The sequence below is a fragment of the Spermophilus citellus genome (genome assembly GCF_964194105.1).
Source record: "Spermophilus citellus genome assembly, chromosome: 5".
In the NCBI taxonomy this organism is placed as follows: Eukaryota; Metazoa; Chordata; class Mammalia; order Rodentia; family Sciuridae; genus Spermophilus; species Spermophilus citellus.
Genome location: NC_138186.1, coordinates 84,903,085 through 84,975,173, shown reverse-complemented (window position 1 = coordinate 84,975,173; position 72,089 = coordinate 84,903,085).

Below are 72,089 nucleotides of genomic sequence, written 5' to 3'. Positions count from 1 at the left end.
GATGCAGATCTAGCTATCAAGAGGCTCTGGTTGACATGATGAATGTGCACACACTAAACAGATTTTCACTGTAGACTCAGCAGCCTCACTGTCACCCAAAGACTTTCATAGCTAGAGAAGAGAAGTCAATGCCTGGCTTAAAAGCTTCAAAGGACAGGCCAATACTCTTGTTAAGGTCTGATGCAACTGGTGACATTAAGTTGAAGACAACACTTGTTTACCATTCCAAAATTCCCAGGGCCCTTAAGAATTACACTTAGATCTATCTTGCATGTGCTCTACAAATGGAATAGCAAGGCCTGAATGATGGCACATCTGTTTACAACATGGTCTACTGAATATTTTAGGTTCTCTGTTGAAACATACAGCCCAAAATATTTCAAAATACTGTTGTTGAAAATATACCTGGTGGGCTGGGGTTGTGGCTCAGTGGTAGAGCAATTGCCTAGCATGTGTGAGGCATTGGGTTCGATTCTCAGCACCACATATAAACAAATAAATAAATAAAGGTCCATCAATAACTAATAAAAATATTTTTTAAAGAGAGAAAAGAAAGTAAACCTGGTCACCCACAAGTCTCATGGAGATGCACAATTGGTGAACATTGTTTTTGTGCCTGCTAACCTAACCTTCATTCTGTAGCCTATGCATCAAGGAGTAATTTTGACTCTTCTTTTTTTTTTTTTTTAAGAAATACATTTTATAAGGCTAAAGCTGACACAGATAGTTGTTTTTCTGATGGATCTGGACAAAGTAAGTTGAAAACCTTCTGGAAAAGACTCACTGTCCTGCATGCCATTAAGAACATTCATTATTCATGGGAGGAGGTCAAAATATCAACATTAACAGGAGTTTGGAAGAACTGGATTCCAACCTTTACAAATGACTTTTTTCAAGACTCCAGTGGAGAAAATAACTACAGATGTGGTGGAAATATCAAGAGAACTAGAATTAGAAGTGGAGTTTGAAGGGATTGTATTGCTGCAACCTCATGATAAAATCTTACTGGATAAGGAGTTGCTTCTTATGGATGAGCAAAGAAATTGGTTTCTTATAATAAAATCTACTTCTAGTGAACATGCTTGAACATTATTAAAATAATAACTAATTATTTATAATATTTCCTAAATTTAGTTAATGTAGTGATAAGGTTTGAAAGAACTTACTCAAATTTTGACAGATGTTCTACTTTGGGTAAGATACTGCCAAACAGCATCACATGCTACAGAAGAATCTTTCATTAGTCTAAGAGACAATCAATGCTTAAAAGTATCATTATCTAATTTTAAGAAATTTCCGGAGCCAGACTGGCTTTCAGCCACCACCATCATGATCAGTCCACAGCCATCAACATCAAGGCAATACCCAGCAACAAGGTTAGGACTCCCTGAAAACTCAGATAAACAGTGGTTTTAACAATAAAGTATTCTTACTCAAGGTAGACACATTATTTTCCAGATATAATATTATTGCATACTTAATAGATTTCATAATACTAGAAACATACCTTGTATATATACTGGGAAATCAAAAAAAATGTAACTTTATTTTTATCATCACTTTATTGAAGTCTGAAACAGAACCTTCAATATACCTGAAATATACCTATGTACAAACTTAGTGTTTGGCTAATATTTTTTACAGTTGCCAGATTTAGATAATCTGGAATCTTTTAATAATACAATAAATTGATTTTGTTATGATAGAAAAAAACAGATTGAAATAGTCTGGATTTTCAATTAATAAAAATTAAAATATCATAATAGTACTCTTCTACAATCATATTAAAAGTGTAAAAGATTGACATAAGGCTAAATCTAGTAGCAATCAAATTTGATTTGTAGGATTAGAAATAATCTTAGGAACTTTGCAATAACCTGCTCCTCCCCTTCCATGCACAGATCTGAAATGATCAAGCACTCTGAATATGTAATGTGTAACATCCAGCAGAAGAAATCTTCTCCTTGCTCCATCAGAAGCTCATTTCCTTGGAAAGAGCTGCCCGCAATGGTGAACAGAGCTGTAATTGCAGCTCAAATATTGTAATACACAATATATTTTCAGAATAATCACCAGATTTCAGCTTGGCTAATTGTTTGAGAGTATTTTCTGCTCTGGTCATCCCTTGACAAAAGGAACAAAGAGAGACTGGAAGCCCAACAGCTAGAACATTGAAGTGTGGAGTTCTGGATCTGCCTTCCACTTGTTGTGGGTTTCTAGATAATTTTTATACTTATTATATTTTATTTTATCATAAATATAATTAAGATTTGGCATACTTCCTTAAGATGTTTTCCAGAAAATATTGCAGACTAAATTATAAAGGTTAAATGGAGGAAGGTACTCTGTTTATTGAAGCATTCTTTTCTGAAATAGATTAGGTTTATTACTTAGTAATTTCTTTCTGGTTAATATGATGGTCATATAGTGGCATTTTCATAGGTATGAAAAATTTGGTGAGATAAAGAAACACTGATTATCACATCTCACATGCCAAGGCCCTGCTATGGCAAAGGGCAGCCTCGGATTAAATCCGTCCATTCCATGACTTATTTTTCTTCCTTGACCCAGAAGGAGATGAAATGAGAATCTTAGAGCAGAGATATATTCAGATTAGAAACCAGCATTGGTCTAAGTGTATGGAATTAGAATATTTAAAGATAACTAAAACAGGACAGAAAAAAGATAATATTTCATATTTTTAAGTATTTAGATTAAAGTGTGAAGGACTGAAGATCTAATTAACTAATGAGAGTCTGACATTCTTACCAGTCTATGCATTCCTCTAGGGTGAGTACTACTCTATTTGTTCCCTCAGGTTTCCTCTATTCTAGCGCATCACACTGGGCTTCAACTTCAGCTGGAGCAGAGATAAGAGATTTGAGGGCAAGAGGCCTGAATTGGGCCAGAGACAAACCAAGGTCATATGAGAGAACCATAAAAGAAAGATAATCAGAAACTGAGAGTACCTGAGGGGTACCAGAAAATATTCATTTTGATACCAAAACAGAGAAGACCAAGTGGCCAAAATAGAAAGAAGAAGCAGGGCTGGGGATGTGGCTCAAGCGGTAGCGCGCTCGCCTGGCATGCGTGCGACCCGGGTTCGATCCTCAGCACCACATACCAACAAAGATGTTGTGTCCGCCGAGAACTAAAAAATAAATATTGAAAATTCCCCCTCTCTCTCTCTCTCCTCTCTCACTCTCTCTTTAAAAAAAAAAAAAAAAAAAAAAGAAGAAGCATAGGTTAGAAAGCAGATGTATTGAAGAAAAGATTGGAGGCCACACACACACACACAGAGAGAGAGAGAGAGAGAGAGAGAGAGACAGACAGACAGACAGAGAGAGAGAGAAGAAAAAGAAAAAAAAATTCACATCTGAGCACTTTACCTAAGAAATCCAAGGAAAACTGCCTTGGTGTGGGAATCTAAAGAGGAGTTCTACAGAACAAACCTGGGTTGCCAGTCCAGTTTTTTCTGCTTTTTTAAATGGGTCAGGCTTGCTTTCACTGTATTACAACTTAAACAATTTCAGGTAAATTCTAACAATCTGAAAATGTAAAAAGAACAAAAGTGGCTGGCCAGGACAAAGCCAGATAGTAATTTGAAGAGAGGTAGCAACTCTGAGAGACTCTCTGATCAAAATAGAGCTGTTGTTGAAATATTTGACACCAGAATCTCACAGGCACTGACCTGTACTGAGCCTTTCCTAGTTGTGCCAGCAGAGGCAAATTACAGTTTTAGAAGCAGCAATAACTCTGCAGAAAATTATGAGCTCTTTTTATATATCAAAAAAATAATTTTTTTAAAAAAGTTGGTAAACGTACTTGGATTTCAAAATGGCTATGAAAATATATGTATATGTACATATATGCATATGCATAAATGCACATACATATGCATAAAGTTTTAGTTAAACTTTTATTCCCTACATTTTTGAAAGTTAACTAAACTCCTTTGATGGTTCTTTTAGCCCAAAAAAGTAAATCTACACATCCAGTACTATATTAGTAAAAAGGGAGTATGTTTGTAATGTTCCTGTTTAAATCTTTTGACCTTTTCCCTTCCAAATAAATTGGTACTATTAATAATTCAATCTTGAAATTCAGAGAAAAACATAAAATTAATCCCCTTTTCAGTGAGTTTAGATGATGTAACCAGGCCTTGCTTTTGGCTTGTGACTAGTTCCCTGACTGAAATCACTTCAGAAAGGCTTGTTTCTCAAGGACATTTGGTCTTAAGAGGGATGGTGGGTGTCTTCTACAGGAGACAGTAGGTCAATGGCCGAACGCCAATGGAGACAAACAGATGTTGTGGTTAACCAAGTTGGAGGAGGAATATGTGAATTTTATTCCAGAAGCCTCTTGCCAGAAGTGCTATGAAGAGAAAATCCATGCTTGATCCTCTACCTCCGTTTGGTGGAAAGTATTCAGATACATTTGTCTGAATTCTTCAAAGGCCCTTGGCTACTTGATCTTACAAAGAACATAGAACAAAAAAGGAACTTAAGTTTTAATCCCTTTTATAATCTACCAACTTCAGCATGCATGTTCTTAAAAAATGTGTGTGAAAGATTGAAGCAAATTCAACAAGTAAATAAAATTTTACCTTCCACTGAAATATGAGAGCATTAACAAGAAGGAAAAAGTATGTGCTGTTGCTAAGCGAGTTCATTTCACAAAATGTCAGACATGTGCTCTTCTTGGAAACCTCAAAGATCAAGGGACATATATTATTATTTATTACCAAAAAAAAAAAAACTGGGAAGGGACCAATTTAGTAAGTGTTTTAACCTGTGCCTGAGAATTCTAGAAGAGTATATTTCTGTAAAAGAATCTGAGCCAATAATCTCCTTATAAGTAAAAAATATGAACATTTTATTTTAAGTGCTGCAAAACTATTACCTGCATATCTGCCACAGACCTTGAAGTAGTCTTCACTGTGGGAATGCAAGAGATAAGATTAAGGCTGGAATATTGGCATCAAAAAGCCAAAGGTAAGCAAGAGGAAGTATTGTCTACTTTCCAAAAAGTATGTTAAATCCAGGTGTATGAATAAAATGAAGTATATGGGGGCTAAGGATATAGCTCAGCTGGTAGAATGCTTGCCTCACATGCACAAGGCCCTGGGTTCAATCCCCAGCACTGCCAAAAAACAAAAACAAAAAAACAAAACCTGAATAAAATGAAGTAGAAATGGAGTTAATTACCAAACAAGCCAGAGCTCCTGATCACTGTTCAGAAAGAAGATTTTCTTGATTCCTATCATCTTCGATATTCATAATACAGAATGCAAAGTTGCAGTCACTGGTGTATATATAGAGGTATGTAGCAGACAAAATTCCAAGATCACAGGCCCTCCGTGACCCACACTCCTATAAAATTTCCTGTCCTTGAGAGTAAGCAGAACCTATAAACATCTTGAGACATCACTGCCATGATTGTATTATGTTATATTATATTGCAAAACCATTATTCAAATAGGCCTGACCTAATCACAGGATCCCTAAAAAAGAAGACAGTACAACTGGTTGCAGAAGAGGAAGTCAGAGGTTTTACACCTAACAGATAATGAGGGGTTCCTCCTACACCCTCAAGGAGTTAATACTGCATACTGCCAATAAATTTGGAAGAGATTCTCAAACCTAAAAAAGAACTACAGCACTAGATGATACCTTGAATTTAGCTCAGTGAAACTCTAAGTGAAGAATCTAGTTACACTGTGCTGAGACTTCAGACCTACACAACTGTGAGAGGATAAACAGGAGTTGTTTTAAATTTATTGTGATTTGTCACACAGCATCAGAAAAATGAATACAAATTGATAACTCGATGTGCTGAATCACTTATGCCTAAAAGTCCTTACCACACTGACTTCAGATCTTCTAAGAGCATTCCAACTGATAATTTTGTCACGTGAATAACAAGGTTCCCTGGTAATGGTTCATGTTAGATCAGTCACAGAAGCTTGTTTAAAATTAACTTTGTAAATTGAACAGATGATATATTTCTTTGGTAACTATAAAATGTCTCTCCCTAGAAATTGTTTAAAATAAAACTCAAAAAAAAAAGAAATTTCAGAATATTTCAGTAAACAGTTTCTTTGTGTTACTATACTATAGGTAATTTGTGTTCAATTTTACCAAATTTACAGCCTTTTATGGGAAATATTTTTACTTTGGTCATCCAAAATTGTGTAAAAATTACAGGTTGTTCAAATCACATGCTCACTTCATGTCACCTCTGAGTGTTTTCCAACATAAAATTTGATCCAATGTTCATAATTTCAAAGCACATAAATCTGATAACCATAAAATGGGAAGCCAGCTGAGTCAAGTATAGAAACCACGTGCAAGGAATCAAGCATCTTTCCATTTGTTCTCTGAAACCCTAACCAATCTTGTTTCACTTATGCTTGTTTTAAATATCTAATACATACAGTAAACTAACACGTATGACAGTGAAGACCATATCATTCAGGAGCGCTTTTAACACTGATACAGTATTTTTCACTAAACATGTAAGGCAAATCCCAACTTAAACAACAGCTCCTTTGGGTGAAAAGTCTCTCAAGTATTTAAAAGGAGCTCTTTGTGTAAAATTGTACTAAGCAAGAAAAAATAAATGAATACTTAATCTTTTTCCCTGAGGGGTGAGACTAGATGTCACTTGTCTTTTAAACATGAATGGTAACAGTTAAGTCTGGCTTAAAAATACAGTTAAAAAAAGTACATATGACACTTCTAAAAGTAACATCATTCTTTAATGATAACTAAAGCAATCTAACTATGTTCCAATGTCTATGCACAGAATAAAATTTTAAATGTTTAAAAAAACTCAGATATGTTTAAAAGATTAAGGAAATCTTTGCCAATGCTATGGCAAGGCAAACATATCCAAAAAAATGAGTAACCTATATAAAATAGTTAGAGCAATGAGGAACAACTATTTTTTTTATTCTGGTTATTATTTTAACTATATTTTTCTCTCAGATGTCCTTTGACTTCAGTCCATTTATTATCTACAAAACTGGTTACATAAAAAATGAAGAAATTAAAAGATCTCAAATAATTTCTAAATGAATCAGAGAAGGCTACAGTGCAATTACTCTGATTACAGTCTAGAGAAACATCCACAGTATTGCTTACTCACTGGTCACCATCTGTTTTCATGTCTACTCAGATCTGCTCACTTCTTTTGACTGGTCAGTCGACCTTGTATACACTCCAGTGTGCATGTGGCTCCTTAGTAGCACTTACACTTGACACTAGCCCTCTTCCCTCTTGCTCAAGACCAGCATAATCCTCAGTGCCATTTGAATGAACCTCTCAAGTTCACCATTTCATTCCTTAACAGGATGAGCACTCAGGGAGAACAGAAACACACTGTTCCTCTTTATTACAAGTGATGAACAAGGCATTCAGCATGCCAGGATATCAATTTAAAGTCATTGTGCCCAATGAGCTCTTGTGTAACCAATTTATTGAATGGCTGTAGAGGATAAGTAGAAACATTTAAAAATTTTTTTTCATATCTGTCTTCAAAACTATTTAGTCATATTTTCCTTCCCTTGCCTCTTAGCCATATCTAAGACACATTCCTTAGCTTTATGATTATTTCAGGCATTAGAACAGTCTCTTTTCCATCTCCTTTTCAGTTTAACATAAGTCAAAAATATTCAGTTCCCACTCAATGTCAAGCTTCTCTTCTAACCTCGCTCAGACCTCAACACTATAGTCCTTGGAAGCAAGGGCACATCTTTAGATTTCACTCTACCTGCCTTTCCATCTTCATCCATGACTCACTGGGCTTCCATTTCTTTCCTCAAGTCTGATATTTGGGCAAAAGAATGGATGCTAAAAGGAAAAATGTAGGTTAAATTAATAGGCATCAACTATCTCTCTCTCTCTTGGTTGGTAAAAAAACAGTCATAGGAGATGTCTAAACATTGGCTCTCCCTTGCATCTGATTTTGGGGGGCTAACTGGAGCCTCCTCTCAGAAACTTCAACATTACACATTTACCAACTTGGACAAGATTTTTTTCTGGATGATTTCATATGGCATCCTTACTCCCCGTTTTTAATGGCCCTTTAAACCTCCATTTGCAGGGTGTCCTTGTCCTGTTAGACATGCCTTCTAAGGGTCTCTATTTTTCTTCCTTTCCGAGTGCCCTCTCTGGTTCAAGGAAATGGACATTTTCCCTTCCAGAAATGGAGTTAGTTGAAGCCTTCTCTCCTTATGTGGCCTTCAACATTGACCCTAGACAGCCTCTCACATTTTATAGTCTTCTAAGTAAAAGTGAAAAATATTGCTGGTAATTACTGAAGCCAAGATAAACAGATTAGGATCACCCAAGAATTTGCTAATCCACTTCACTCTGGTTGAATACAGAAGGGGCCTACTTATTTTCATAGTTTAGCCACCAAACAACAGGAACAATATGTCATTTTCCCCTCCTCATCAGTGATTCTCTGAAAGAGGGCATCTATTATGGTTTGGATATGGGATGGCCCTCAAAACCTCATGTGTTACAGGTTTGGTACCTAATGCAGTACTATCCAGAGGTGGGACTTTGGGGAAGTGATTGGATCATCAGGTGGTAGAAACTGTAGTCAGGTGGGGCAAGGATGGAGGAAATAGTTGAATATGGAAGGAAGTCTTGACCCTGACCCCTTTCCTTCTTTCCCTCTCCCTCTCCCTCTCCCTCTCCCTCTCCCTCTCCCTCTCTCTCTCCCTCTGCCTCCCCCTCCACTCCTTCTTTGTCGCCATGAGTTGAACAGTTGGCTTCTGCCCTGCCCTTCCACCATGATGTTCTGCCTCATCTGAGGCCCAAAGCAATGGAGCAGGCTGGCCATCCACTAAAACCTCTGAAACCAAGAGCCAAAATAAATCTTTCTTCCTTTAAGATATTCATGTCATGTCTTTTCGTCAGAATGACAAAGCATTGACTAATACAGCATCTTCTCCTCTGAGTTTTAGTTAGGAGAAAACAGCTTCCTTCTACATAGGTCAGCAATCTTTCTCAAAGGATCTTCCTCCTACTTCAGATCCCCCTTCTCCAAATGTTATCATCTCATGCAATATTGGCTAAGGTTCATGAGACATTCTTGTTTCCCCATCTTGGCAAGTCCTAGAGAAATATAAGAACTGGCCTTCAGGACAAGAGAGCACTTAAAATACATTTTTTCCAGCTTGAAGACTACTGACATTCTGGGACAACAAGAGAGTCATAATTAACAGATGATTAAAAAAATGAAAGGAGAACAAATATATAATTTCTGTATCACTTATCCAGCAATTTATTAGGCTTTATTAAGAATAATCCTTGCTTGCATAATTTTATCAAAATGGATTCTGTCATGTGTAACTAAGAAGTAATAAAAAAGAATAATCCTATAGCAATATATATATATATATATATATATATATATATATATATATATATATATGAGACAATAAATGGACATCTCATATAAACAACCATGTGAATAAAGCCAGGTGTGGCGACACATGTCTATGATCCCAGAGATTACTGAGAAGCTGAGGCAGGAGAATTGAAAGTCAATGCCACCCTCAGCTATTTGGCCAGACAATGTCTCAAAACATTGATGTAGCTCACTGTTAGAGCACCCTGGGTTCAGTCCCCAGTACTGCACAAAAGAGAACTATGTAAAGGAGGCATCTGGGCCCCAGTTAAGCCTTCAGATGAATGCACCCTGGTGAACAGCTGGCTGTAGGCTTAAGAGAAACCCCACACCAGAACTCTGTTATCACTCAAATTTGCATCAGAAACTAGTATTTAATAAGCTTTCATTGTTTTAAGTCACTAAGTTTGGGGGTGATTTTTTACATAGCAATAGAAAACGAATAGAATATTGTATATTTACATATTCTGGTAAATTTAAAATTCCAGGTCTTCTTTCCTGATTATATAGGCCATGTATACCCTAATGATGCCAATGATCAAAAGCATACTTTGGCTAGAAGACAGAATGTTGTGATAAATAGTCTAATCATTCATATGGAAGGATTACTGAGGCACCAATGGGTCAGCTGATATCCTCCCCTGTGTTTGAGGAAATTACTTGTTCTAACAGGAGTTATTTAGATGGACATACATGGATTAATATTATGTGAATCTGTTAATTACAGACTCAAACTGAGGTCCATGGTCATGTGCATTAGTAGGCAATGAAGAAAAGAACTCATTGTGCAAAGTTATTCCTCTGACATTTGTCTAAGATCAGCTCAGTGTTGAGATTCAAACAATTTATTTAGAGCTAGTCTTTCATGTTGTTTTGGGTAAATTATTCTTTTCAGATGAATGAAGGGTATGAAATCAGGGTGTTAGTTGCCAACAAGAAAAAAGTGAAATAAATTCAAAAGCTTAGAGTGCTAAAGGAAAGTCCCCTGGCCTTCTAGATATGTAGTGGGTGGCCCTATTCTCTCTCAAGTTCTATGAATTAGACAGTTTCAGCTCCCAAAACACAGAGATCAAGTCATGTGTTATGAATAGCACCTAACACAATCCAGTCAGTGGACTACTAAACCATAACAAAATCATCAGCCACCAGATAAAGTTAAATGTCCATCGTAACAAGCAGCTGCTAGGGTTGGAACTGTCAACAACATCACACTCAACTTTCTGGATATTTTCACTAGGGTCACCTAGGAGCCACATCAACAACAAATAACAGGACAAAATTTTTCCCAAGGAATAAAGCCAGATTCCTGGAGTGTGCCAGTCCTGAAATATGGCCTGTTAGCACTTGGTTGATCGGAGTTTTGTGTATGTGACAGAGAGCTGATCGCTGAATTCTGAAGCAGTTCAAATGAACAGTCAAAGGACTATGGTCAGAAAAAAAAAAAGACAGTCAGAAAAAAAAATAGGTCTACTTCAATGATCTGAAACAAAGGACATCCATTCTCTATTGGAAGCAAAAGGAAAAGCTAAAGACACACTATGCTGGGAATCAGAAATCAGAGATGTTACAGATTATAGCTTTTGCTGTAAGTACAGAAAAGAAGATGGACTTATGAATTAACTTCCTTCAAGGTTAGGGAACTCTAAACAAATAGATATAGATATAGATATAGATAGATATAGATACATCTTGTTTTATGTTTTCATAAGTTTTATAAGGCTACATCTGTACAGGCTGTAGCCAACTCCTATCAGCAACTCATCCAGGATTTACACACACCAGCTGACACTGCCTTTGAACCTGGTTTTGGAGTCAGTTTTCCATTTCCTATTGAGTTGGACCCCATGGAATAAAAAGGACACTTTTCTGCATATCTAAAACAAAAATGTTATATTCATTGATTACTAAAGTCCTCATGGCTTTGAGCTTTCGATATAAAGAACATTTGAGACCACACAAAAATAAAATGTCATCATAAACCAAATTAAAAAAAAAAACAGATCCAGTGAAAGCACATTCAATTTGAAAACTCAAAATGGTTAGAACATGAGTGAGACATATATTACTTTGACACTCCAGACTTACTTTTAAAACCACAGGTTGAAACTAGACATTATTTTAGATTGAGAAAAGCCATTAGGGTTGATTTTTTTTTGTCAACTTTATGCTCAGGCCACAGATGTGAGCATGACACTTAATACTTTTGGTTTATGGAGGAAATTAGAACAGAATGCTAACAATTCAACTGACATATAACCTGTCTAGAGCATTGCTTTATTTCACTTGAAAAAAATTTCAAATATGATTTTGGTAATTGAAAGTGTTCCACAATAGAGAATCTGTCTTAGCAGCTTGACAGGAGGTCAGATTTTATAAAAATTTTTAAAGATATTTATTTACTGCCTGCAAGCCTAAATTATACCCTTAACTTACCATTACTTTCCTATGCATATTCCATGTTTTATTAGAATTTAAGGTTGAAGGCAAGAGGGGCTGGGGATGTCGCTCAAGCGGTAGCGCACTCGCCTGGCAAAAAAAAATGCCAGTAAGTATGTGATGACTTGTTATAGCAGCAATAGGAACTAAGACAGACGTTTAAAACTGTGGGAGCTCTGAGGTTCTCACTTTCACTCTTTGAAACTAACCAAGTCCAGCCAGTAAAATATGTCTAATTACAAATAAAATGAATTTTATCTATTTTAAGAAAATATAACCAAGCTATGCCTGCTTGGTTAGATAAAACAAGGATTTGTTGAATGTTTAGATTGCAGTAGCCAAGTTTATGGAAACAAAATTGGTTAAGGAACCTTGTGATTATGCCAACTATGATATATGCCTTGTTAATTCAGTTTACTTCTATTAAACAGATAGTTATTGGGTGTGTGGCATCTGTACCACGATTTGGTGGTGTAAAGAGATAAACTCTGCAATGGTTCTCAGAGGAAAAAAAAATAGGAAGCAAAAGCTTCTATGAAAAAGTTGAACAATTCAACTAATTAGCTGAATTGGGTTCAGCTAAGCTGATATGGGGGGATAAAAGACAATTCCTTTTACCATGTCATTCCTAGATTCAATTTTATGAGCAAATGCACAAAGACAAAAAAAATTACAAAGTTTAGGGGAAGCATAGGAAGTTGTAGAGTCCATGTAACTAGGTTAAAAACAAAAAAATAAAAATAAAGTAAAATCAAGGAGACTGAAAAGATAGACATGATTGTAGATGTTCTGGCATGCTATGTAAGATTTTACTTTATCTTGTAGGTGATAGTTTTTGAATGGTTTAAGCATTAGATTGTCGGGATCCAAACTGAATTTTATGTAGATCATCCTGATGTCAGAGGAGAGACATAGCTATAAGAATGTGACTGGAATCAGAAAGACAGACTACTATAGTAGATGCCAAAATTATCTGAATCAAAGCTAGAGCAATGGTAAGTAGCTATGTGAAGAAAGCAGATTTTATCAATGATTGCAGAAGTAGATTTTCAGGATATGGAAAAGAACTGGATTAACTGATAGTTGAGAACAAAGAAGGGCCTAGAACTATTCTACTTTTTCTGGGTTGGGAATTTGAATAGTTGGTTGGGTCATAATTGAAACAGGAAATACAGGATCAGGAATGGTTCAGAGAATACATGAGTTTTATGTGAGACTTATCAAGTGTCAGGAAGAGTGCAGCTTTGTTATCTGAAGGGATAGATAGAAAGAAAAAGTCTTTAACTGAGCCATTGTGATGAAAGAGAACCCTCCCCAACCCAACAGGGTGGCCATGTTTTGTTTGTTTTTTGTTTTTGTCTGTTTGTTTGGTTGTTTTTTTAAGGATTTTTTTCATAAGGATTTTGTTTTTCTTTTATTGCCTGCAATTTTTGTTTATAATTTTGAAAGAGTTAATGAAATGTTTTAAACAGCTTGCCTATACAATTTTCTATTTCTAAGTGGAATATGTGTTTGCCAGCTTTTCATCATTATGACCAAAATACCTGAAAAAAACAATTAGAGGAAGAAAAGTTTATTTGGGGTTCATGGTTTCACAGGTTCAATTCATGGTCAGTTGACTCCATTGCTGTGGGTCTGAGGTAAGGCAGAACATCTTGGCAGAAGGGTATAGCAGAGAAACTGCTCAGCTCATGGTAACTAGGAAGTAGAGAGGACAAGAGAAAGTCAGAGACAAAATATAGTCCAAGGCCATTGCCCTACCTCCAAGTGATATACTTCTTTCAGTTATGCACCACCTGCCTACAGTTACTGCCAAGTAGTTAATTCAATTTATTGAACCATTAGATGAAGTAATCCACTGACGAGGTTACAGCCCCCATGAGTGTTTTTTATTTGCATTTCTCTAATTGCTAGTGATGATGAACATTTTTTCAGATATTTGTTGATTGATTGAATATCATCTTCTGAGAAGTGTCTGTTCAGGTCCTTGCCCATTTATTGATTGTGTTATTTGATTTTTTTTTTTTTTTTTGGTTTTTAGCTTTTTGAGTTCTTTATATACCCTAGAGATTAGTGCTCTATCTGATGTGTGAGGGGTAAAAATTTGCTCCCACGATGTAGGCTCTCTATTCACCTCACAGATTATTTCTTTTGCTGAGAAGAAACTTTGTAGTCTAAATCCATCCCATTTCTTAATTCTTGATTTTAATTCCTGTGCTATAGGAGTCTTACTAAGGAAGTTAGGGCCTAATCCCACATGATGGAGAGTAGGGCCTACTTTTTCTTCTATGAGACACAGGGTCTCTGGTTTTATTCCCAGGTCCTTGATCCATTTTGAGTTGAGATTTCTGCATGATGAGAAAGAAGGGTTTAATTTCATTTTGTTGCATATGGATTTCCAGTTTTCCCAGTACCATTTGTTGAAGAGGCTATCTTTTCTCCAAAGCATGTTTTTGGCACCTTTGTCTAATATAAGAAAATTATAATTTTGTGAGTTAGTCTGTGCCTCTATTCTGTACCATTAGTCTACCAGTCTGTTTTGGTGCCAATACCATGCTGTTTTTGCTACTATTGCTCTGTAGTATAGTTTAAAGTCTGGCATTGTGATGCCACCTGATCCACTCTTAATGCTAAGAATTGCTTTAGCTATTCTGGATCTCTTATTTTTCCAGATTAATTTCATGATTGCTTTTTCTATGTCTATGAGGAATGTCATTGGGATTTTGATCAGAATTGCATTAAATCTGTACAGTGCTTTTGTTAGTATGGTCATTTTGATAATATTAATTCTGCCTATCCAAGAGCAAGGTAGATCTTTCCATCTTCTAAGGTCTTTGATTTCTTTCCTTAGGATTCTTTAGTTTTCATTGTATAAATCTTTCACCTCTTTCATTAAATTGATTCCCAAGTATTTTATTTTATTTTTTTACAGAAATGCCTTTGAATAATGAGTGTTGATTTTATATCCTGCTACTTTGCTGAATTCATTTACTTGCTCTAGAAGTTTTCTGGTGGAGCTTTTTGGGTCTTATAGGTATAGAATCATATCATCAGCAAATATTGCCAATTAGAGTTCTTCCTTTCCCATGTGTATCCCTTTAATTTCTTTTGTCTAATTACTCTGGCCAGTGTTTCAAGAACTATGTTTAAATAAAAGTATTGAAAGAGGGCATCCCTGTCTTGTTCCAGTTTTCAGAGAGAATGCTTTTATTTTTTTTTTTTCCATTTTGAAAGATGTTAGTCTGGGGCTTAGCATAGACAGCCTTTATGATGTTGAGATATGTTCCTGTTATCGCTAATTTTTCTAGTGTTTGAACATGAAGGAGTGCAGTATTTTGTCAGATGCTTTTTCTGCATCTATATTCTATATATGTCAGTAAAGTATAAGTTATTCATTGTATTATTGAGTTCTATAGTTTCTTTGTTCAGCATATGTATGGAAGATCTATTCAGTGGTGAAAGAGGTATGTTAAAGTCACCGAAAATTATTGTGTTGTTGTCTATTTGACTCTTAAATTTGAGAAGAGCTTGTTTGATGAAGGTAGATGCTCCATTGGTAGAGGCATTTATAATTGTTAAGTCTTGTTGGTGTTTGGTTCCCTTGAGCAGTATGTAGTGTCCTTCTTTATCCTTTTTGATTGACTTTAGCTTGAAGTCTACTTTATTTGATACGAGGTTGGAAACCCCTGCTTGCTTCTGCATTCCTTGTGAGTAGTATGATTTTTCCCAACCCTTCAACTTCAGTCTGTGGATCTTTTTCTATGAGTCTCTTGGAGGCAACATATTGTTGGGATTTTTTTAAATCCTATTTGCTAGTCTATGTCTTTTGATTGGCCATTAACATTCAGGGTTATTATTGAGACAAAATTTGTATTCCCAGGCATTTTTTGTTTATTTTTGGCATTTAATGTGACTGTTTCTCCTCTGATTAGATTTTCCTTTAATGTAATCCCTCCCTTTCCTTATTTTCATCATTGTTTTTCATTTCCTCTTCATGGAATATTTTGCTGAGGTAGTTCTGTAGTGCAGGCTTTCTAGTTGTAAATTCTTTTAACTTTTGTTTATCATGGAAGGTTTTTATTTCATCGTCAAATCTAAAGCTTAGTTTTGCTGGATATAAGATTCTTGGTTGGCATCCATTTCCTTCAGAGCTTAGTATATGTTGTTCCACGATCTCCTGGGTTTGAGGATCTGGGTTGAAAAATCTGCTGAGATACGAATTGGTCTCCCCCTATATGTGATCTGATTCCTCTCTCTTGCGGCTTTTAAGATTCTATCCTTATTCTGTATGCTAGGCATTTTCATTGTAATGTGCCTTGGTGTAGATCTGTTGTAATTTTGTACATTTGGTGTCCCGTAAGCCTTTTGTATTTGGTTTCCAATAAGTTCTTCATGCTTGGGAAATTTTCTGAAATTATCTCATTGAAGAAATTGTGCATTCCTTTGGTTTGAAACTCCGTGCCTTCCTCTATCTCAATAACTCTTAGATTTGATCTTTTGATGCTGTCCCATAATTCTTGGATGTTCTTTTCATGGTTTCTTTCTATCTTCACTGTGTGGTCAACTTTATTTTCCAGATTGTATACTTTGTCTTCTTTATCTGACGTTCATTCTTCCAAGTGGTCTAGTCTGTTGGTTATACTTTCTATTGAGTTTTTATTTGGTTTATTGTATCCTTCATTTCAAGGATTTCTGACTTTTTTTCAGAATCCCTATCTCTCTCTTGACGTAATCTCTTCCTACCTGTATTTGCTTTTTTATCTCATTATTGGAGTGATCAATTTTTGCCTGTATTTGCTCATTTAGGTCATTTTTTAATTCATAGATCATTTTAATTATACACCTTCTGAACTCCTTCTCTGACATTTAATCAACTTTGCTGCCCATGGGTTCTGTTATTGTAGTATCCTGGTTTGTTTGGGGCACTTTTCTCCCTTGTTTTTTCATGTTATCTATGTGTCTTCCTTTCTCACAGTGTGGACCTGAGATATTACAGTTTCTATCCTATATTTTTGTAGTACCCATGCAGGTTGTTGTGCCTCACCTTGATGTTGGGCTTACAGACCCTGCTGGTGTCCCTCAATGTATGCTACTGCAACTAAAGGCAGCGATAGCCAAGGTAACTCAAGATAATAGTGGCGATGCCTCAAGATGAATGCAATGTCTTACAGAGATGGGGCTGAAAGGGTGGGCCTTACACTGTCTTTGGGATACCTGCTCTGAGATGCAGCTGCTTCTAGGTCCTGCCTGTTGTCAAAAAGGTAGGGGCTACTGCATGGGGAAGTCTATGGTGATGACTGCAGTGTCCCAAGATTAAAGTGGGTTAGGCTCAGGCTCCTAGGTGGGGGGAGAGGGGTGATGAACTTGGATCTACCTTGAACCTGGGTCCTGCACAAGTCAGTGAGAAGATCTGGTCCAGGCCTGACCTCCTGTGGTAGCCTGCTGGTCGGAAGGGGCAGTCTAGTGCAGGAGGGTGGACTCCAGCTGGTGTCTGCCAGTAGTGGGATGAACCCAGGCCTATTGTGATTTTTTTAAGTAATTTAATAGCAAAAATAATATACAACTGAACAGCTTCCTTAGACTATCTAATTGTGAACAAGTAAAGGCTTTTTATATTATATAGTGTATAGGGTTACTAGAAAGAGACATACTTGGGAGGCTGAGGTAGAAGGATATATGAGTCCAGGAGTTTGAGTATAGCCTGGGTAACATAGCATGACCCTGTTTCAATCAATCAATAAAGATGCTTTGTGTGTAATTCAGTGGTAGAATGCATGCTTAGTATGCATGTGACCATGAGATCAGTCCCCCAGCACCAATTAAAAAAGATTTTATTTTTAATCTTTTGACCCATAAATGCCTTTCAGAAACAGAATAAACTTATCCCCAGGACCTACTGCCATAAAAAATTTATCCCCAGGACCTAGTGCCATAAAATAACCAAGCCTCAGCTAGAGGAATTGAAGGCTGAGGTGTAGAATCAAATGAAGAATCATTTACTCACAGTAAATGAAGAATCATTTACTCATTTGCTCTCAGCTGAGAATTTAGATGCAGCCATGGCCTGGAATAGTTACATACATCCTTCCATGTTGCCTAGACTTCCTTACAACACAATAACTAGGTCCCCAAGACAAACCACCAAAGAGCGAGAGAGAGCAAGTTCATCTTTTATGACTACTCTTATAAATTACACAGCATTATTTCTGTCAGGTTCTATTGCACCAGACATTGATGAAACATCCAGATTCAAAGAGAGAAACCAGAATCCCCAATTAATCATGAGAGTGTCATTGTCACATTGTAAGAAGGACATGTAAAATGATCTGTAAGTTGATTTAACTTCTTTTTTAAAATGCAGTCCACTACAGAAACTGGATTCCAATAAGAATGTATCATACATCAAAGGATATCATTGCTAGGAAACAACAATATTTAACTAATATCAATAGGCTTAGGGTAAAAATATGATAAACATATATTAAAAAGAGAAACATCTTTCCTGTTATTTTAAATATTATGGATACTGTATCCACAGCAAAAAAAAAAAAAAGAAGTATGCAGAGTTTTACACAGATAGTAAGTAAGTTCAAAATTTAAAACACAAATAATTCCAATTTGAAGAGAACATTCCAATAAACCATTGTATACAGAGCAAATAAACATCTGCCACTATACAGCATAAACAGTAAACAGTGAGATCACTGAAGGGATGTGGAAGGATAAAAGCTTCTGTTACCAATCACAAAAGTGATGGCTATATCTTCAAATGCTGGGGAGGGGTTTATTAGAGATTCTTATGTTATGAGCTGCTATATTCAAAGGAACCATTTGGGCTAAAAATATTCTAGTTTTTTGGACTTTCTGAAATTACCAATATTCATTATATCATGGAAATTTCATCTATTTTGACAATTTTATTAAATCTGAGTATTGAAATTAATCCATAAAAAGTAAAAAAAAAAAATTAAAAGGATGAAACAACTACTCTTTTCCTTAACCACATAAAATGTGTAGCTCATAATGGGAAATCAGATACATAATATAGTTTTCTCCTGTAACTGATGCAAATCACAATGGAGACTGATTGTTTTACGTGCCCAAGATGCCTCTCATCTATTCTTCATCTATATGGCTTTCCTGGGAACTGCCAAAATTTACTGATACAGAAATGGAATCTGACCTCAGCCCAGACAAGAAAACAGATCTTCAGGATTTGGAGACCTGAAATCAAAGTCTCCTGGTGTCAGGAGCTATGAAATATAAACCTGGGAGGTAGGAATTTCCATGCTCTTCACCACCAATGCTACTCTTCTGCAAGTAGAGAATGAAGCCAAAGTTGAAAGAAAACAGAAATAGAATCATGATTTCATTTGTGCCTTTGTGTTCTTAAAAACTAATCACACGGTTACCTTTGGATTCTCTGAAATACTCAGTGCATTAAGCCAAAAATTATCCACTGACTATAAGGAATAGTAAATTAAATCAAAAGTGGCTTCAGTTTTTTTTTAAATAATTTTTCTTGGATTACAAGAAGTCCAGGGTTGAACTCAAGATGCCATCAAGGACCCAGGTACTGTCCACCTTCCCTGATCCATCATAATTACATTAAAGCATTTATCATAATAAAAGAGACCTACACTCTTAGATTTGGTGAGACTCTGCCAGGTACTTATCCTAATTTCAGATAGGATGGAGAACAGGTAAAAAGAAAGGTGCAAAATCCTTCCCTCTTTGATATTTTATTTGAGAAAAGGAGGCTTCCAGGTACTCCCACCTGAACATATGGCCACATCGACTTCTAAAAAAAGCTGGGATGTTTAATTTTCTTGTTTTCTACATTGAGAAGTTGGGATTCATATATTTAACAACATATATAAAAGATGGAATTTTGATTAACTCTAACTGAAAAATATCTACTAGACACCAGTATATTTTGATTAACCTACCTGTCCTTAAGCTTAGCTTGAGTTTCTGAAACTCAGAAGCAAATGTGCAAATGTAGTTAACCTATTTTGTTTATTTCTAAAGTTTATGACAACTACACAGTGTTTTGATATCTCTTAATTATCTTGATATCCCAATTATTATACAAAAATGTAATATCAAAAATAAATCTCATGATCCAAAGGGCAAATAATGTCTTGAAGCAAATATTTTTTTTAAAGAGCGAGTGAGAGAGGAGAGAGAGAGAGAGAATTTTTAATATTTATTTTTTAGTTCTCAGCGGACACAACATCTTTGTTGGTATGTGGTGCTGAGGATCGAACCTGGGCCGCACGCATGCCAGGCGAGCGCGCTACCGCTTGAGCCACATCCCCAGCCCGAAGCAAATATTTTTTTATGAGTAAGGGAAGTGTCTTAAATACAGAAACAAAATGTAATAATGAGATTTCTTCTAAATCTAGCTTTCACAGGTCCTTCTTCCCTTATAAGATGCTAATTTTCCCTCTAAGAAGACTATTACATACCATCTGATGGTCCTTCTACCACAAGAAAGGATACACAGAAAAAGCTTAGCAGAGTGTTTGTCAAAATGTTAGCTTTTGTTATTAAAACTGTTTCTATGCCTGCACTATCCTAGCAACTCCAGGTTCCCATCTCTAGGACCTCCTTGAGTCCATCCATCACACAAACTAAAACATGTTTTTCCTCTTTCTATGCAGGATAGATTTGCTCACCAATTTTTGTGTGAAACCACAAGAACCATAGTCATCTAGATTGGCATGTATTCTTCAATAGGGCTTCTCCAGTCTACTCTCTTTTCTTCCTTCTATAGGGCACTTGTGTTGTGGTTTGGGGCACCCCATTTTTACCTGTACTGTGTATAGAATATATGCTTTTTTTGACGTTCTCTGTAGCTTCTAACTTATTTCTGTCCTTGACATTTTTTCAAGTCTACCTTAGGCCCTATTACAGGCCTCTTCTCTTCAATACTTAAACACAATGGTTCCAAACAATTGCCTGCTTCAATCCCAATCCTATTCTTGTTATATTGCCTATAATATGGAGATTCCAATTTATGACTATAGAATCTTACACTTTGGTCTCCAAGTTACTCCTCTTCTTTCTTCTCATGCTTGTTCATGTCCCTTTTGTTAATTTCCATGTTACCAGAAAATCCAATGACATAATTTGCAGAGCTCAGTACAAAATGAAAATATGGAGTTCCTTATTCAAAAATTATTAATAATTTCAAGGCCACTGCAGAGTGGAGCATTAAATCAAGTATATTGCCCTCATACTATGGGATTCCATACACTCCACAGCTTCTATGTCCATGAAACTGGCATGATTAGCATCATATTCAAGGACATTTTACTGCATATTTTTTCTCTTACTGGAAGTACTTCCTAGTTGGTTTTTGCTTATACCAGCTATTTGCCATATAATCTTCTTTCATTTTGGTGAATCTATCATGTCATACTTTTTTGTTCATTCAACACAAATAAACACACCTTAAGCCCACTATACATTTTCCTCTCTTATGTCACTGCTGTCATATATTTGCCCTGCTTTCCTAATGCAACTGGCTGTGCTCTGCCTCTACACCTTTATTCAGGCCAATCTCTCAATCTCAAACCTTTAACTTACTCTACCACTACAAATGAATTTGTCATGCCAAGCCTAGATAAAATTTACTCCCTCCCATTTCTTGTTCCTCTTTGCTTCCAGGTGAAATGATCTATTCTTCCTTTAAAAGCCCATAGATTTTATTTATCTGTACCATGCAGGTGATTATTATTACTGCCTTGCATGAATTTTTTTATTTGTAAAATGGTTTGCCACCCCTACTTTAAGATTAGGCTCTATCTGCATCTCCCCAATGCCTAATCACTCTATACCATGATTTTCTAAAAGGATTTGAGACTAATTTTGAACATCTTATACAAAGAAGACCTTTAATTCTAGACATTTAGATGACAGCTTTTTCCCCCAGGAAAGATGTGAGAGGGCATTTCTGTTCATTCTTGTCTTCAGCCAAGATGTCCACGTATAATGTGGGAAAAGGGAGGGAGGGGAAATAGAAAAGAGAATTGAATTGGAGATCTTCCCAGTTCCTCTTGTGAGATAGCAAGACTTCTTGATTTATTGGCAATATCTCCTCCAGGCTTTAGACATATAAATTTGCCTTCCAAAGTCAAATGTATTCCAAAACCAAATGGGTAGGGGATTCAATTGCATATTAATGACTTTATGGTTTCTGTTCTCATCCATTAGTGAGGACAACTAAAAGTAGGTCATATAAAATGAATATGGATGTAAGGAAATGGATGGACAAATGAAGCTCCATTTTTTTGTTGTTGTTGTTGTTTTGGAAGAATTAGGTGGTTTCTGAAATGTGCAGTCAACAAAATTGAGATTCTTGTTAGCTTATTTACTCATCGTGTATCAATTACTTTTGAGGACTTGAAATTTAAAGACTAATAAAATAAAGTTTCTGAACTACACTCAGCAGCAGAAAGAAAATCTTACATTTATAGAAAAGATGGGTTTGTATCCTGGAACAGAAGGAAAGTGAGAGATGTAGCAGCAATCTAAGTAAATTATACGGTAGTAATTAAGCAGAAAATAGCAAGACAAAGGTCATAAAAAGACTTTTCCAGGTGTTGGGATCTGGTTTTCCTCTACTGCAAGAGAAATTTGTGTTGAGAAGTGACTGCAGTTGCCAAAAGTTTCTAGGTTGAAACTGGAGCACAGAGCCAGAACATCTGTTTGGGAGCATCATCTGGGAGACACTGAAAGCAAGGGAATAAGGACAAGCTAAGCCAGAGTATGCTAAATTTACTACAAGCAGGGAATCCAGGTATTAGTAAACAGAACCACCCTAGGAGTTCTCTCAAATTAGGAAAAATGTACACAATGTTCTGCCCTCTGAGAATTATAATAAAGCTAACCTCACAAAGAATCCCATGATCACACAAAAAAGTAAAAGACACAAAGTGGCTTTAAAGCTGATCAAGCTTCCAACAGACCATTAGGAAAAATGCCATCCATATCTTATTTGCTCCACCTGCCTTTCCCCTTGAACTAAAAAGAAAAAGAAAAAGAAAAGAAAAGAAAGGTAGAGTGGGGGAGAAGAGGGACAGTCTCTGCAAAGGCAGGCTTCCTTTTCCCCCTGACCTCAGCCATTAATGGATAAGCTTGACTCTAAGGGCCTCATCCAAGTCAACAGCAAGCAGGTTTAACAGCACAAGGCCATGGGCAGGGCCACAAGTTACAACACTAGAAACTCTCAGTCAAGATAATGTATATTCAACTGTTCAATCAGGGAAGGATCTAATTGTATTTCTGTGAAATATTACATACATACACCGTATATATATATACAGAAAGTGTATGTTAAAAGTGAAAATTTGATAAAGGAGGAGTCTAGCTGTTGATTAAGGTAATGGTAACAAGGATGTGACTTCATTCATCAAGCTATGTGCTTTCCTCATGTGTTTTATGATGCACTTCAACTAAAAGTTTAAAAATAAACACCATGGTATTACAAAGTACAGATAGAGAAGAGGCAGGGGAAGTAGGTAGGTTGGCTTGAAGAAGAAAGGAAGGAAGGGAGGAAGGGAGGAAAGAAAAAAAATACAAGCAAAAACAATGGCACTGTTCCAAAAAAGGTCACAGGCAAAAACCACACATTCCAAAATTCGAGCAAATATTGTTAGCCTATTAGGATGTTAGCACAAATCACATAACACTTCTCAAAGTGTAACTGGTGAAGTTCCAGAGGAAGGTCAGTCAACCAGGGATCCACTGGAACTCTAATAAGCCTCTGGTAGGCAAGCACACACTGCATCAAGAGATAAAGGATGCGACAATGGGGAAATAGGCAGAAACCCAGAACCCAGCATCAGAGTTCACTCCACAAAAGGAGATAATTGAATAACAGACCCATGACAAGCTTTCCATGCTGAGACCAGACTCCCTGATAGATCTCTCCTGCCCAGGGTACAACTAAAGACTCAGGCTTAAGCTAAGACTTACGGAACATATTTTAACATGGCTTTCAGAATTGTTTGGGGTAAGTGGATAAAGGGAAAATGGTTTGTTCATTTTAAAATTGGTTTCATTTTGCTTTTTGAAAACCATATAATTTCAACAACATTTGTGAGTCTCTAACCTTGAATGGCTGCTGTGGTGTCTGAGTAAAAATAGAATGGTGTTTTAAAAGAGCAGAATAATATTACATGTTATTTATTATATTTAAAAATCTGGAAAGCACTCTGAAATACCTGAGTGGCCACTAGCCCCAAACTTTGCTACAACCCCCCTATGGCAACAGTAAAGAAGCAGTCCTAAAACAACAACAATCATTAATTTAGTAAAATTTTAACAGGAGAGACTCACTGATCAAATGTACTATACTGAAAAGAGTTGTGCCACTGTATTTTCCTGACAATGGAAGATACAGACCAGGAAAAGTGAGAAAAGAAGGCAAATAGATAAGCTAACTAGGCCAGCTACCTTGATTCCAGGCCCAATGTCTACAACGTCACCATTCCTTAAGCTGATCTTGCTAAAATGTGAAAGAATAAATCAGTCTGAGAAAAAAGAAAAAAATCATATTATTCATGTCAATAAATTATAATTATTATCATTGATTATATTTACTACTCCCCTGGTTACCACTCCTCCTATCCTGAGCATCTGATGAACAATTTTAATTCTCTAAGATTAAAAAATGTATATGCATTAGTTGTGCAACTTCTATATGACAAACACGGTATTATTTGATTGTCTTGGTTGGGCATATTTTACTCCTTGTTTGTAGAAGAGGTTGCTGAATTTAAATGACTCCCGTACTGTAGTCATGGAGACAGAGTCTGACTATTTGAATATAGAATCCATGCTGTTACTCACACAAGTCTGTTCTTACCCACACCAAGGCCTCTATATCTTGAGTGTGAGTACTTGTGATAGTTCAGAATCAGCATAAGTCATGAGATAAGTGAAATAAAAGGCAAGAGCCATTTTAGAGAATATTTTGTCAAAAATGCAACAACTGTTTCCTGACAAATGTAACTGTATACATGATATACAACCTGAAACACCCAGCAGTATTATTAATATTAATAATATTATTATTATTATTTTCACATCAGACCACATAGTTGTCGAGTTGGCACAATTTGTGCAGGATTAATACTATGCTTAAAAAAATGAGCTAAATAAATCACCTGGATCCAGAGAATAAAACATCCATGGCAACATTAAAGCTACTGGAGTAAAGTATGCATATAAACTTCCAGGGTTATGAACCCTGCCATTATTGGTTTTAATAGCTTCTATGTTTTTTCCCAAATACATATTTATTTCTTTTCAGCTACAAAATGATTTGATGATAAATATTTATAGGAAAATATATTTGGGTACCAGGAAAAAGACAGTCCAGTAATTTTCCATCAGGTACTTTTTCCCAAAGTTTTATTTTCTCTCAGATAATAGCATATATTTTAGATTTTAAATTTCAGGCTTGGCATTCCTGTACCTCAATAAGAAACACATTCTTTTGCAAGGAAACACTCTGTTAACAGAGTGAACGAAAAGTATAACAATAATGAAAAATTATGTTATCCTTCAGAACTTGTGCCAAATTATAGCCATCTGCTTGGTGTACCTTGTTGCATATAAAAAAGAAAAAAAACTACCACTTGCAAAATATAACAAAAAGTTCTTTGTGACATTTCAGCTTCAGTGCCAAAGTATCACTGTCTGTCATTACTCTGGATTGGATAAAAGGAAGCTGTCAAATGGCTTTGTTGCCTTTAAGGAAAATAGAAACAGTCAGTAACTAATACCTTAGAGATGACTAAGCTATCATGTTATCCCACATGGGAGGGAGACATAGTATTTTTGACTATTGATGGATGAAAGTGAACTTTGGAAGATAAAGAATCAGTAAACAGAAACAACTGAATGCTAGTAGAGATTAAAAGACCATCGAAGAAAGCTCCAACAACTAATCGCTAATTTTACTTTCAGTTGCCATTATACTTTTATTTCTCATCGTAATATAAGTCACTTTTAGTTATTAATATTCAGTTAGGGTGCATGGAAAAATACTTTTGGAATAATTATTATAATATTAAGAATAAACAAAAATCTACTTTCTATATTAAACTTTAGAACTATCGAATATTTATTGTATTAAAATTAAAATTAAATGAATAACTATTAGAGAATGGAAGCAAGAGATAAGCATTTTATGATACAGCTCTGAAACAGAATTACCAGTGCTTGGATGTTTTTGTTCTTTATAAAATTGCATGAAAGAAATTCAGAGAGATTGTTGAAGAATTTTTTTTAAGTATCCGAATAAAATTTCTCTCAAATCATTTGTCAGGATAATATAATACATATTAGAGAACAAGTTTTAAATAGGGAAAATTATAAGAAACTGTAAATGTTTGTCCTTGAACTCCCCACCCCATGATTAGAAATGTATGAGTGTCAGTTGTCAACAGGTGATTGATTCCAGACACCAGAACTTATTTCACTCTTTGAAGACAAAAAAAAAAAAAAAAAACTTTTCCCTTTTTTTCTCTAAGACCTACATAGAGAAGAGTTCTTTCTGCAGCAAGTTCAAAAACAATGTAGATGTTCCATGATTCCACCAAATCATGTTACAAAGAAGATAGAAAATCAAACTTCTGGTGATCAATACAAGCTTCTTTAGTTTATCTGACATTGTGATTAATTTTATAGGGGCCACTTGTAAATATTTATCCAACAAAGAGTGTTAACCCTATATCTGAGAAGTTAAGATGAGGTGGTGTCAAAAATGAAATACCAGATATGGAAACATCATTACTGGCAGGTAAAATGGAGAGAAGGGATTGCTTATTAAATTTTAAAGGCTCTGAGACAAATAAACTTTTGTTGTTTTTTTCTAAAACCAAAAAACTTGAACCTGCTTTACAATAAGCATAAAATTCCTTAATATAAACATTACAAGTAAATAATATGAACATTATAAGGAAAAATACATAATTGCCTATAATATTCTCATTTACTGATGAACTCATTAGAAAAATAAATACTTCCCTGGTTCAAGTATTTGCAGCAATTAAACTGTGTAAGATGCCAATGACCTATGTACTGTTTTCTGAGATGACATATATTTCCAACCACAACTTTACGAAATAAGAACAAGAAAAATTGCATCTCAGAAAGTATTAGATCTATTGCAGACTTTGAATCTTCAAAGTTAGTTCCTTCTAAGTATAGGACCAAACTCTGGTGGTACACTTTCTGAGCATTAAATATTTTCAAATAATGGTCTAATTTAGTTTTTCTCCTTTTAATTAATTCAAGTAAAATAATCTCAATTATTAATCTTTTTTAACAAATGTGAGCAGACCTCAAGCTTAAAACCTTAACTAGACAATGGCACCTAGTGTTTATTTCATGTATGTGTTCATTTTTATAGATAAGTTCTATTTGTAACATCCTTCCTCATTTTCCATTTAGAGTAGTAACAGATAAATTTAGTTTAGTAAAAACGAAGTGTTATATACTGTGATGTGGTAATTTATCTTAAAATGCTTTAGTACAAACAGTGGAATGTGTATTTTGAACTAGTTATTTCTATTTTGCATTCCATGAATGGTCAATTACTATTTAAGGTTAACACCAAACAGCAAAACCTGCACCATAGGCTTTGTTAATTAAAGTAAGATATGTTGGAAATAATCTTTATAAGGTTACATGCTTGCTCTTCAAGATTGGTGATGAGTTAAGAATACTAAACAGGCCCTGCAAAGCCACACAATATCAGGAGCACTCAGGATTGGAAGCCATAATGATCCTCCATCATTCCACTACATGGGGAACCCTATATCCTAATCTTGTTACAAGGATGACTGATTCTGGTGTCAGAAAACCAAGATTTCCCTTTTGGAGTAAATCTTTCTTTCTAGGCCTGCCGTTCTTAGGGCAGAAGTGGGACTTCAAAGGTACTGAATAAAATGAACGACATCATTTAGTGTTCAGGTGCTAATACCTTATTTCTTTAAGATGTGCATTTTTTTGGACATTATAGTATGCCTAGAATTAGATGTATCTTATAATCAATGATATTTTTTAATTATGATTATCAGTGCCTCTTCCATTCTCTCTGGTCCATAAAATTACTGTGCATCTTACACTACATAATATCGAATTCTTACAATGTTTGTATATTTAACCAACTTTAGTCTGAGACTTTCACTCACTATAACATATCACCTGATAACCAAGGTGTCAGAAGGAGAAAAATATTATGCACCAGCTTGTAACTATTATAGAACTACCAATTTTTTAACAAACGGATTTTGCTGAATAGCCTAATTGGCTTAAGGTAATTTTGCATTGTGTTACTATGTAAAGAATCCATTAAACAACATTAGAGATTATAAGTAGATATAGAAAAGTATTAGAGAGTCTTAAATTAATCACTAAAGCTTGGGAAATATTAATCTGATCAAACTCTATGAACAAAGAACCTAACAACCAGAGAGCTTAAGTGACTTAACCAACATTACACTACAAACTGAGAGGCAGTTTATATAGTAATCAGAGTGCCAGTTTGTATAATACCAAAGGGTTTTTTTTAACTGCTTTATGCAGTGTCTTAGCTATCTATGGCTCCAAACTACCCTAAAAATCCAGAGATTTGAAATAACATATGTCACAGTTTCTATGTGCTGGGAATTCACCTAAAACTTAACTTAATGCCTCTGGCTGAGGGTTCTTCATAAGCAGTATAGTGTCATATATAGTCAAGCACTTTGCCAGGGGTGAGGTCCTATCTGAAGGCTTAACTGAAGGAAGGAATCAGCTTCTGAACTCACTGATTTGACTGTTCAAAGAATTGTGTGAAGATCCAGATATTCCCAAAGCCAAGGTGTTGTTTGATGTCATTTGTCTTTTATGATAATAGACAGTTAGGGATATCAGAATGTGCTGACTCTTCGTGATATTAACTGATAAGATCATCATGGTCACAAACAAAACTATTGAATGCATGCAGATTGTATTGCTATTTATTGCCTAATATATGTTTAGAAAATATGCTAAAAGATCAACAGGACATTCCTCTGGGCAATAAAATTATGAGAATATTATTTTATGTCATATTTTCTACAGTTTTTAAGTTTTCTGAAATAAGCAAGTAAAATGCAAATTATTTCAATAGATAATTTTTTAGTGTTTTAAAACTCATCGGCAATTTAATGTAAATTATGCTTAAAAATGCATTGCTTGTTGAATTTAGGATATTTTTCCTTGAAAGTTGAAAATTATACAAACTTAAATGTATTTTTTCTTTCTGAATAGGTCTAACAGCAAAATGTGTTTTTAACTTTTCCAAATTCACAACTCATGCCAATTTCCAGAAGCAGGAGGGAAAAAAAGGTAGAAAAAACAGGTCAAGTTCCTTTTGTTCTCTCAGACAAGGTAATGAGGTCAGAAGGGTTAAGGGAATTATCGTTTGTTTGTTTTATTTTTAATAAGTTTGATATCCTGAGCAGGTAGATCAACTCACAATTTTCATTTCTGTCCTGTACTTCTTGCAGAAAAATGTGAGCTGCATAAAGGAATCATTGTGAGGGAAACTCTTTTGCAGAACCTCCAAATGCAGACATTTGGATGCCCAGGCCTTTTTCTCACCAGGCCCAGCCTCTTATGAAGTCAGTGTTAGGTATATAACAGCCCTGAATGTTTCCTTTCCTCCCTGTGCCCCAGGGTTGACTGGTCACTGATGTCCCAATTATTCTACAGAACAAATCCTACTCCTGTAAGAGACGCTCTCCAGGCCCAGCATAAACCCAGAGAGGGGAAAAAAAAACACCTTGAAATGATGCTGACTTAGCCTGAAGAGACATTTTTGGAATGTGAGTTATTTATGTTTAAACCATAAAAACAACTGCAGAACTTTTTTTTTTGTCTGTGTGTGCTGTTTGTGAAGAGAACACTGAGCTGTGACCCCACACAAACAACTTGACATTTTTGTCCCTAACATATGATTTATTCTTTTAAAATCAAGATGGTTTACTTTATTAACAGATCAGAAAGGCTTATTTTGTCTTAAATGTTTCCAGAGTATGATTCTTTCTGAGGATCCCACTGCAATAATATAAACTTGTACATATGGTCACACACAATTATAAGTTTAGAAGAGATCATAATTCCATGACTTCATCACAGTGGCTTTCAGGACTGGAATAGTAATTACAGCTGTGTTCACTCTACTTATTATGGTCTTCATAAAAAATTCTTTACATGAAATCATAAACCCCTTCAAATTATTTTAGCAATAGGATCGTATGTAAATAGAAGAAATAAATATGTTGGAATCTAAGTGATGATTCATATTTACAGTTCAGTATATTATTTTTAGCAATTTATAACAGCTGCCTTCCTTTAATCTAGCACCACCAAATGAAAAATAACATTTTTGCAGATGGCCAGGTAAAAGGGTCTTCATAGAGTCAAGCATATCCTTGAAGAAATTAGGAAGGCTAATTTCTATTTTAATTTTAAGAAGGCAAGAAGAAAATTCCACCTCCTTAATTGTTAATAATTTTATTATATATTATAAACTTCTCCTAAGAATGAATTTCCAATGTGTCTTTTTAACCTTAAATACTGACTAAAAATGTCAACAAGCAGTATAATTAAAATAAACCTAAAGATAAACAAAGCCTACATTGTCTTTTCCATATTTCCTCAAAGCCATTCCTATGAAATCAGACATTTAATAAATCCTAAATATCATGATCAGTTGTAGAAAATAAAAAGTCAGTATATTAAGTTCTAATATTTAATAAATAAGAAAAGGATGATAACCCCAAAATATGGTATTCTGGTATATTGATTATTTTAAAATCAGACAAACTAAGATGGTAAAAGAGGCTTTAACCTGATGCCCACTTACTTGCCTAAAAAAACTAAACTAAACTCTGGTACCACTAAACTCTGGTACCTTCCCTGAGTTTTCATTAACTAAATTCATATCACAAGAAGAAAGACAGAAGTCTATCAGCACACCTGGAAGACTTAGCACACCCCATTGTCTTCTGTTTTGGTCCCATTCAATGGCTCAAAGGGAATCATTTACAAACTGTTGTCTGTTCTGCAGGCCCAACAGACTTTGTCCCAGACTGTTGTATATTCTCCAAGTCCATCAAATTCTCCTAAAATCATTTACTATTTCCCTTAAAATCATATATTTCCCATTCCCCCACCTCCTCTAAAGAGAGGTGTGGTTAAGTTTCTGAATCATGTTGGTCTAGTAGGTAATCACCCTTTGTAATTACCTATATATCTGTATACACATTAATAAAGTTAAATCTTCTATCCAATTGATCTATCCTTTCCACTTCATTCCAATGGAACTTTGGAAACCTATGGAAAAAAAAAATAGCAATTTGGGTACAGATTATCTAAAATACTGTCCCAAAGGTGAATTCAAATTTTTCTCAAACTCTTCTTGCCAAGAAACTCTCTGTTGTTTTACTTTTTTGTTTTGTTTTTGTTTTTGTGATTTGGCTTCCTGTAGGCTATATCCTCACAAGGACTTGATGCTTGGCCAAACTTTATTCAGACCTCTAGATTTTCTCCTGGGCCTCTCTGTGCACTTCCATGCAAAATCCAGTTTTAACTAACACTGCTAGTGCAGCTTAACAAGAATCCCCCATCCTCATGCCTCATTATTCTTGTGTCTTAAAATTCTTCTCTCCTGGCACTGGGTATCTGATCACCTGGCCTGCCTTCAGCAGAAATCCTATTAGGTTGGTTCAGCCAGAATTCCCCAAAGACTTGATGCCCTCTCTTAACAATTTTCCAACTATCAACTTTCTGTTCTTTGCCCATGAATCCCCATTTATCCCTCATATATCTGAAATGTTGCTCATTACTATACAGGGATCTGTCTTCCCCTATTTCAATAGTCCTAAATTAAATTCATCTTCACCACTTTAACTTCCATGTGGCCCATTTTGTTTGAGAGTCCTAAAGAAGATGATTGGAAAACACCAACAAATACCTGATAAAATTTATAAACAACTAGGTACTCAGTAGCCTGAAACTCTACTTATTTAATACAATTTATGGTCCCATTCAGTGTTCCTCTCCAAATAAGGATGTAATGCTATAATACATATAATACATGACTTTTCTTTAATGAGTTTCCTATAAAGTGGTTGATTTAGATCTTTCAGCTATAAATTATATCTAAAGGAGCCCATGTAGTAAAATGAATTAACTAAATATCATATTTTGTTATCCTCAGTTAAAATATTAATATATCTCTCTTTCATGATTCTTTGTCACTTCACATTAACAACTGTTGCTACTCCAGACAGAAATAAATGGTTAAATAGAGTTCTTCAGAAAACTGCTTTTTATATTTACCCCCTCTAACCATTAAAACTATACCCAAAAAAGAAACCTAGTGCTCTTGCTTCCCTGTGAAGACAGGCAGAGGGATTACTGAACCTAGTATTTATGGAGATAATAGTAAAATTTTCAAGAATGACTTTGCTTATCATCATTAAAAGCCTCTTCAGTTTATAGTACATATTAATATCCAATAGTGGGATAAGACAAAAGAGTCTGGATGTTAGCTGAGAAACAATCTGTAGCTCTGAAGATAGGAACAGAACCCAGACTGATGCAAGCAAACTGTGGCATCTTGATGCACCAGCATAGATTCAGACAGCTCCCCAAAGCTAAAGATGGAGTTGACTTCTGAATTGAAGGACAGGAATGCAGAAAGTCCTGGGTTAGTTAAACATCAGAAAATGCTGGAGCTCATCTGGAAATGTCTAGATGAAAGGAATTCCATTTTCACATTCCTCTGTGAAAATAGCACCCACTACAAAGTCATATATGGTATACTCAGTAAATTCATTCTCAAATTCTTCCTCACACACACACAAAAATAGGTGATAACTCTGACTCAGAGTGACCAAGACAAAGAACCTGTCCTGTTCTCTGTGTCCTTGTTGTTCCCTGCTGTCAGCGCTGATATGACTGCTTCTGGGCTTTCATTCCTAAGCAATGATCTTTTCTGTGTACCTTTTCAAAGTTTGAATCATTATGAGCTTATTTCTATGAAAGGTTTGGTTTCTCTCCAACTTAATAAAATTTGGTTGTGAGTATACAATGTTATAGTTCTCCTACTGAACTTCAGACACTTAAATCATCTGTGTCTTTGTTTCTGGGGACTATGTTCTCTCTGTTCCAGCAGAAATTTGTGAATATTAGACAAGAAACAAGGGGTGGTAAAAAACTTATAATGGAAAAAGTAAGGTGTTCTTTGTCACTTCAGGACACTCAGTAAGTACTTTCTTGAAAGGAGAAGGGAGGGAACAAATAAATGAATCTGAGCTGAAAAGGAGACCTTCCATTTATACTTTTATGAACACTGGAATTCTTATGCAGCATTGTTAAAAAAGATTCCAGAGGAAGTATCTGAGAAGCATCTAATATCAAACCATCTAATACCAGAAGCATCTAATACTAGAAGCATCTAATACCACCTTCTGGAGAATATTTCGACGTTTTACCATAATTACAAATTCCTTTTTCTATTTTCTAAACCAGATTATCAGCTTCTCAAAATCAAGGACTAAGTCTTACTGTTGTCATGACTAGTTCCTACAACAATGCTTGGGACATAATATTAAGACTTATGAAAAAAATTAATGAAAGTAATCCTTAATTATTACATTCAGATATCTATCCAGTTGTATGTAAAATATACAGCATCAATCAGAACCAAAGATTAATTGTTCTTTCTCATATCCTGCTCTATGTTTAAATGAGATCATTTAACCAGGAACTGGAACTTCCTCCAATCATTAAGAACAAACCGCAAGGTAAACAGGAAATCACATCCAACCAAGGCTGCTGATAGACTAACAGAATCTTTCCATTTGAAGGGAAATTGTCCCTAAGTACACAGATGGACGGATTTGAATTGAAACTTTGAGTTCTGACTCAAATCAGCCAGTGATGTCACTACCTCTTATAACTTTTAAATATTTGCTTTCTGCATAGATACCAGTAAGAGTGGGCTTAAAGAATCGATCTGCTCCTAGTCGTCTGATAGATTCTCTCTTCTCATGTGCTTTGTAATTTCAGATGTCTTTTCTTTTACATTATCTAATTTAACATTCTCAAAATTTTTTTTTCACCTAATAGATGAGTAAGCAGAGCTAAGTGGCTTGGTCAAAGTAACATGGCTTTAAAATGATAAATCCAGGTCTTCTAACCCTATAGCACCACCTTGCTGCCTTGTTTATAGAAAAATTGTTGTTTTGGACAGTTTTGCACAACAAACTAGGGAAAATATTATTTTGTTTTACATTAAAGCATGCTTAGCAGTCTTAATTAGGATTGTGAATCAGTAACACCAAAGAAAAAGAAAAACCAAGTGTAACTGTTGTATGTCTGTTAAAATGTCTAGGTCATAAATATATATCTGGGGATAATATATTTTCCTGGGAAGATAAATGAGTTAGTAGATGCATTATCTCATTTCCTGTGGCAAAGCTTTCTTGCCCTGGCTCTGAGAACAGACTGAGACCCAGCCAGCATGTAACTCCTGATGGAATCCTGGCTGGGGAGTCCTGGCTTCTCTACAGCTTCCTGTCACCCAGAAGCCCTCAGGGAATATGCAAATGTTCCATGGAGATCCAGGCTGCAAAAGAGAACTAAATTGTGAATCGCTATCTGTTTATTTTTATCATCACACCACACTGACTTTCATTCCACACATAGCCTTGACTTCTTACTAATTCATGTAAGCAATTTGATCATAAATTCACAAGGAAAAGGAACTGGCATTGCTAGTTATTGTTCCCAGCATATAGTCTAATTGCTGGCACGTAGATGCTTCATGAGAACATGGATTCAGTATGCAAGTCTGTGTAAGACGTAAAGCATCATGAAGAAAATCTCCCACTTTTCTGTTTTCTAAAAGAGGTAGATTGACAATCAGTGTGGTAGGTATGAGGATTCAGAGACAACAAAGAAAGGCAAATGTATCCTCTTGAAAAGAAAAAAAAGCCAAAGACATAGAGATATCTGATAAGAATTTCAGGGAGCAGAGAAAGATAAAAATGAAACTACATAAACTGTAATGATGATTTTTCAATAGAGAAAGTGTATGAACGTAGTGTATGAACAAGAACTTTTAGTAGCTTTTTTTCTTTTAAGGTTTGCCTCATGATCTATGATGCTATACTCTGTGCCTCCAACAAAATCTTTGGTAAAATGATGCTTATTACCTAACAGTGTCATACTTGATTTGTCTGTGAGATGTGTTAAAGAAATTCTCTTTACTTTAAGAAAGGAAAAGAAGTTATTTAGAACTGTTTCTATTAACTTAATGTTAGGATCTTGTCCTTGCAAGTTCAGAGACTATTAGAATGAGAAAGATCCTCAAAAAAAAATTTAAATACATTTTCTAGTTTTAGGTGGACACAATACCTTTATTTTATTTTATTTATGTGGTGCTGAGGTTCAAACCCAGTGCTTCACACATGCTAGGCAAGTGCTCTACCACTGAGCCACAGACCAAATCCCGATCCTCAAAAATTCTTATCTGATTTTCTGCATGTGCAGAAGAGGAACCTGGAACACAGAGAAATGAACTCATTTCTAGTCTGTTCTATTAGATCTTAGTGTCATTGTGAGATACACCTTTATAAATCTATCACTAAGAAATAAAATGAATTATTATTAAATTATAGCAAATTTTTTATTACTTAGAATTTTGCTACAGAAATTCTATTATAAAATCAAAATGACTTTAAACAAAAAAGTTGGTATTGAGAAAAAATTAACTATTATAAATTAAAAGAAACTTAAAACAATATAAACCAAATGCAGTATATAGGTCTAATTTAAAACTTAACTCCAAGAGACCAGTTATAAAAAATAATTTTTCAGAAAATAAAAAAAAAAACTGAATGTGGGCAGGAAATTAGCTTCTATTAATGAATAACTATTAATAATACTGACTGAAATAGTATTAGGATGGTTAATTTTTAAAATTCCTGATATATTATAGATAAACAGGAACTTAAGAATGACATGATATCTGCAATTTGATTTTGAGTAGATAGGAGTGGAGATAAGTTTTTATTAAATGACAAAAAAAAATGGTAACTTTGGGAGAAAAGGGAAGATGGCAACGAATAGAGTGCGTAACCCTGTGTACCGCGTCACTGAGCAGGTGAATAGCGAGTTAGAATGTCCAGAAGCTATCTTGTTAGGAATTTCCAGCAAAATTGGGGGGCATTAAAACCTAGAGGAAGGATTTTCAACACCCAAGGATCAATTACTGTGGAACAATCGCGAGTGAACCATGCTCCCGGAGATTCAGCTGATTGATCAGTGGCCAGTCCGGCAGCTGGGCCAAGAAATGGTGTGCCAGCAATGCAGAGAACCGGTGCTACGGATTCTGTGGGGTCCTGCCAACTGTGCCCTTTCAGTGCTCCAGGCTGAGTTCTGGGTTTGAGATGGGGGAGAGAAACAGTCCAGATCTGCCCTCCACACCGGACACCCACCGAAGAAGCCAGCGGCCACCATGTTGGAGAGCTGACGTCACCATCGCCGGTTTCCGACAGATCCGACCCCACTGCAGCAAGTTCAGCGATAGAACAGGTGTGTGACATTTAGTCCTTCTCCCATACATCGGGGAAATTGCATAAAATCTCTCCCTGGCTTTCCAGGGGCGTGATTATCAGAGTGAGCATGAATAGAGGCGTCGGGAAAGGTAAAGTCATCTGACCTCCAACTCCCCCCTCCCACCAGCAGCAAAAACGAAACTTTCTCGCCAGGAATGGCTATTGGAGGGAATCAAAACAACAGGGGGCCGGTTCCCAATAGCCTCGCTCCACATCCAGGAAACTGCAGGCCCAGAGTGTAGCTTGAACTGCGGAGAGGTATCACACTGGGGAAGGCCTGTCTGGCAGGAGAAGCAAGGAGACCAGAGACCAGGAATAAACCTAAGTGAACAGGTTTGGGGAGACACCATGTGGGGGAGGAGGGAGCGGCCTCATATGGAGTGTTTCCTACAGCAAGAGGGCAAAATCTTGGTCCGGAAGGTACAGCACCACCTACTGGAAGTGAAGAAAATAGAAGCCTAACAGTGTCTTTTTTTTTAAATTGTAATTTTTATTTTACTGTATATTATTATTTTCTTTATCATTTCTTCTTTTTCTTTTCTATTTTTTTCTTCTCTTTCTTTCTTCTCTCCCTCTCTCCTTCTGGGTTTGATTCCTTACATTTTCCCTATCTTTCCTCCCAAGCATGACCACTCTGATTACATGTAATTTACTAAATGCAAATAGATGAATACTGCGAGACAGTCTATAGTCTGCCTAAGCCCTTAACTACCTCCAAGTACTCCTGTCTGTTCTCTTGTTAATATCCGCCTGCATTTGAGTAACCCCCCAAAGAAGTGATGATATACTAACCTCCATACCATCAAACCACCCGATCTTAACATAAAATCCTAAGTTCAAACCTTGATTTTCTATATGCCATCAAAATCTGTAGGCCTTTATTGAAAATAATGAATTCACCTTAAATCACAATTAAATCCAACATCTCTAAAAATCGTCTCCCAACACAAAGGAGAAATCCTGGAGCTATACAAAACCAAAACAAATTTATAGAAGAAAACAGAAACACAGCAGTCAAACAGAGTTAGAAAGTAACGTGAGCACCATGAAAAAAACAAGAGAAAAAAGGATTACAAACAATGCAGGATAACTTAAATTTACAGGAGAACCTAGAGGCATCAGAAAAATGGACAGAGAAAGAACTCAAGGCATACCTGACTCAGATGGAATGAAATCTTAAAGAAGTCATTAGACAGCAAGTCCAAACAATGAAAGAATACTTTCAAAATGAATTACATAAGCAGATTCAAATAGCAAAAAATGAACTCTACCAGGAGACAGAGATTTTTTAAAAAATCAAACAGTAATCCTAGAAATGCAGGAAACCAAAAACCAAATCAAAAACTCAAATGAGAATATTACAAATAGACTAGATCAAATAGAACTCAGAACATCAGATAATGAAGACAAAGTTTATCAACTCGAAAAAACTATAGCCAACGCAGAAAGGCTGGTAAGAAACCATGAGCAAACCATCCAAGAGATATGGGATGTCAAAAAAAAACAAACTTAAGAGTCATTGGGATAGAATAAGGTATAGAGGTCCAAACCAAAGGAATGGGCAACCTATTGAATGAAATAATCTTAGAAAAGTTTCCAGAAATGAAAGATGGAATGGACCCCAAACATACAAAACCGTAATAGACCAACTCCAAGACACATTATTATGAAGATATTCGACATACAGAACAAGAAGAGAATATTAAAAGCTCCAAGAGAAAGGAGGCAGATTACATTCAGGGGTAAACCAATAAGGTTAATAGCTGATTTTTCATCACAGACGTTGAAAGCGAGAAGATCCTGGAACAATGTATTTCAAACGCTGAAAAATACTGGATTCCAACTAAGAATATTGTATCCGGCAAAATTAAGCTTCAGGTTTGACAATGAAATTAAAATATTTCACAATAAACAAAAGTTAAAAGAATTCGCAGCCAGAAAACCAGCACTGCAAGGCATTTTGAGCAAAACACTACAAGAAGAGGAAACGAAAAACAGCACCCAAAACTAACAGTGGGAGGTAACTCAGTAAAGGGGGGAAAATAACCAAAGAGGAAAAATAAGCCAAATTAAAATAAATAAATAAATAAACATGACTGGAAGTACAAACCATATTTCAATAGTAACCCTAAACGTTAATGGCTTAAATTCACCAATCAAGTGACATAGGACAGTAACTTGGATTAAAAAAACAGACCCAACAATATCCTGCCTTCAGAAGACTCATCTGACAGGAAAAGACATACACAGGCTGAAGGTGAAAGGTTGGGAAAAATCATGCCACTCATATGGTCCTCAGAAGCAAGCAGGAGTGGCCATACTCATATCGAATAAATCAACTTCAAACCTAAGTTAATCAAAAGGGATAAAGAAGGACACTATATACTGTTAAAAGGAATGATTTACCAACAAGACATAACAATTATCAATATGTATGCACCAAATAATGGTGCTGCAATGTTCATAAAACAAACTCTCCTCAAGTTCAAGAATCAAATAGACCACAACACAATAATTATGGGTGACTTCAACACACTGCTCTCACCTTTGGACAGATCCTCCAAACAAAAGCTGAATAAAGAAACTATAGAACTCAATAACACAATCAATAACCTGTACTTAACTGACATATATAGAATATATCAACCATCATCAAGTGGATATACTTTTTTCTCAGCAGCACATGGATCCTTCTCAAAAATAGACCATATATTATGCCATAGGGCAACCCTCAGTAAATATAAAGGGGTGGAGATAATACCATGCATTTTATCTGATCATAATGGAATGAAACTGGAAATCAATGATAAAATAAGGAAGGAAAAATCCTGCATCACCTGGAAAATGAACAATATGTTACTGAATGATCAATGGGTTACAGAAGACATAAAGGAAGAAATCAAAAAATTCTTAGAGATAAATGAAAACACAGACACAACATATCGGAATCTATGGTACACAATGAAAGCAGTTTTAAGAGATAAAATCATTGCCTGGAGGTCATTCCTCAAAAAAAGGAAAAACCAACAAATAAATGAGCTCACACTTCATCTCAAAACCCTAGAAAAGGAAGAGCAAAACAACAGCAAAGGTAGCAGAAGGCAAGAAGTAATTAAAATTAGAGCAGAAATCAACGAAATTAAAACAAAAGAAACCATGAAAAAAATTGACAAAACTAAAAGTTGGTTCTTCGAGAAAATAAATAAGATCAACAGACCCTTAGCCATGCTAATGAAGAGAAGAAGAGAGAGAACTCAAATTACTAACATACGGGATGAAAAAGGCAATATCACAACAGACACTACAGAAATACAGAAGATATTTAGAAATTATTTTGAAACCCTATATTCCCATAAAATAGAAGATAGTGAAGATACCAAAAAATTTCTTCAGTCATATGATTTGCCCAGATTGAGTCAGGAATGGAGAAAAATTGAAGGCATTCTCTCTAAGATCTGGTACAAGACAGGGATGCCCTCTCTCACCACTTCTGTTCAACATAGTCCTCAAAACACTGGCCAGAGCAATTAGACAGACGAAAGAAATTAAAGGCATAAAAATAGGAAAAGAAGAACTTAAATTATCACTATTTGCAGATGACATGATTCTATACCTAGAAGACCCAAAAGGGTCTACAAAGAAACTACTAGAGCTAATAAATGAATTCAGCAAAGTGGCAGGATATAAAATCAACACGCATAAATCAAAGGCATTCCTGTATATCAGTGACAAATCTTCTGAAATGGAAATGAGGAAAACCACCCCATTCACAATATCATCAAAAACAAAATAAAATACTTGGGACTCAACCTAACAAAAGAGGTGAAAGATTTATACAATGAAAACTACAGAACCCTAAAGAGAGAAGTAGAAGAAGATCTTAGAAGATGGGAAAATATACCCTGTTCATGGATAGGCAGAACTAACATCATCAAAATGGTGATATTACCAAAAGTTCTCTATAGGTTCAATGCAATGCCAATCAAAATCCCAATGGCATTTCTTGTAGAAATAGATAAAGTAATCATGAAATTCATATGGAAAAATAAAAGACCCAGAATAGCAAAAGCAATTCTAAGCTGGAAGTGTGAATCGGGAGGTACAGCGATACCAGATTTCAAACTGTACTACAGAGCAATAGTAATAAAAACAGCATGGCACTGGTACCAAAACAGGTGGGTGGATCAATGGTACAGACAGAGGACACAGACACCAATCCACAAAATTACAACTATCTTATATTAGATAAAGGGGCTAAAAGCATGCAATGGAGGAAGGATAGCATCTTTAACAAATGGTGCTGGGAAAACTGGAAATCCCATATGCAACAAAATGAAACTGAATCCCTTTCTCTCGCCATGCACAAAAGTTAACTCAAAATGGATCAAGGAGCTTGATATCAAATCAGAGACTCTGCGTCTGATAGAAGAAAAAGTTGGCTCCGACGTACATATTGTGGGGTCGGGCTCCAAATTCCTTAATAGGACACCCATAGCACAAGAGTTAAAAACAAGAATCAACAAATGGGACTTACTCAAACTAAAAAGTTTTTTCTCAGCAAGAGAAACAATAAGAGAGGTAAATAGGGAGCCTACATCCTGGGAACAAATCTTTACTCCTCACACTTCAGATAGAGCCCTAATATCCAGAGTATGTTAAAAAAATGTGGCATTTATATACAATGGAATATTACTCAGCACTAAAAAATGACAAAATCATGGAATTTTCATGGAAATGGATGGCATTAGAGCAGATTATGCTAAGTGAAGCTAGCCAATCCCTAAAAAACAAATGCCAAATGTCTTCTTTGATATAAGGAGAACAACTAAGAACAGAGCAGGGAGGAAGAGCATGAGAAGAAGATTAACATTAAACAGGGACAAGAGGTGGGGGGGGAAGGGAGAGAGAAGGGAAATTGCAATGGAAATGGAAGGAGACCCTCACTGTTATACAAAATTACAAAAAATGGTAACTTTGGAAGGTTGATAACAGACATATTTGGGTCTATTATATTATTCTCTCTACTGGACATGTTTTAAAAGTTTTATAAGAGAAATATTTTTAAACTTTTTAGACTGATTTATATATGAGTTTTATTATATGTTATATTATAATGTATTAAATATACATAAAATTTGTTAAGTTATTTTTAGAACTTCTCTCATAGCCAAACACTTCTAAATCATATTTTTAAATAAACTACTTATTTTAGAATAAACATTTTATTATATCTTTACATGACAACTATTTCAAATCTGCCTGGCAGAAAGCAAAGATGAGATCCTTTAGTGCATTTCTACTAGCAAAAATCTCTCCATTTTTGGTTGTTTGGAAATTTTCTTATTGGTGTCTTAATTTTTATTAGGTTTTGAAGATATTTTTACTGTATGTAAAATTATAGGTTGGCATTAAATTTTTTCTACCTCTAGTGTCTGGGTCCTTGGACTAGAATTATCTCTACAGAGTAATTCTTTCCCTTCCCATGAAATAACAGTCTGGTGGAGTTATATAATTAATTTCATTAGAAGGATAATTGCATTCCTTAAGCACTTCAAAGATTTTTAAACCCACTGTCTTCTTACTTCCATAATTTCAATGAATATGTTAGCCATTAACTGTGATGTCACTCCTTTTGAATTATTGTGTTTTCTCTGCCTGATTTTTAAATGTTTTCTATGGTTTTCAACTGCTTTGTTGTATATAGTTGATATCTCAGGTAAAATTTGGAAAACTCTCTATTCAGTTCATAATGTCTATTGATTCTGGCAGATATCAAGGAAAAAACTTTTTTTAGGTGCTTACTTTCTAGCAGGGGACATGTGAGTCATGTGAAAGTGCTTTGATAAAGTAATATAAGAAAGATATCTAACAAGATTCTAATATTTAAGGAAGGTTTTTTTGAGTTAAATTTTGAGTAAAGGGAAGCAATTATAAAGGAAAAAAATGAAAGATCTTCTATGAAGAAAAAAGTAGAATATGTAAAGGTAAACAATAGACACATTAGAGGCTAGAATTGAGAGAGAAAACTACAGGTCAGGGACAAACATGCCATGATAAGATATTTGAATTTTCTCCTCTACAACAACTGGATAAAAAATAAATAATATAAAATTAAATTAACTATGCTTTATTCTCTTCACTTTGGCTAATACCCAAATTATACCTATGTTAGATCTTTATAATATCTTCCATATTCCTTTTCTTATTTTCCATTTTTTAGTATCTCTAACGACTCTATTTCTTTTTTTTCTTTTTCTTCTTTTTTTAATTATTAGTTGTTCAAAACATTACAAAGCTCTTGACATATTTTAGGCTATGAATTATGTTGTTTCTGCCTCAGAGGATTACGAGATAAGAAGTGCTGGTCAGGGTGTTAAAAAAAAGGAAACCACTTTAGTATTGGTGGTAATGTGCATTAGTATATATCCATCATAGAAAACAGTATGAAGGTACCTCAAAAAATTAGATCTAGAATAACCATATGACCATAATTCCACCACTGAGTATACATCCAAATGAAATAAAATCCATATGTTGACAAATCTATCTTCCCATGTTCATTGCTGCCAAATTCATAGTAGCCAAGTTATGGAATTAAGTAAGTGTCCAATAACAGATGAGTGAATAAAGAGAATGTACTGTACACACACATACATACACACATGAATACTATTCAGCCTTATAATGACAACATGGATAAATGTAAATGAAGGACATTGTCTTAAGTGAAATAAGGTGAGCACAGAAAGCAAGTAACACATGCTCATTTTTACATGTAGAATCTAAAAACATTAAACATCAACTGCTGGGAAGAAGGACATCTTGCCCAACTTCCATGAAACAGAGCTTATCTGTTTAGTGTTTTATTTTTTAAATTTTTTTATTATAATTAATAGTCTAATTAAAATGCTCTATCTGAAATAGTTTTTAAAATTTGCATTGTTTTTATTTTTATACATTGATTAATAATAGCTAATAAAATTCATTACTGAGAAGTACTTCTGGTATAGAGTTATAACAATTTAAGTAATTTCTATACTAGCTGTTATTTTCAGCTGCATATTTAATAAATGCCTATATCATTTATGTGTATGTGTGTATATATAGAATATATATATGTCGTGTGTGTGTGTGTGTGTGTGTATTCATTCTACCTGTATTTTCTTATCAATTGTATCCAGTTGTTTTTCTTTTAAGCAAAGTTTTAAAAATCTTGTCAAACTCTTCCAAAGGTGTTTGTGTTGTTGATATGCATTATTAATTCCTGGAATAGCTCCTCCACAGACTTGAAATATTTTAGTGCTGAGATCTCCTATGCTGTATCTTTCCACCCTCAGAAGTTATGCCAGAGGACTAGGCCTGGCTTCAGGCATGGTGTACCTGGCCATGACTGAAGTTTTCCCAAAGACTCTACATTCAAAAGAATCCATATACAAAGATTCCAATTGGTTATAATACAGACTAAGGGAAAAGGTTCAAACCCAAGTAATGCAGTCAGTTTTTCTGTGATCTATGTATGAGGCCAGCAGCTCCTAAACCTGGCCAACTTGTTGAATGTGAATTGGATCATGGCACAAAATGTGACTGAATCATTGTTAATTCATCCTCACTATCAGCAAATCTCAGAACACATGCCCCCCATATGAGAGTCAGTACCACTTTCACATAGAAAACAGGACATTTAAAATTATCACTTTTGCTTACAGAGAGCTGGATCTATAGAAGAGATAATGCAGTTTTCATACCACATCTATCAATTAGCATCATTCAAGCACAATTACTAACAGGGGAAATAGATTCTATGGACTTCCATAGTGTCAATAAAAATGATTCGTAGAATTAATTGAAGGAAAACTTTAAATAGATCTTAATCTTTGTTATGTCAGTTCACTCATTTTTTTCATTCAAGAAATTGAATGTTAATAATAACACGATTATATTATAAAAATATTGTACTTTTAAAGCATCTAAATATTAAAATTTAAGAGCTGAATTAAATAAATTGCTGAGATGTTATTATTAGCTTCTCTGAAAATTTCTCCTTTATAAAAATAGAATTATTTTACATCCTTGATAATTGGGCCTATATTTTTATGTATTTTTTCTTATGCTAAATTTAGCAGTGGCAATAAAATTTAAAATTAGTTTTACTTAAGATAAAATGCCTAAGCATTTTAGCACTTTTGTTAGACTCCAAGCCAATAATGGTTGTCAACAAAATAGCAAAAGCTCAGAAAGAAATCTAATATTTCATAACTCTCCCCCCATAAAGAAAATGTTTTATCTTCTATGTTCTTCAAAAAAAATTTACCTTTTATCGGTAAGTATTGCATACCATATAAAATGTATTATAAAAGTGATACAAATTTTAACAATAAGGGAGAGATTTATGTAATAAACAAACAAAACTGTTTTATTGGAAAAAATCTAAATCTCCAAACTAAAAAAGACATTTTTACCAAAATCAGACTGAAGTACAGTGTACAAGAGTAAACTAACCATGTATTTGCATAAATTCAACTTCTTAATATGCATAAAATATACTTGCTAAATTTCAACAAAAGTCACACGGTAATTAACACTTTTCCTCACTGACCATTCAACATTAATTCAAGCCATTCAATAGTCATCTTTTGTGAGCAGTTGAGGGCACAGAAATGATAGGATTATAAAAGGTTAAGCTATTAGTTTTTTTCCTTGATGAAATTATGAATAAGCAAGTGAGAAAAAAGAAGTTTGGTAGCAGTCAAATGCCATATTTTATGATGGAATGAAGATCTCTGAATATATGTGATTCCTGCTTGCACAACACATGGATATAAAATTAAAATTAAAGAATTCCTAGGATCACAGTTCTGAGAAATATTATGAAGAAAAATAAGTATTGCTTTCCAACTATTCAGGATCAAAAACTCAAGTGAACTGAGAGTTATTCAAGAGAGGCTCCTCAATAATTGATGAAAATAGAGTTTAGCAGAACTTTGCTTTGGGCCAACTCTAATGCATACCTATAAAGTGACATTGCAGCATCATTTGTATGGTAGATGCCACAAAGGTATTTGCTCCTTGGAAACAGACACTCCTGCAAATCATATGCCAAAGATTTTAAATGGTTGAAATTTTTTAAATGACAAAAGATTAGACATAAGGCTAACTAAACAAAGAAAGTAGATTCTCAGATTTCATAAATGTTATGAAATCAAATATTTATCATTGAAATTAAATGTTGTAAAATAGTTTACAGAGTAAACTGTAAAGTGTAATTGGGAGGTAGGTATGTTGGGAAATTATACAATTGCTAAAACCATGCTCTCAAAGAATACTTGTTAACAAGAAAATTTTTATGATAAAATGCTAACCAATTTAAAATCAAAATACATAACCCTTTTATATAATTCCAATTTTCATACAGCAGTGAAAATATGTAATTCTTTGACTATTCAACAGTCTTTCAATATTTGGGCAATTTTTTGCCTTTTAATAGTTCTGGGAGTCAAGATTGGTCTCCAGAATCTAGAAGCCAATACTCTTTTTTCCCAGATTTCTTTGAAGTTAAGCCATAGACATGTAAATTGGCCTGTGCTACTGTCACAGGCTTTGGTTCAAGAGCTACTGTCCAGAGTGGTAGAAGAGGAGCAGTATTCTATCTGGGGACAGCAGTAAGGTTTCCTCCTATAGAACCTGTTTGGATTTGGGCTATTTTCCCTGGTACTTTAAAAAATCTGACTCTCCTGGTTTCCCCCAATTCTCTAAGCTACTCAGTATTCACTTAATAAATTATTTTCCTTCTTACTTAAACCAGAATCACATCTATTGCCTGCAATCAAGATTTCTAACTTAGAATGCTATTTATCAAAGTGTTAAATCATCTGAAATGTTAATAACTTGGTTTTGGTTTCCTTGTCATACTCAAGTTTATGGTCCATGTAAGCATATGTTTTATTCTAATCAAAGTAAGGAATATTGTTTTTTTTTAACCAGAGCTTTCTTTGAGGTTTCATTAGTTGATTTAATGAAATATGGTTTATGTAGCCAAGAGAGTAGAAGAGCTAACTAGTATCAGATCACAAGAGTCAATGGCACACTGTTCTTCCCAACTCCATTTTCTGTGAAGTTACATTGGAAATGTGAAATCAGACATGATGCGAGTATTTGCATCATGAAAATTGGCAACTTTTTTTTCTTAAAAAGTTTCTTTTTAAATTTAGGCTTCTCTTTTTCAACAGAGCTAATTGTTCAACATTTACCGTCACATTAGTGTGACTATTGTGTATGGCCCTAAATACCTTTATACTTTCATTTTATAATTAAATCAATTAAAAGTTATTTAGTATTGTTCTTTGCCAGAAGTCTTCTACTATAGTTAGCTCAGTAGTTTTCATAGGCAGCTATGAATGATTCTGATCAAAATAGCTTAATCCCTTATTGCACAAAATATAACCCATAAAATAACAATATCAGAATCACCTGAAAATTGTTACACATGCAAACCTACCCCAGCACTGCTGAACCCAAATCCTCATTTTAGTAAGATCTCCAGGTGACTCATATTTATAGAAACTAAAATAATTGTGGTTTGTTTTCCTTACCCAGCCAGAAGTCTGAAGGAAAATGATAACATTAAGGTCTCCAGAACATTAGGGTTCAGGGGTTCCTTGTCCACAACACTTTTGGTCTTCCCTTCAAGATAACATATGAACCACAGAAACTCCAAGAATCTAATTGTCACATGTCCAACACAGAGATTATCTTTTCATGTGTCTATCTTTTATCACAACCTCTAATATTTGACCCTCTGCTTATTTTGTGCAGAATTGAATCATAAGCTCATTCCCAAGATATGAGTTTTCTTGAAAAATCAAGTATCTGCATTATCATTTTTCATTATGAAAGGTGGCTTATGTCAGTAAAACTAAAAAGAAAGAGAGATAGCCATTAGAAAGTGAACAAATTCTCTGGAAAATCAAATGATATCAATTTTTGATCAACTACAGCACAGAATGCTACCAGTCTCTACATATACTATGGAAGATTACACTAATTGATTCGTTCCTTATCCTGGAGCATGGGGCAGTTACTCATAATTAATTTTAATGCAATAACCTTAAATACAAACTGAGTTTTTAAAAAAGCAGAATTACTAGAGTCAATTAAAAATCATATAATGCATTTTTTCCATTTACACTATCAATATTTTTTTTCCTTTAGTATAATTATATAGATCATTATTCTAAGTACTCAAGGATGGAAAAATCATTTGCTTTCATTATCATGGTTTAATTTATACATGTGTGAGAAGAGCATGTTAATTATTTTATATTTGTTACTGGAAATAAACTGGTATGCTTACCAAATAGAAAGTACAATCTTAGTTGCACTTAATTTTTGAGCAATCTTAATTTGTGAGGTCATTAGATCATATGGAAATATAACTTTAAATTTGTACAACACATAACCTGACACTAAAACAGTAGTGAAGCCATAAACTAGAGGATATATGATCTAAGAATGGTTTTTAGATATTCTACTTAGACTATGAAATTATTCTGATGCATTTGTGATAAATATATGGTATGGTGTGCCATGTCAAACTGGGTTCTACTGTAGATGAGTTTCAGCCTTAGTGCCAAAGTATTCTGTGGATAATGACATTTCTTGAAGGAAAATATACTGGATAGAATGAAGACAGACTAGAACTGGAAGAAAAAAAATATTAGTAATCTCAAAGACATGGCAATATAAATGAGGAAATGATACTAGGCACAGACAACAAAATCCCTGATGAAATTCTGGCATCCACTAGTAAAAGCATGAGGAGATTGGCAACCTAGAAAGATAGAGGTCTTTTAGACAATGTCTACTTGACTCTAGAGAAACTTCACAGGAAAAAAATATATATATGGCCCCATATTTACCCAAGCCAGCAAAGGCAGAGGAGTCTAGATTTTGATCCTCTCCAGACCTAAATGAAGAACTCCAACCTCTCCAACAGAGTAGACACAGAAAGGCTGAACAGAGAACCTAGATTTACACCCTCTTTTGACAGTAGCACTCCCAGGGTGTCATTACAGGAGGTCCTGTTAAGAGCCAGCACTTGAAACACTTTGAGTTGGTAATGGAACCAGCTCATCTACAGTTTCAGTACAGGGCATGTGGGGAGAGTAGACACAGGCGCTCTCACCCCTCCTGGCCAGGGAGATATCAATGGTCACCTAGTGGGGACCCACAGTTCCCACTGTCCCCCAACAGTAAGGAGGTATTTTCACTCAGGTGTCCACAGAGACCAAGTGGAAAACATGGATTTCTACCCCTGTTTGGAAGTAATAAAGAGGTATCCCCAACTCCTTCTAGAACAGAGTCTGATAAATCCAGTTTAATAGTAGCATGGTGAACACAGCAGACTTGAATACAGAACAACAGATGATATTCAATCTCAACAACAGAGATGGTACAATTTGGAAGAAAAAAAAAGCTTTCTTAGAGATATAGAACTCTAGTGACATTCATGCTATTGTAGTCTCAGAGAGGAACTTGAGATAGGTGGGCTCTCAGAGAGAAAAAGAGGCCCTTAGTATGTGAAGACCCAGATCTATGAGCATGACCAGCCATGCTTGTATGTTTAGTTAGATTAAAATCAAAACAAAACAAACAAAAAAACCCTCCAGAATATGCTTATACCAGAATAATTAGAATAAAAAACCAATCAATTTAAATTTCACCAGATTTAAATACCTATACAATGTACAGATGACTGGTTTATGGCTGGACTGCCTAACTGTGGCGAGCCGCTTCTGCGGACTGTGGTCGCCATTACAAGATGGCGCTGGCCTTGTGGTGGTCTGTGATAAACAACTCCTTCTTTGGGAGAGTTGGCACATGGTTCTTTGACACCCTACGAGAAAGCTCCACGTGGCAGCTTCGCATTGGGTGTTTGGATACTTTATTAAGGCTGGGAGGGGCTTCTGGGAGATTAGAAGAACTCTCGAGAGCTTGAATAAACAGCTGTAAGAAGATTCCCGGTGTTGCGTCTTCCTTGCGGGCAAGGGGGTCGCGACAAGTGGTGCCGAAACCCGGGAAAATCAAAACTTGCAAGTCGTCAGAGGTGGTGCACTGAACAGTCCCGGTAAGTGGGACCCCATAGTCCCGTGGGTGGGACCCGACAGTCCCGGTGGGTGGGACACGACAGTCCCCGTGGGCGGGACCTGATAGTCCCGGTTAGTGGGACCCGCAATCAAAGCGGAGTCAGCTCCTCTACAAAGACAGAGAGAGCCTCATATTTTATTGCAGCTGCACTGTGTACTTTTCTTTTGTTTCTGTGTACTTTCGTTTTGTCCTCTGTATCTGTTCTGTTGCTGTGTCATGGGTGTCACATCTTCAAGCCCGCTTCTTCTGGCACTAGACGGCCTGTTACGTTCCAAAGGCCTGAAAGTGAAACATAGTATCTTACAGAGATTTTTGCAGAAAGTAGATGTTGCTGCACCGTGGTTTGCATATTCGGGCAGCCTTACTATGCCTTGTTGGGATAAATTGGGCAAGGATCTTGACTTTGCTTGTGAGCAGGGCATATTGGAAGGTGGGGTGATTCCCCTTTGGAAGATAGTCCGTAGTTGCCTCACAGATGGCAGATGTCATGACGCACTTGCTGAAGGACAGGAGGTTTTAGAAAAGTTACATGAGGAGAAATCGGAGACAGCAGGCAGTGCGATATCTCAGGAGGATGGGAGTGTGCGGAGCGTGAAACAGGGGAGGAGACGATTATCTCTGACAAAAGGTGAGGTATCTCGGGAGGATGGGAGCGTGCGGAGCGAGAAGCAGGGGAGGAAACGCTTGTATCCAGATCTCAGTGCGCTGCGCACACCCCCATGTGGAAGCGGGTCAGAAGAAGAGGAGGATGAGGAGGAGGAGCTTGGGAGGCTGTCTCGCCAGCTAGGGAGTTTAGCTGCTGGAGAAGGAAACGAAGATAGACCGGGGCTCAAGAAATGTGATCCTCCGGACCCACCGCCGTATGGTGGGGGTGTTTCGGGGAGGGCTTTCCATGCTCAAACATGGAAGGCTGTTAACGCTGAGATGGGTCTTGCTTATCCAGTTTTTCAGGATGAAAATAGGGGAAGATTTTCGGAGCCTTTAGATTTCAAAATTGTGAAGACCCTGGCAGAGTCTGTACGCACTTATGGGGTGGATGCCGCCTTCACATTAACTCAGGTGGAGAGTCTGTCTAGATTCTGTATGACTCCCTCTGATTGGGCTAGCCTTGTTCGGGCTTGTGTTTCTCCGGGCAAGTATTTGGACTGGAGAGCATTTATGCTAGAGGGCGCAATAGAGCAGGCCGCCCAAAACCATGCAGCAGGACATCCTCATTGGGATAAGGACATGCTTTTGGGGCAAGGTAGATTTGCTAATCAACAGACAGGATTCCCTCCTGAGGTATATGATCAAATTAATAACATTTACATTCGGGCATGGAAGTCACTTCCAAATAGAGGAGAAGTGTCTGGTAATTTGACCAAGATTTTACAAGGCCCTACAGAACCCTTTTCAGATTTCGTAGCAAGGATGGTGGATGCTGCTGGAAAGATTTTTGGGGATCCTGATAGAGCCATGCCCCTTGTTAAACAATTGGTCTTTGAACAATGCACCAAGGAATGTAAAGCAGCAATCGCTCCTTATAAAAACAAAGGCATAGAAGTATGGATAAAAGTGTGTAGAGAGATTGGAGGGCCTTTAACTAATGCAGGTCTTGCAGCTGCTGTCCTTCGGATTGCAAAAGGGGGCAATCCTGCCGCCAGAACATGCTTCCATTGTGGTCAACCCGGTCATATCAGACGTGAGTGTCCCAAAAATGTCAATTTTACTGGACCTCCTCACGGTGGCCCTTCCACTGGCCTTCGATCACCGGGATTGTGTCCAAGGTACAAAAGGGGGAAGCATTGGGCAAAAGAGTGTACATCAGTGAGGGACATCCATGGACAGCTTATTTCAGCTGGGCCAAAAAACGGCCGACGGGGCCCCCGACCCCAGGGCCCACAAATATATGGGGCAGTGGAGAATGTCACACCCGAACCCGAGACATGGCCATCTCTACGCCATCCCATGAAACACGGAGAGCCACTACAGGTGCCGCGGAATTGGACCTCTGTTCCACCTCCAGACTCGTGTTAACACCTAAGATGGGAGTCCAATTGGTGGAAACTGAGTTCAAAGGGCCTCTACCACCTGGCACTGTAGGTTTGCTAATTGGACGTGCATCTTCCATTTTACAAGGTCTTCATGTTTTCCCTGGAGTCATAAGTCCTGATACTGTAGGGATAGTAAAGGTTATGGTAGAAGCTCCAAAAGACATTGTGTCCATCTCCCCAGGAGATCGGATTGCTCAATTACTGGTTTTGCCTAGTTTACATGATCATTTCCCTGCAGACTCAAAGTCACGGACAGGGAATGAGATTGGTACCACCGGAGGGAATTGTGCTTATTTGTCACTAGATATGAGTAATCGCCCTACTTTGGAATTAAGCATAGAAGGTAAATCAATTGTGGGCTTACTTAATACAGGTACAGATCGTAACATCATTACACTTAAGGACTGGTCTAAGGGATGGCCAGTACAGACTTCTGATCAATCTCTGAGAGGACTTGGATATGCCCAGGCTCCTCAGGTTAGCTGTAGACATCTTTCCTGGAAGGACCCGGAAGGACATCATGGTACTTTTCAGCCTTATGTACTTAATTTACCTATCTCTTTATGGGGCCGTGACCTGATGAAAGACATGGGGTTCACTCTTAGTAATGACTATTCCCCAGTGTCCCAACAAATTATGCACAATATGGGGTATAGGCCAGGTTTAGAACTAAAAAAACATTTACAGGGACGTAAGCATCCTGTACAAGGTCATCAAAAGCTTGACAGATTTGGTCTGGGTTTTTCCTAGGGGCCGCTGAGGCTCAAATACCCATAACATGGCTCACCGAGGAGCCTGTTTGGGTGCCTCAGTGGCCTCTTCCCTCGGTTAAACTGGCAGCAGCCCATGCTCTAGTTAAAAAACAACTTGACTTGGGTCACATCCAACCCTCTACTTCTCCATGGAATACTCCCATATTTGTCATTAGGAAAAAATCAGGGAAGTGGCGCCTACTGCATGATCTACGAGCGGTTAATGCTCAAATGCAACCTATGGGGCCCATTCAGAGAGGGCTGCCTCTGCTCTCTTCTGTTCCTCAAGGCTGGCACATTATTGTTATTGACATTAAAGACTGTTTCTTTTCTATTCCTTTACATCCTAAAGACTCGCAGCGTTTTGCCTTTACCCTTCCCTCGTGTAACCACGAGGAACCAGATCAAAGGTTTGAGTGGATAGTGTTGCCACAGGGAATGGCTAATAGTCCCACAATGTGTCAGATGTATGTAGGGAAGACACTTGTGCCCCTCAGACAAAAGTACTCCTCCATCAAGATCATTCATTATATGGATGATGTATTATTGGCTGCTAAATCAGAACAAACAGTTCATGAGGCCTATGACGACCTCGTGAAGTTGTTAACACAATGTGGACTACATATAACACCTGAAAAGGTTCAAACAGGAGATTCTATTAAGTATTTGGGAACAACAATTGGGTATGACAAATTACAACCACAAAAAATCACCATACGAACTCAGGATCTTCAAACTCTAAATGATTTTCAGAAACTGCTGGGAGATATTAATTGGATACGAGGATATTTACATATTTCTAATGTTGTACTACAGCCTTTGTATGCTACTCTTAAAGGTGATCCAGATCTTACTTCCCCTCGTAGCCTCACCAAAGAGGCTAGAGCGGCCCTTATGACAGTAGAAGAAACTATACAACATGCCACTTTATACAGGCTCCAGAGTGATAAACCTTTTCAATTATGTGTGCTTGCCACTATGCGACAGCCTACTAGAGTACTATGGCAAGATGGACCTTTGCTATGGATACACCCACATGTATCCCCAGAAAAATCCTTAGAATATTATCCTGATGCTGTTACAACATTAACACTTAAAGGGATTCAACAAAGCATTCAATTTTTCGGACAATCACCTTCTTCTCTTATTATACCCTATACTAAAGCTCAACTTAATGTTTTGTGTGCTACTCTAGATAACTGGGCTATTCTATGTTGTTCGTTTCAAGGGGATATTGATAATCATTACCCTTCTCATCCGTTACTCCATTTTGTTAAGGAACATCCTATTATTTTCCCTAAAGTAACTTCATCCAGTCCAATTCCGGGGGCTGTTAATATTTTTACTGATGGTTCCAAGTCTGGAATGGGAGCTTATGTCATTAATGATTCTCCCCCTGTCCAGCATCAATTTGCTCCTGGAAATCCACAATGGGTAGAACTACAAATTGTTATTGAGGTGTTTAAACAGTGTTCTTTTCCTTTTAATCTCATTTCGGACTCCATCTATGTGGTGCAAGCACTAAAAATCCTAGAGGCTGTGGGAACTATTAGTGATGCCCGTAATGTATCTACTTACTTTAATCAGCTTCGACAGCTTATCTGTAGCCGCACTGCTCCCTTTTATCCAATGCACATCCGGGCTCACACCTCTCTCCCTGGTCCATTATCACAGGGTAATGCCTGTGCGGACTCAGCCACTCGAGGTCAGTTGATCTGTTTGGCTTCCTCCTTAGAAGAGGCTAAATTGTTTCACCAAAATTTCCATGTTAATGCTTTAACACTGCGCAGGCGTTTTTCCATTTCTAGAGCAGATGCTCGGCAGATAGTATTGCACTGTCCCCATTGTGTCACATTTCTTCATCCCCCTACTTATGGAGTGAACCCACGGGGGTTGAAGCCACTGGTTGTCTGACAAATGGATGTGACACATATACCTGACTTTGGTAACCTCAAGTATGTCCATGTTTCTGTTGATACGTACTCTGGAGTTATTCATGCTTCTGCGTTATCAGGACAAAAGGCACGTAATGTCATCACTCATTGCCTGGAAGCCTGGGCGGCGTGGGGTGCGCCCACGTCCCTTAAGACTGACAATGGACCTGCTTATACTGGCAGACAATTCACGTCCTTTTGTTCTACTATGGGAGTGCAACTTACTCATGGTCTGCCTTACAATCCTCAAAGACAAGACATTGTTGAGCGTGCTCATCGCACCTTAAAGGAAACTTTACAAAAACAAAAAGGGGGAATAGGAGCTGGACATACTCCTAAAGAATGCTTGTCCTTAGCTCTCTTTACTATTAATTTTTTGAATTTGGATATTCATGGTCGCTCTGCGGCCGATAGACATGTGTTCCCTCAGCCCTCTGTGATTGGCTATGTTAAGTGGAAAGATGTTCTTACGGGCCAATGGAACGGCCCCGACCCCGTGCTGACATGGGCACGAGGATCCGTATGTGTTTTTCCCCAGGATCGCACGGAACCATTGTGGGTCCCTGAACGCCTGACAAGAAGAGTCCTGACGCCAGCTACCCAGCAACAAGAAATACCACAGCAATCCCGCGATGAGGATCTTCATTCTGCTGAGTGCTCTGGCTCTGGTGCTGATGCCGATGACACAGACGACACCAATGCAATGGTGGGCGGTGGCACGGGCTTGGCCAATGCCGATGCCGGTTCACGGTAATTCCAGTGTCCTTCCCACTCTTTTCTCTACCTCGTGTGAGATGTCTGCGCCCTGTGCCTCTCCTAGAGGGGACGTGGAACGCATTTACAATCAATCTCAAGTTAATCTCACAGGAGTGTTTTGTTTTAGCCTTGGGAACGCTCATTGTATCCGTCTTAAGACCAAGAATTTGACTAACTGGGACAATCCATTGCAGTCCAGTCAAGTCTCAGGGAGCATTCTCAGTACTGTATTGGGCCAAGTAGTCTCAGGGGAACAATCAGGCTCAGGAACCTCCGTAAATAGCTCTGCTTTAACCATAACTACCTTGGCTAGTATCTCCGAGGTACTAATTCCAATGCCCCCATATTCTAGTGGACTTCCTTATGCCACTCATTTTAAGGCTTCTCCTTACTGTACCCCTAATCTTGGTTTCCCCCCAACATTCACGCCTTGTCAGGATTATTCTTGGGAGAAACGTCAAGTTGCTAAAGGTTTCTCCCTTTCCCCCTCTCTTAAGAGGTATGTTTATGACTTTAGCAACAGTGCCAACTCCTCTACAGGAGTGGGTTGGTCCTGGTTTCAATGGCTGATTTCCAACACAAAGGGGGCTTCAGCTGATATTTCTTCACTGGCTCAATTGCTGGGAGCCAAAAGTTGGTTGGCTAATGTTTCTGGCACTGTTTACGAGAGTGAGCGAGGTAGTAGACTCACATCTGTTTCGTTCAACTCTCTGTTGGATAATGCCACATTGCCCCCTGCAGCGGTTTGTGTTCAATCTCCGTTCTTACTCCTTTTGGCTAATGACACCTCGTCAGAAATGCTGGATTGTTTTAATGTTAATTGTTTCTTATCTGAATGTTGGGATGGTTCTTCGGCTGTAGCAGTGGTTATGAAAATTCCAACCTTTGTTCCAATCCCAGTTATTGCGGACCCTGATAAATTCCCCATTGTTGAGCTACTTAGAGTCCGCAGGGATTTTGGAATCACAGCTGCTATAGTGACAGCCGTGGCGGTATCTGCTGCTGCAGCGGTCGCGGCCGGAGTGGCCATGGCCAATCAAGTGCAGACTGCTGCCTCCGTTAATCAAGTTGTTCAACAAACTTCTATGATACTTGAGTCCCAAAATGCAATTAATCAACATATTTTGTCAGGGATCTTAGCTGCCAACCAAAGAATAGATTTACTCCAAGCTCAGGTAGAAGAATTGACTGATTTGGTGCTTTTGGGCTGTGTTGATCAACGTGCACATTTATGCATAACCTCTGTCAGATTTAATGATTCCAGGAATGCCTCCCGTATCATCGGAGAATACTTGGCCGGAAATTGGTCCATGGCAGCGGAAGACATGATCCAGTCTCAACTAACCCAGATAGCTGTCTTGAATAGTACCCACGTTGATCCCATAACGTTGGGTCAATTCACTGATTGGATATCTTCTGCCTTTTCCTTTTTTAAAGAGTGGGTGGGGGTAGGCATTTTTGGCGCAATGTGTTGCTTCGGTATGGTTCTCTGCTTGTGGTTTCTCTGCCGCCTTAAGGCCCGCAATGCTCGCGATAAAGCTATGATTATACAAGCACTTGCAGGTTTGGAAACTGGCAACTCACCTCAAGTTTGGCTTGCACAAATTAAACAGTAAACCTTTGACATGGTCGTTGCACCCCAAGTTTTACGGACATTGCACTGGGAACGACATGTCCTTCCTTGTTATTCTCTTAGTGTTGGAAAGCCCTTGCACTCTGCCGGCTTTACTGCCATTGCACACAGATGGGTTTCCACGCTAGTACTTTTCTATCGCTCTATGACCCGTGCCTTTCTTTTAGGGTGTTGCCAACTTGTTTGTCGTTGTATTTCTATACAGCCACAGTTCAGCCTCAGAGACCTAATCATGACTGGCTGAGTAGATACCATTAAACGCCTTGGCAACAACGAGCTGATCTTGTAGTACCCAGAGACGGGCAACTTTCACGCTTGCACTGCAACCTAAGACAGGGGAATGGGGCCTCCCCAAAGACGGGTAAGCAATGTAAGGGCAGTGAACGACCTAAGACAGGGGCTACTTGATTCCCTTTGACGTGCTATAAACAGAAGGAAAAAACTGCTGGCAGTGGATTCCCCCCGGCCCCCAGGGCTTGGATCCAGCCCTGATTTGTATGCACGTCAAGGAGGCCAGCTCACAGGGCCTTAACAGCTTTGTGGTGTCTGTTTTCATATTCAGCCAATAACGGTCATGTGGGAACGTCCTGACCTGCTTGGGTCTGATGAGGTTCCTGGTTGAAGGCTTCGTATGAGTAATGGCGATTCACCTCTACTCTTGCCTGTTTTGTTTTTAGTAAACGAAAGGGGGAACTGTGGCGAGCCGCTTCTGCGGACTGTGGTCGCCATTACAAGATGGCGCTGGCCTTGTGGTGGTCTGTGATAAACAACTCCTTCTTTGGGAGAGTTGGCACATGGTTCTTTGACACCCTACGAGAAAGCTCCACGTGGCAGCTTCGCATTGGGTGTTTGGATACTTTATTAAGGCTGGGAGGGGCTTCTGGGAGATTAGAAGAACTCTCGAGAGCTTGAATAAACAGCTGTAAGAAGATTCCCGGTGTTGCGTCTTCCTTGCGGGCAAGGGGGTCGCGACACCTAACCAAGAAGAAATACACTGATCCTCAAATATCAGATGATTGACATGAAATCTGATTTTTAAAAAAGCTTGCCTGAACTTTTCTTTCCAGTAAAAGTATATATACGTGTGTGTGTGTGTGTCTCTGAGAGGTGAAGGGTGTCACATCCTGCTTTTAGAGTATGTATACCTTTTTTGTCCTTCAATAAATCTTTGTTTATGTCTTGCTTTTGACATATTCTGAGATTCTTTTCTGGGGTATAAGTCTAGTTGAGATTTCACACCCCCCTTGGTAGGACATCTGAGGACTCCTGTCTGGTGGCAGGCTGAAAAAGTTCTCAAAAAAATAATGGCTAACAAAAAATCAATAAGACATAAACCTACAGATCAAATTCAAGAAGCTAAATGAACCCCAACAAAATAAAACCAAGAAGTTTGCACCAAGTCACTTCACATGGGAGTATCATAATGCCTGACTTCAAATTATACTACAGAGCTGCAGTAACAAAAACTACATGGTCCTGGCATAGAAACAGACACGTAGAATATGGTGCAGAATAGAAGACACAGAGATAAACCCACACAGATATGGTCATTTGATCCTTGACAAAGGTGCCAAAAATATACATTAGGGAAAAGACAGGCTTTTAACTATGGTGCTGGGAAAACTAGTTATCCATGTATAGAAGAATGAGACTATATACCCTTATCTTTCACCCTGAACAAAAATCAAAGCAAAATGGATCAAAGACCCAGGAAGTAGACCAGAAACTATGCAATTCCTAGAAGAAAACATAGGGTCAACATTCCAGCATATGGGCCCAGGCACAAAAATCTCTCAGTACTACCCCTAAAGCTCAGGAAATAATGCCAAGATTTAATAAATAGGATGGCATAAAATTAAAAATCTCTGCATGGCAAAAGAAACAATTAAAAATGTGAAGAGAGAACCTATAGAATGAGAGCTACTCTTCTGACAGAAGATTAATATCTAGAATAAATAAAGAGCCAATTATACCATGCCTCAGTATTTATCCTAAAGAATTATAGTTGTCATACTATAGTGATACATGCATACTCATGTTTATATTAGTACAATTCACAATAGCCAAACTATGGAAACAACCTAGGTGTGCATCAGTAGATGAACGGATAAATGATATGTGGAATATATATATATATACAATGGAGTTTTATTCAGTCATATAGAAAAATGAAATGATGTCATTTTCAGGAAAAATGAATGAAGCTTGAGATCATTATGATAAGGAAATAAGCCAAACCCAGAATATCAAGGCCTTATGTTTTTTCTTATATGTGGAAGCTAAAGTGGGTGAGGAAACTCTCATGAAATTCAAAGTAGAATAGAAGAAGGGGAGCAGGGCAGGAATGGGGAGGAAAGTGCACGGGAGTAATACTGGCCAAATTATATTGTGTACATGAGACAAATATGTAATACAAATCTCACCATGTGCACAACTATAATGCACTAATGAAAAAAATGTGGGGGAATAAAAGAAAAAATGGCTGAAAACTTACTAGTCTGGTGAAAGACATAAACCTACAGATTAGATTCAAGAAGCTAAATGCCTATAAGATCAGATTCAAAAAGCTAAATAAACCCCAACAAAATAAAACCAACAAGTTTGCACCAAACTTGGACTTGTACAAGCTAAAAATAAATAAATAATAAAACATTGAAAGCAGGAAGTAAAACAACATCTCATTTATAAAAGAGAAAGCAATTCAAAATGATAGTCATGTGAGGGTATCAAATTCAGGGCCTCATGCAATGCTAGACAAGTGTTCTACCACTGAGCCTTTTTTAAATTTTATTTTGATACATTATCTTCCTAAGTTGCCCAGGCTAACCTCAAAGTTAAAATCCTCCTGCTTCAACCTCTCAAAAAGCTGGGAGGTTAGGCATGCACAACCACACCTAGCTTAAATGGCAGGCAATTTCTCCTCAGAAACCTTGGAGGCAAAGTGGGAGGGGCACAATAATTTCTTAAGTGCTAAAAAAAAAAAAAGTGTCCAACTAAAATCCTATATCCAGTGAATATATTCCTCAGAAATGATGGTGGAAATCAAGACATTCTCAAATGAAATTAAACAAATAAAATATGTCATTATGCCTATTATCTAAATAGAGAGGAAATAATAGAAGAAATTTTGAAACTTCAAGAAGGTAAAAAGAATCAAGATTAAAAATATGAATAAATACATTTCTCTTCTCCCCTTAAGTGTCCTAAGTTATGTTTGTTTGACAGTAGAAGCAACATTGTAACCCTGACAAGTGTGGTTTAAACTGCATGAAAAGAAAATATTTAATGTAATTATATTATAAATAAATGAGAGAAGGTAAAGAGACAGAAAAGGAGACAAGATATCTATATCATTCACATACACACACACACATGTGTATATTCAATGTGATACCTTAAAACAACTAGAAAAGCTATAAAAAGAGATACAAAGTATGGTGGTTATATTGGGGTGTCAACTTGACTAGAAAAATAATCATACAACATACTAAAATTGTTGCAGAAAATTCATCAACCATTCATAGTAAAACTCTTAAACTTCACAGTTTTATAAATAGTATCAGTCAAAATATATAGCTACATTATACATAAATGATAAAATACTTAAAACTATCCTCCAGAGCATTTCCCCTAAATACAAGACAACCATTCATGCTCCCATTATTTTTGCTCAACATAATAATACTTAAAGTTTTATTCAGTGTATCTGCAGATGGTGTGAAGTTCGTTATTAAAAATCCCAATAATCTACCAAACACTACTGGTGAATTCAGAAGTTTACAAATACAGATCAAGCATAAAAATGTATTTCATTTGCACATTTTAAGGATGAATGCATGAACGCACAGTATCATTTAAAATTTCTCAAAAACATTAAGCCAAGGTATATAGCTCAGTGGTAGAGCACTTGCTTAGCAAGTGAGAAGTCCTGGATTCAATTTGCAACACTGAAAACAAAAAAAAAAAAAAACAAAATTGCTCAAGAAAGGAAATACTCATGTAAAACTCTAACAAGACATATATAAGGATATGCACATGTAGTAAAACTACAAAATTCTGTTAAATAAATCAAAGATCTAAGTAAATAGAAAGATACACTATATTCATTGATTGGAAGACAGTATATAAAGATTCTTAGTTCTTTTAACGTTAACAAAGCTTTTAAACAATAGCTATTTAAATAACAGCAAATTTTTTATACATGCAGACAAAATAATTCTAAAATTTATATGATAAGACAGAGGAACTATAGCTAAAATAAGGTGATAGACACATATATCAAGAGACTAGAATAGAGAACACAGACCTCTGCAAACACATCAATAGGGCTGGAGCCAATAATTAAGCAAAAAGCAAACCTTAAATTATGTCTCATACGTAAGACAAAAATTAAGTCAAAATGGATCACTGACTTACCAGTAAAATAATTATGAAATGTACTTAAAATAGGAAAAAAACACTTTGAGATAAAACGTTAGGCAAAGATTTCTTAGATTTGATGCCAAAAGCACAACCTATAAAAGAAATATCTGATAAATTGAACTGTATCAAGAATCATGCTTTTGTTCTTCAAAATGCCCTAGAAATAGGATAAAATGAAAACTATTAATAGAAAGAAAATATTTGCAAACCTCAGATCCAAAAAATGACCAATAAAAAGACCAATATCTAGAATAGAAAATAAACCTTAAAACTTAATTTTTTAAAACAATCAAATTAGCAATGGGCAAAAGATTAAACAGACATTTCACTGAAAATGATATACAGATGGCAAATAAGCACATAAGAATATGTTCAATATCATTGGACATTAAGAAATGAAGATTAAAACTACAATTATATGTCATACATGCCTATTAAAATGCCAAAATAAAAAAACAATGACTATACCAAATATTGGCAATGATGTAGAGAAATTAGATCATTCATACAATGCTGTTGGGAAAGTGAAAAGGTTTCAGTCAGTCTGGAGAACAGTTCAACATTCTTCAAACAACTAAACATGCAACTATCATGCAACCCTGTAATCAATCTCAAGAGAAATTAAAATGCAAATCCACATGAAAACTTGTGCACACGTTTTTATAGCAACTTTATTCATAATAGACAAATACTGGCAACAATGAGTATCTTCAAAGAAAGAATAGTTGAACAAACTATGGGACTTGCATGCCATAGAATACTTAACAATAAAAAAGAACAAACTACTGAAATATACAATAACCTGTGTGAATGTCCAAGGAATTATGCTGAGTGAAAAAAGGCAATCCCTATAGGTTACATCTTGTATGATATCACTTGTACAACATCTTGAAATGTCAAAATTACACAAATGGAGAACAGATCAATGGTTTCCAAGGGTTGTAGAAGGGGGAATGGAAAGCAGGTGGTGGAAGAGAGCAATAAGAGGGATCCTTCTGTGATGAAAATGTTCTGTATCTTGAATGTGTCAATGTTCATTCCTGGTTGTGATATTGCACTACAATTTTATAACATACCACCAGTAGAGAAAGTAAGGTAAATAGTACATGGGATCTGTCTGTATTATTTCTTATAAGTGCATGTAAATATACAATTATTTACAAAGCCATTTTATTTTTAAAAGATAAGAGACTGTAGGTATCTCTCAGTGATAAAGCACTTGCCTGGAAAGTACAAAAGATAAGGATGAAATATTATGACCAATTTTATGCCAATAAATTGGACAGTTAGATGGAATGTATAAACTTCCTGAAAGACACAACATAAAATTCACTTAAGAGGAAACAGATAACCTCAAGAATGGTGTAACTATTGAAGAAATTGAATTTGTGGTTAACACTTTTTTTATAATGAAGGCTTCAAATCTGGTTTCTTCACTAAGGAATTCTAACAGTCTTCAACAAAGAAATAATAACAATTCAGCCCAATATCTAAGGAAGTTGGAAAGGAGAACATAATTATTTTATGAGATAAGATTTATACTGATACCAAAAGCAGAGAAAGCCATCATAAGAAAAGAAAACTACAGACAATTATTTCTCATAAATACAAATTCAAACAATTAGAAATTTTTATCAAAACTTAGATATCAAATTTATCAAAATTCATATATGTATATAAGTGTGGCATGACCAATTGAGTATTATCCTGGAAATACAAAGTTGGTTCAACATTTAAAAACTGGTCATATGCAAACAAGAACTAAATTATCATCTCAACAGATGCATAAAAAGACAAACTGACAAAATCTAATATTCAGTTATGAGGAAAAAAAATAAAACTTTCAGCAAATTAGGAATAGAAGGAAACCTCCTCAATATGACAAAAGAAATGTATGAAAATCATGCTTGATGGTGAAACCCAAATGATAACCATTAATACCAGAAGCAACACAATGATGTTTGCTCTGGTCATTTCTATTCCACATTGCACTAGATTAATAAAATAAGAAAAGGAACAATAAGAATACAGATTGGAAAGAAAACTAAATCTGTGCTTACTTACTGGAAACATGGTTATCTATGTAGAAACTCTGATGATTTATATATAGTTACTTGACCTACTAATTTAATTTAATCATTTTTTCAGGAAAAAGATCAATATACAAAAAAGCAATAACATTTCTACATTCTAGTAATGAGTAGTTTGAATTCAAAATTTTAAAACTAGAATTTATAATATCAAATATTATAAAACGTATTAACAACAAAATTAAGACTTTTTATCTTTTGAAAAATATACTTTAAAAATGAATACACAGAGAAAAAGAATACATAAAGAACTCTTGCAACATAATTATAAGAGAAACAATTACAAAATGGTCAATTCACAAAAATATACACAAAAATATACACAAATATGAAAACAGCATAAGAAAAGATGATCAACAATATTAGCCATCAGGGAAATGCATATTAAAACCACAAGGATATATCACCACATCCACATAAATAGCAAAAATTTTAGAAGATTTGTCATTATAAAGTGTTGGTTAGGGGGCTGGGGTTGTGGCTCAGTGGTAGAGCGCTCACTTAGCATGTGTGAGGCACTGGGTTTGATCCTCAGCACCACATAAAAATGAAATAAAGATATTGTGTGTCTACCTTAAACTTAATAATAAAGATTTAGAAAAGTGTTGATCACGGTATGGAGTCACTAGATTCCTCATATATTGTTAGTAGGAAAGGAAAATGGTACTTCCATTTTTGGAACATAGAATGGGAGCACCCCATAAAATTGTACATAGAATTATCATAGGACCCAGCAAATTTACTCCAAGGCCAATGAAAACTTATGTCCACACAGAAACATACCAGTATTCATTTTTGATGTTATTCTCTTTTAAAAGAAATTTTTATGACTATTTATTTTATTTATTTATTTTTATGTGGTGCTGAGAGTTGAACCCAGGGGCTTGCACGTGCAAGGTGAGGGCTCTACCGCTATAACCCTAGCCCCTTAATGCTATTCTTACTAGAAAAAACGTAGAAACAATCTAAATGCCCACCAACAAGTTAATGGATAAAGCAATTTGTGATACATTCATTTAGTAAAATACTACTTAGCATTAAAATAAACAAAATATTAACGTACATGACAATATGGATGAATTGTAAAACTTTTATGTTAAATCAAAGGAGCAAAACTCAAAAAAATACATATGACACAATTCTCTTAATATTAAACTCATAAAGAGGAAAAATTGAAGTGACAGAAAGCATTTTGGTGAATGCCTGTAGCCAAGAGTCAAGAGAGAAGATCACTCTAGAGGTTAACAAGAAAATTTTCCAGGGTTTTTTGGTGGTATTTATACAACTGTATACCATTAACAAAATTCAGCCAACTATGTATTTAAATTATACATCAATTTAGGTGAGTAGATGATAGATAGATAGATAGATAGACAGACAGACAGACAGATAGATAAAAAGAAGACAGACCAAGAAAACCAGCCACAATGACACTTAAAGTATTCCTAATACTGCTGTAACTTACTGGTTGTAGCTTGCTCAAATTTAAGGACTTTTGTTTTCCTTTCTTCCTAATATCATCACCATAGTGTCTACTTTATATTTCCAGCTGTTAAATTAGTATCTATGCTCAACCTGGAAAAATACAACTTTTTAAGGATATCTTATTGAATTCAATAGGAAATATAAAAGAACCATCAGCTCATGGTTTTAAATCCAACAAGTACTTGGTTAAGTAGTTCTGTACTTTCTCACTTTCACTGTGAGGTCTACTGAAATATAATGATCATTTTATTATTCTAGTACCTTTGTTGAAACCATAAAAAATATAATACTTTCCATAAATGGGCCCCAAATGTGCATCTGGTTTCTTTCTTTGTCTTCTTCTTGTTTTGTTTTCTAAGTCTTTGATGAAGTGTGGAACTTCTGAGTCACAGTCCCATTGCAAAGACTGACTTTCCTTCTATTCTCTTATATTTATGAAACTTAAAAATGTTTGAAACTTAAAAAAAAATTCTTTTACATATTTGAGTTTTTACTATATTTAAATGATTTATTCATTACTTTGATAGTTACTCTTGCAAAGTATTGTTTTTAATTTACCTGAGTTAATTTACTGTCAAATGATTATTTTTAACATAAGGTCAACCTCATTGCTATACAAAATTACATATAAGAGGTTTTGAGGGGAATGGGAAAATTAACAAGGAGAGAAATTAATTACAGTAGATGGGGTAGAGAGAGAAGATGTGAGGGAAGGGGAGGGGGGATAGTAGGGGATAAGAAAGGTAGCAGAATACAACAATCACTAATATGGCAGTATGTAAAAATGTGGATGTGTAACCGACGTGATTCTGCAATCTGCATTTGGGGTAAAATTGGGAGTTCATAACTCACTTCAATCTAATGTATGAAATATGATATGTCAAGAGCTTTGTAATGTTGTGAACAACCAATAAAAAAATAAAATTAACATAAGGTCAAAATGATTTTATCAATAAATAATAAATTGTTATTATTAACAAAAAATTTTCAAATGTATGTATAGACAGAAAGTAAAAAGAAAAATTGTTAGTAGTATATTATGCATAAGAGAATTATACATGATTCAATAACTAGCAATTATGAGACATACTACCACTATGGAGAAATTAACAAGAAACAAAATGTTGATTTCAATCCTTAAGAAGTTTGCAACCTCAATGATGAAGCACATCCACATAAAACATTTTTGTCAACATTTAGTACAATTTTTTATTTTGCATTATAAGGATTGACTCTATATGAATCCATTTAGAAAATATGTATCAAGTGTTCTTTCCCAGAACTTGTTCAAAATCAGTTTCTTTTCCACCTATATCATTCAACTGAAAACTTTTACAGAAAAAGATATGTATAGAGGGGTTTTCTAAAAGAATTACTCTCTTATGATATAAGGAAACATTATACAAAAAATAATATAAAATGAATAGTGACATTTCTTTTTAAAAAATTAGTTGTAGTTGGACACAATATCTTTATTTTATTTATTTACTTTTATGTGGTGCTGAGGATCAAACCCAGAGCCTTGTACATGCTAGGCGAGTGCTCTACTGCTGAGCCACAACCCCAGCCCTGAAGTTTCTTTTTAAATTAATTCCTTCCAAATTTAAGTATCATAAAATAAATGATAAATTTTAGAACTTCTCAAAATTATTTGAGAATCCTATATACGTATGTGTATAAATGTGATGAATAGGAAGTTTTCTAAAATGTCTTATGAATAAATTTGTTTTCCTCCCCCAAATAACACATAAATAAAAATACTTGTGGTCCAGTGATAGCTCTCACAGTTCACTAGCATTGGTTTTAAGAAAAAATAAAAATTCTTCCAGACAGGATAGTAACAGAATTTATAAAGATCTATAACTATGCAAGACTGGAGGTTTTGAAGCTAAACTTTGAGGAAAACATGGATAGGAGAAATAAAGCTCAGGAATGGATTAGAAATCAATAATGGGAAAAAACAGAAGCAAACCCACCACACAGATTCATAATTTCCTTTATGTGAATGTCAATGAACCTTGAAAGCAGATACTGGGTTTTATCATTTTGTATTCATAGCTCTGAAAATGGCATCTGGTATGTAATAAGAAATAAGAGGTAGATTAATGAAACTCTCCCTCCATCCTCTCTCTCTCTCTCTCTCTCTCTCTCTCTCTCTCTCTCACACACACACACACACACACACTCACACACACACACACACATACACACACACACACACACACACACACACACACAAGTTGGAAAACAAAATCCAGAACAGAAGAGGGAGACATGTGGTGACGTTTAGGCAAATAAAATATATTTTGAGTTATCTTTTATTATGATTTTAGCTTTTTAAAAGTATTTTGTAATAGAGCAAAAGCAGTTGTATTTTTGGCAATATAAAGTGAAACATTCAAAACTAAGCCATTTTCTTCCTTTTTAAGAATAAAATTAATGCTTGGATCAGTGTGAAAAGGAGTCACAGTGACATTTTTTAATTGATTTTATTTTTTAAATACATGACAGCAGAATGCATTATAATTCTTTTTTTAGTTATAGGTGAACAAAATATCTTTATTTTTTAAATTTTTTCATGGTGCTGAGGATTGATCCCAGCTCCTCATGAATGGTAGGCAAGTGCTCTACCTCTGAGCTACAACCCCAGTCCCATCCATTACAATTCTTATTACACATGTAGAGCACAATTTTTCATATCTCTGTTTGTATATAAAGTATGTTCACACCAATTCATGTCTTCATACATGTACTTTAGATAATGATGTCCATCACATTCTACCATCATTACTAAGGACTGGTTCTAGCTCAGCAGTTCCTTCGACAGAGAATGTACAACCACAGAGACATTTCTGTTAACTTTCAGGTACCTGAATGTTAGTCCTCGCTCCCAAATGACAGAGCTCCAGTGTGAATGTGAAAGTGAAGGGTGCCCCTACTAACTTGGCCAGAAAGAGTCTGTCACATGCATGCCCTCTGCTCTTGGGATGGCACTTCCTAGCCCTTTCACTTTACTTGCCACCTGGGACTCACAGACTACATTCCTTGGAAGTCATGTTTCAAAGATGGCGGCGCTCTGTCAACCTCTGACAATTACTGGTTGTTTCCACAAAGGTCTGGTCCCATTGATCAGAAACTCTGCTTCAAATGATTTTTTTTCCTTTTTTATATTTTATTTAGAGACAGAGTATTGCTGAGTTGCTAAGTGCCTCACTAAGTTGCTCAATACAATATATATATAAGACAATATTATATATAAGATAGTCTTAGAATTTATGATCCTTTTTTCTTATCCTCTTCAGTCACTGGAACTACAGTTGTCCATCACTAAACTGGGCTCATTTGCTTTTTAAAAGCACCAACATTGATACTGGTAACTCTGTGTTATGTTTATCCTTTTTTTAATTTTTATTGTTGATTGTTCAAAACATTACATAGTTCTTGACATATCATATTTCACACTTTGATTCAAGTGGGTTATGAACTCCCATTTTTACCCTGTATACAGATTGCAGAATCACATCGGTTACACATCCACTGGTTTACATATTGCCATACTAGTGTCTGTTGTATTCTGCTTCAAATGATTATGTGAGGAAGAGCCAGACTTCTATTGTGTTTGAGCTATGTGCCTTTTGGAGGCTATTTGAAATGGCACTTAACACTAGCATAATATATCACTCATTAAATACATCCTGAATATGTGCCTGGAGTCATTTTATAGCTTTTCACTTGACAGCCTTTTTTTGTTTTTGTTTTTGTTATTTTCAGCTCCCAGTTTCTATAGTCACAAAGAAAAAGGAAAACAGTAAAACATACTTTTTTTCCCAAAGAATTCTCCACCTCCTTGGAAAAGGAGACAAGGAAACAAATAATTTAGACAAAGTTTATCACATGATGTTATGCAAGCACATGGAAGATCCCATAAAGACTGGGGGTGAGAAGGTTATGGATCAAAGCTTCTTAGAGCGGGTGAAGCTTAATCTGCACTTTGAAGAATCAATAAAAACCAAAAGAAGAAAGAGAGAAAGGGCATTTTAGGTCAAGGGTCCATCCAACTTATTGGCATAGTGGGTTTGAGAAACTGCTAGTCATTGGAAAGAAGAAAGGGAAATCCCTAAGAGGGAGGGAGGTGGCATGCAGACTATAAGGGGGTTCACAGCTGTTTTAGCATTTATACTTTGTATCTAAAATAACAAAATGCAAGGAGTGACACCTCCTTGGAGGGTTTTGGTGCTGACCATAAATATGTTACCTTGAAAAAGGATCTCATATCTGACCAAATTTTTAAGGCATCAGTCACAAACACTTATGATTCCTATGTATCTTCTTGTCAATCTGGGCACAGACATAGCAAACAATATAAAGGTCTCCACAAAAGCCAGTTTAGTTTTTGTTTAGCTTTTTGTTCTTTTTTTTTTTAACTTTTGGAAAGCATAATGGAAAAAATTACTTTGATCTCTACCTTCATTTGCTAAAAGAAGGAAATAAAATGAATAAATAACCTTATTATCAAATTTATTTTATTGGTAGATAATATCAAGAATGTCTGGACACAATATTCAGTGAGTAATTATCATAAAATACATAGTATGATAAATATTTGCAAATTAGTAAACTCTTGTGTTTTTACTGCACTTTCATTACCTGGTTCCCAGGAGATAATATGTACAGGAAGTAACATACTGACTGACCACAGGCAACAGAAAAAAGTACTATGATTTAGGGGATAAAAATCAAGTTCCCCTAATATCTCATTAGATTTGACAATTTGGAAGTTATGCACATCATTGGTGATGTTATGCTTGCAGGAGATCAAGAATAATTGTGTACTGAAATGAACCTGTTGGTTGCCTTCTCTATGGTCAATCATCCCTAAAAATTTCCAGGAGGGTGGTTGTTTTAAAAACTCTTTTAAAAGCCTGCTACTGCTGTTGCCATTTGTTTTTGGTATTGGCCCTTGGCCTCAGCTTGAACACTCAGTTTACTTTGGAAGCAGGATGACAGACAGCCATCACCACCAACAGGTCTCCTTCAGATTGATGTAACACAGGGAGCCCTCTTGTCCAAGAATTAATAAAGACCACATTTAACAAAGTAAAAATAAGAAAAAGAAGTAAAAGGAAAGACAAGAAATCTCATTTCCTATTGCAAACTTTAGGAGTGTTTTCAGAATTGCTAGACTGTATGGAACTGGTTTTAGGAAAGAATAAAAATAAAGTATAACTGGAAATATCTAGCTTATAACAAAACAACCTGCCAAGAGAGTCATCCAAGTTCATTAGATGGAAAGCCGTCCTTCATTCTTGGAAATGCAAAATGTGGTCTTCTCTAAGGGACAGCTGTAATCCACATGTCCTTTGCTAATTATGCATAGCCTCAAAAAGAAACTGAACCCTTTCCCTTGATTTTGTCATGGTGTCTATGTTCCTGAGGCTCACCCTAGGAATCCCAGGGCCCCCATTTCTTTCCTTAATAAACTATTTTCTCAAGCCAAGAGATTCAGAATCTGTTCCCAGAGTATATGCAGAGCAAGGAGGGAGGCTCTGCAGCTGCTGTAGGCGTTGCACTTCATGTATGAAATGACAAAAATGAAAGCAGCTGTAGGCCTCTTAGAGGGCTCTTGGCACAGAATACAAACAGGTCACCCTGGGAAGTGAAAGCTCTCATTAGGCTAAAATGTTCTGTGTTCTCCATTTGATGATCACACACGTTCCACACGCTGCTCTGCATTACTCTATTTTGAAAAAGAAAAAAACAAAACAATGGTTACATGCCCAGGCAGAAAAGCAAGGAGTAAAGCAGTAAAGCAAAAATTCCAATTAGCAAGAGTGAGGTCCTGAAAATTCCTCATTTAAAAAAGGGAATTTTGTAATGTTTTATAACGGTTCATTTTATTTTTACTTAGTTGAATGTCTCTTTACAAAGAAAGCAGAGTCTACAACTCTGAAAATATGGAAATCCATAGATAGCCATGTCCTTACACTAACAGTGACCTCAATATTACTCCCATCCATAAATTGAATTGTTATCAGTATTAACAGAAGGTGTAATTGTGTGAGAAATATATTAAACTTAGAAACTCTGAGTGTCCTTCCTGGAGATGCGATTGTGACCCAGAACATCATTCACATTCTTTGTGCTTAGGTTTACAAAGCAAAAAAACAAGTTGATTTAATGTTTCTCCAATTTCATTATATACCTTCTACTGTTTACACTCAAAGATAATCTTGTAAGTAATCAAGTAAAGTAGGCAGAAGAAAAGCTAAAATTAAAACTATTTGTTTTTTTAAATATTTATTTTTTAGAAGTAGTTGGACACAATACCTTTATTTTATTTATTTATTTTTATGTGGTGCTGAGGATCCAACCCAGGGCCTTGCACATGCTAGACAAGCGCTGTACCAATGAGCCACAATCCTAGCTCCTAAAACTATTTAAATATAACTAACTACATTTATGGAAGCTCTTGACTATCATGCTTCATATATCTTAAAGGAAAAGACCTAGAGATTATATTTAATTCACATACTCCATTAGATTGCTGTAATGTATTGCATTAGAAGTAAAGGTTAGATAAAATAATAAGTAGAATTCCAATATCATTCATTTAAGATGTCAAAAAGCAAGAAGAAATATCATGTTTGCAGGTTTATTAAAAAAACACAAAAAATAAGGGAAGAAAGAGCAACATAGGAAAAGGGAGAGAAAACAGAATAAATATTTGTTGCTAAAGTTAAGTTAAACTACAATATCATTGAAGTATCCTAGAATAGCATAGTCCCTGGACAAGCATCACCTGGGGGTTTGTTGAAATGTGAGTCTTCAGGCCTCACTCTAGAACAGCAAAATCAGAAACTCTGATTATGGGACCAGAATATGTTTTAACACAATATCCATATGATTCTGACATGCAGAACTTTAAGATATTTTGTTTTAACAAAAAAGAGGTTATATTTAATTAATGAATGCTAGGTAACTGAATAACATTGTTAGAATGGGATAAGGAAACATTTAGAAATGTAAGAAGATTCAAGAAAATTATTGTTATTTTATTGTGAGTTGTGTTCTTTAAATTTATATCTATAAGTAACAGTCTTTTGAACTTGTTGGAAAAAGAGCAAAAGGAGGGAAGAGTTCAAGAGACTGGCCTTCCAGAATTTGCACATAAGGAGGATTAGGGCCCTGTTTCTAAGTTAGTCACCTCTCTATCCTCTTCCCCACTGGAAATTTCTGCCATAGTAAGCCATTCTTTTTATTGATGTACTTTTATACCCTTCAGATGAGTTCAGGTGGAAAAAA